This window comes from Xenopus tropicalis, chromosome 2, assembly GCF_000004195.4.
Source record: "Xenopus tropicalis strain Nigerian chromosome 2, UCB_Xtro_10.0, whole genome shotgun sequence".
NCBI classification, from domain to species: Eukaryota; Metazoa; Chordata; class Amphibia; order Anura; family Pipidae; genus Xenopus; species Xenopus tropicalis.
The window spans coordinates 86,689,665-86,761,753 of record NC_030678.2 but is presented as its reverse complement, the minus strand read 5'-3'; the positions used below and the strand labels follow the sequence as shown (position 1 = coordinate 86,761,753).

General features: G+C 39.0%; 1 protein-coding gene across 5 annotated transcripts; it reads right to left on the bottom strand.

Moving 5' to 3' along the window:
• Nucleotides 1-35,689: 35,689 nt before the first annotated feature.
• Nucleotides 35,690-62,787, bottom strand: spocd1 (SPOC domain containing 1). 5 transcript variants are annotated; one of them, XM_031896358.1, is made up of 15 exons: nt 62,716-62,787; nt 60,920-61,216; nt 57,724-57,777; nt 50,935-51,078; nt 48,135-48,261; nt 46,326-46,461; nt 45,291-45,450; nt 43,941-44,057; nt 43,716-43,841; nt 42,140-42,248; nt 41,487-41,625; nt 41,242-41,374; nt 40,780-40,869; nt 38,182-38,368; nt 35,690-37,024 (listed from the first exon to the last, which is right to left on the bottom strand). In XM_031896358.1, exons 2-15 carry the CDS (start codon nt 61,190-61,192, stop codon nt 36,495-36,497), a joined length of 2,325 nt encoding a protein of 774 aa, XP_031752218.1. In that variant the 5' UTR covers nt 61,193-61,216; nt 62,716-62,787; the 3' UTR covers nt 35,690-36,494. The 5 variants fall into 5 exon arrangements, with proteins under 5 accessions (XP_031752218.1, XP_031752220.1, XP_017947364.2 ...); XM_031896360.1 differs by having other exon boundaries at nt 46,326-46,458; XM_018091875.2 differs by lacking the exon at nt 62,716-62,787 and adding an exon at nt 62,424-62,554.
• Nucleotides 62,788-72,089: the final 9,302 nt, after the last annotated feature.

Here is a 72,089-nt window from a genome sequence, read left to right as displayed (position 1 = left end):
AGACAGAGGAAAACTACGCCTCATCATTACTAAAGGTCAAAGAGCAAGTTTATTAGGAGTAGAGTGGTTTGAACCCCTGGGCATTCAGTTAACCGGAGTAAATTATGCAACAGCAGACTCTTTGCAAGCAGTCATCAAAGACTTTAGCAGTGTATTTGAAGAAGGCCTGGGTAAATTTAAGGGCTCACCAATATCATTCCTACTGGATCCCAAAGTTGTCCCAATACGCATGAAGCCCCGGCCTGTACCATTTGCTCTCCGTTCAAAAATAGATGACGAAATAGATCGCTTAGTGCAACAAGGAGCACTAATTCCAGTAACCCACCCAACTTGGGCCACCCCAATAGTGCCTGTACTGAAGCCAAATGGAGAAGTGAGGATATGTGCTGACTATAAATGCACAATCAACAAGGCATTACAAGAACATCCATATCAAATTCCTGCTGTCAATCAAATTCTCAGCACCTTGGCTAAGGGGAAGTTATTTGCCAAACTTGATTTAGCGCAAGCATACCAGCAGTTGCCAGTGGATGATGCAGCTGCTGATGCACAAACAATTATCACACACAAAGGAGCATTTAAAGCTACTAGATTGCAGTTTGGTGTTTGCATTGCACCAGGCGTATTCCAGAAATTGATGGATGACCTTCTTTCCAGCCTGCCAGGGGTGGTGCCATATTTTGACGATGTCCTCATTGGAGCAGACTCTGTGGAATCATTAACTGAAAGGGTGAGAGCAGTATTAAAGCAATTTTCAGATGCTGGATTAAAACTTAAGAAAGAAAAATGTGTTTTTGGGGTACCAAGTGTTGATTTCCTTGGATACAAAGTTGATGCACATGGAATACATCCAACAGATACAAAAGTGAAAGCCATTCATGAAGCTCCATTCCCCAAAAATAAACAGGAGCTGCAAGCATTTCTTGGCCTATTAAATTTCTACCATTCCTTCCTGAAAGACAAAGCTACTGTGGCTGAGCCACTGCACAGACTACTGGATAAAAATGCTACCTGGAAGTGGTCAGCCCTGCATGAGCAGGCATTTAGTGATGCCAAGAGACTTTTATCATCAGACAGTGTGTTAGTACATTATGATTTGAATAAACCTCTTACCCTGACATGTGATGCTTCTCCCTATGGAATAGGAGCGGTTTTAAGTCATACCGTAAGTGGTGGTCGTGAGGCTCCAATTGCATTCTATTCACGGACCATGAGTACCACAGAAAGGAATTATGCTCAGATTGATAAGGAAGCTCTAGCCATTGTGGCAGGTGTAAAAAAATTCCATGAGTACTTGTATGGCAGAGGTTTTGCTATTATTACTGACCATAAGCCGTTGTTGGGACTTTTAAAGAATAATGGGCCTACTGCACAGATAATTTCTCCACGCATGCTAAGATGGTGTTTATTGCTGAATGCTTATGACTATGAGTTGCAGTACCGTCCAGGGAAAGACATAAGTAATGCAGATGCGTTAAGCCGTTTGCCTCTAAACACTCCTGATTTTCAAGTACCGGCCTTGTCCGAGGTCCTCATGCTAGAGTCCTTAGCTAGTCCCCCTCTACAGGCATCAGATATTGCTCGCATGACAGCTACCGACCCAGTATTGTCTCGAGTGTTGAACTGGGTATGGAGGGGGTGGCCAAAAATAAGTTTAAAAGAAGAGTTCACACCTTTTGAGAAACGCCAGCATGAACTCTCTGCATACAAAGGGTGCCTTTTGTGGGGAAATAGAGTGGTAATTCCCAAAGCTGGGCAAACCCATGTTCTCAAAGCCCTGCATGAGAGTCACCCAGGTATTGTAAATATGAAAGCCCTTGCAAGAAGTTATGTCTGGTGGCCTAAAGTGGATGAATGCATTGAAAAATGGGTAAAAAGTTGTGTTCCTTGCCAATCCACCCGCCATGCCCCTGCTAAGGCCGGGGTACATCCATGGGAGGTGACTTGGAGCCCATGGTCTCGGCTACATATAGATTTTGCAGGCCCATTTCAAGGTCAAACATTCTTCCTTGTAGTGGACTCCTTTTCCAAATGGTTGGAAGTTGTTTCAGTTGCATCTGCAACCACCAATGCAGTCATTCAAGTGTTGCGGAAGTTGTTTGCCACACATGGGCTCCCAGACACAATTGTATCAGATAATGGAGCACAGTTTACATCTGCAGACTTTAGAGCATTTATGGAAAGTAATCTTATTCGTCATGTGACAACAGCACCATTCCATCCATCCTCAAATGGGCAAGCTGAGCGAATGGTCCAGACTACAAAGGATGCATTAAAAAGGATAATTGATGGTGACTGGAATTATAGACTGGCAAAATTTCTGTTGCAGCAGCATATAACTCCTTCTACTAGCACTGGCTGCAGCCCTGCAGAACTTTTGATGAACCGACGTCTTAAAACCTGTTTGGACAGACTGCATCCTGACCTGGCTTCGGATTTACAAAATAAACAAGAAGATCAATTCCATAAGAATGCACAGACCTCCACAGTGAGGATGTTTGAAGCAGGTAATAGTGTGTATGCCAGAAATTATGCAATGGGACCAAAATGGATACCAGCAGTCATTGTTGAAGCCACGGGCCCTGTCTCATACAAGGTTAAGATTGCGGATGGCCGTGTTATTCGAAGACATGTTGATCAGCTGCGGAGCAGACTAGGGGACAATGCTTGTCCTAACACTGAGGGCAACCATGGCCAGTCTGGATTGCAAAATGACTTAACTCCTCTAGCTTTTCCAGAGGAAGAGATTCCTGCAGCTGAACAAACAGAAGATGTACCTGAGAGGGTACCCGATAACACTGAGGCCAATCTACAAGGAGAGGTTATCAGTGTCCCACTGGAGCGGCCCCGAAGGGCCATTCAAAAGCCCCGCTACCTAGAGGATTATGTTATCTAGGAGGGGAGGGGTGTTGTGTATTGACTGTTAATGTGTGATCACTAGATGGCGCTGTTACATGTACAAAACTGATATGTGTCATCCGGTTCTGCTAATAATTGTTTCCCCTAGCATTGCCTGTCTATCCTTGCCTTCCTCCCAACTTGTTGGCAGTTCAGCCATGTTTTGTTCTAAGTAAAGTTTGTTCCACTACAGCTGCTGTGAGCCTCTTTTATAATACTGTGTCCAGAATACAACAGCGACTGTAAGTACTATTTTCTGGATAATTAAAGCATTGGTAAAAACATTTTTAACAATTTTCTGAAAAACAAATATGAAATTTCAGGGGTTGGGGCAGGGGCAATGTGAAGAGCTACTTTACCATTATTTTGCTGGCATCTCTGCAGACTGTGTAAAGTTTCCAAGCAAGGGGGTGGGGGGAACTACATAACCACATGCAGCTAAGGATTTCAACCACTTTTTACTAAATTAAAAAAATCTGAAAGACTCCAATCAAATAAATTACAGGTAATGAGGATGCTAATAGCTTACCAGTTATTTTACATTATTTTCTGTTAGCAATTTTTTAGCATCATTTGCTATCTTTGCTAAGGTATCATGAACAAGGTTGTCTAACAAACTGGTATGCACCTGTCCTGGAATCTAACATTTATATATCTGTGCTAAAACGTAAAGGGTAAGTCTTTCAATTTCATTTGTATTTTTTCAAGGAAAATGCAATATTTTGTGCAATTGTGAGCAAAAAGACGCAAATAAAAATAGGAATAGTGACCCAGGACATACAGCTAACAGGTAGGGTGAGAATGAGATAAACAATACAGACATTGTGGGTATCAAGAATCTGTGGGCTCTAGGCAAATGCCCCCTTTCCCTTTTATTAAGGCAGCCTTTGTAGGACTAGCAACCCATAGTAGCCAATCAGATGTTTGTTAAGTGACCAGTAAATGCTACCTACTGATTGGCTGCTATGTGTTTTTAAACCTAGTGGAAGTTTGTTAACTTTTTTACATTATACTTTTCATTATAGAGATAAAGGGGTATTATATATGCATATGGACACTGAGTTTAATTGCACCAAACGAATTATACCACTTTCAAGCAGGCTTTAAAAAAGATCAATTTAAATGTGCAATGCAATCAACTGCATAGTGATTATTATTGCATTGTGAAATGTGAATTTCTGTTCATATTGTCACAACTGGTGCAGTTTTCTGCTAACTGTGAATACATTCATTGGGGGATGCCTAACATATTGGTGCCCCCCAGTGATTGTATCTTTTCTTCTCATTTAAGCCATTGTCTAGATCAGCTAGAAGTTAGGTAGGGAGTACATGAGTAGGCTGCCTTACATGGAAACTGAGCAAGAAAGAAGAGAGAATCCAGTGGGAACAGACCTGGGACAGGGTACAATGGTCATGCCTGCATAGACTGCCTACATGATGCAAAATTCTGCTTGAAACTAGTTTTTGCCACAATGGGTTTAATAGCATTTGGGTTGTTTTGGAAGTGAAAAACACCTCAATTTCAATCTTGATGGGTCAACAAGGGATCTGGGGTTACTAAGCAATTTTCTGCTAATTCTGCTGCTGTGCTGCCAACTTACAATGATTAAGTGATGCTTTCATTTGAAAACAACACAACTGGCTCTTATTAAAAAAAACACATTTTCCAGCATTTATATTTTATGTTATCTGTAAAAGAAATATACTCTGAAATATTAATGCATGTTTTTAAGGTAAATAGGATTCTAAAATATTTAAAAAGTAATATTTTCCACATCAAATACCCCATACTTATTAAGAGCCCACCCCAGCAGCCTTTATCAGCATGAAAGACCTTACAAGAATAGATGGAATGGACATATTATGCTACAAGTTCATGCCAGAAAGAATATTTCTTTATACAGTTCTTTAAATAGATGTAATAGTGCTACACTGTTGGTGTACAGCTACAATTCTGCAGATAGAGGTGCTCTTGGCATTTCTCTATTTTGTACATGTATACAAAGGGTGTTCTATGTTATTTGTAGCTTATTTATATGTATGCCTAAATCCTATCTTTCAAGGCAGGATTACTCTGCAAATTACTTGGCATTTACCTGCTGGCAGTCAGGGGAGCTGTGATAAAAGCTGAGTCCCTCTGCATAATTCAGTCTGAGTGATACACCTTGGTCATAGTGCTGTCCAACATATTACATGTAGTGGGCCAATTATATCTCATATGGCATGCTGGAGGGCCAAATTTACTTAAAATGAGGATGTCATATAGTAAAGTCTATGAAGCCTCTAAGCAGACTGGCCATAAAAATCCTTTGAAGGGCCACATGGCATGGTGCAGATAGATTGGTGAATTGCTAATGGAGTGCCATTATTCAAAAAAGGAATCTTGTTCTCAGTCTGAAAGCTATAGGCCTGTCAGTTTGACTGTAGTAGTTGGAAAGCTTTATGATGAAAAGGAATTAGATACTTGAACAGATTGTAAGTGCCAGACTGTAAGTGAGCAGAAGCCAGGACACTGGGATGGCAGTTGATGTTATCTACTTAGATTTTGCTAAAGCATTTGATACAGTACCACACAGAAGGTTACTGATTAAGTTAAGGAATATTGGCCTGGAACATAATGTGATGATAAATGGAACAATTATTAATTGTTAATAAATATGGATTACTTACATTTGGGTTAAACACTTATATAAACAATTATATTCCGACGGCAGTGATAATTTTCTAATTGGACCAGTATTGTTAGAGGAGTACCACAGGGTCTGTCCTTGGTCCTTTGCTTTTTAATTGGTTTATTAAAGGTTGGCATTGTAAACTGTCTCTACTTTAGCCGATGATACTAACTGTGAAAAAAATATTCCGTGCAGAATGCTGCCACTTTGCAGTTTTGACTAAGCTGGAAAACTGGGCAGAAAATTCAAATCAATTTGAGTTATACACTAAATGGTAGTATATTGGGGGCCTCTTTAATTAAGAAGAATTTGGGGATTTTGTGGATAACAGGCTGTGTAACTTTAGGCAGAGTCACTCAGTGGATACATCAACAACAATTACTGTCTTGCCTAAAAAAGGGCATTGACTTGAGGGATTAACCCTTGAACTGCCAGCATATTTGGACAAAGTGGAACTTTTACTGCCAGACAGTTTTTTAACATTTTGCACTCTTTCACTTTGGGGGCCTTTCCAAGAGGGTACTTTTAGTTTACCTGGGAAAATAATATATAGTTTTTTTTGGCACAACCTAAGCTTTCAAAATATGCAAGAATTTTTTAATTACATTTCTGAGATATAGGCCTCTAAATGTCTAAAACATGAAAAATATAAACACATATATCAGAGACATGGATTATTTTATGCAGGAAATTACAACTGATTTGGAAAGCTCAATGTCAACGTGCCAATAACAAATACATATAGTTTTATGGAGATTTCTTACTTGTATACATCAAAAAGTCCCAGCAGTACACTGGTAACTTTCCAAAGCACTGCTCCAGAAAGCTGCATACTTTAGATTTCAAGGCCAAATATTCCACTTAGAGCAGGTTTACCCTATAAAGCTATACATTTTTAGAAAGAACAGATTCTGATGGAACCAGAATAAGTTCAATTGTCTTTCTACTCCAAATTACCAAGTTGCAATGCTTTCCTAAATGTACCAGTTTTTAAATTTGCAAAATTTTGGAAAAATCATTTCAAAGCTTCCAATCTACAGCTTTTTATCTCCCACATATCATTAGGTACCAAGACAAAACACCCTAAAATATAAATGCCAGGGGTCCACTTAACAGTTTGATACCAAATATGCACAGGTTTACCTAAGTATGTGGCATGTAGGGGCCCCAAAAGGAAAATACCCTGCTGTATCATTTCTGTTGTTTCAGTTTTTTTTTATCCCAAAAAAACATATATTTTTGGAAAGTACACATTGCTCCAAATCAAAAATGGGACCCGTGTCTTTCTACTCCAAAGTACCAAGCCGCAAAGCTTTTCTAAATTTGGCAATTTTGAGAAGATTTCACTTTCCAGTGTCTTTTCTCCCACATACTATTAGGTACCAAGATAAAACATCCTAATTATGTACCCCAGGGGTCCACTGAACAGTTTGATGCCCAATGTGCATAGGTTTACCTAAGTATGTGGTATGTAGGGGCCCCGAGGTTAAGATATACCATACAATCTATCATTTATTGCTATTGCACATTTACTGCATTTTATGCGGGGTTAAGCTAGAAAAAAGTACATTCATCCAAGAAAAAACATATATTTTTGCAAAGTACACATTCCCCTGAATCTAAAATGGGTACCCATGTCTTTCTACTCCAAAGTACCAAGCCGTAAAGCTTTCCTAAAATTGGCAATTTTGATGAGATTTCTGAAAATCACCTCAAAGCTTTAATTTTGCAGTATCCTACCTCCCACATACTATTAGGTACCAAGATAAAACATCCTAATTATGTACCCACTGTTCACTGAACAGTTTGATGCCAATGTGCATAGGTTTACCTAAGTATGTGGTATGTAGGGGCCCCAAGGATCTATAATTTCAATAATTTTAGCTATTGCAAAACCAACACATTTACTGCATTTTATGGGGGGGGGTAAAGCTTAAAAAGTACAACCCAGAAAACCATATATTTTTGGAAAGTACGCAATCCCCCGTATGGGTACCCATGTCATTCTACTCCAAAGTATGAAGCTGTAAAGCTTTTCTAAAATTGGCAATTTTGATGAAACTTCTGAAAATCACCTCAATACTTCCACTTTGCACCATCTTTTCTCTCACAGGTCATTAGATAACCATATAAAACACCCTAAATATGAACACAAGGGGTATACCGAACAGTTTTATGTCCAATATACATAGGTTTATCAAAGTACATGGCACTTAGAGACCCCAAAATATACCTTGTGCACACTAATTTCATGGCTTTCTTTTACCTAATTGAAAAACACACAGGCAGTTTTGTGTATGGTAAAAGAGGCATTTAAAATTTAGGGGCATCCCTGAAAACCATATATTTTTGGAAAGCAGACACTCAGACAAATCCAACATGTAAGCTTTCCTAAATTTAACATTTTTTTATGCATTTCTGAAAATCACCTAGAAACGTTGCAATTTGCAGCATTTATCTCACAAATTGTTTTACATACAATGGCAAATTACCCTAAATGTAAACACCAGAGGCTTACTGAACAGTTTGATGCAAGTATGCATAGATGTATCAACGTATGGGGTACGTACAGACCCCAAATGAAAGTAATGCAGGTGAATTTTCTAGCCTGCCAACTCAGTTTTGCAAACAGAGCCCCCAGACTGCGTCTAATGTGTCGTAAGACCCCCTAACTGTACAGAGAGTCTTAGAAAACAATATATTTTTGGAAAGTACACATTCTGACAAATCAAACATGGGTAAGGACATCTTTCTACACCAAACAACACAGCTTTCCTAAACTTAGCGGAAGGTTTTGATGACATTTCTGAAAATCACCTAAAAATGTCGCAATTTGCCGTTTTTATCTCACACAATTTTTTATATACAATGGCAAATCACCTCAAATATGAATGCCAGAGGTCTACTGAACAGTTTGATGGCCAATATGCATAGATATACCAAAGTATTAGTGGTTATGTACAGATCCCAAATAAGAGTAGTGCATGTGAATTTTTTCACCTGTCAACTCAGCTTCTGCACCTCTTGTCTTTGTAGATTAAAATGCCTTTATTGCAAAGTTTTCTGGGGAAATCAACAACAGCAGCAACGTTTCAGGTCACATAAGACCTTTTATCAAGCTCTGATAAATAGATCTTATGTGACCTGAAACGTTGCTGCTGTTGTTGATTGCCCCAGAAAACTTTGCAATAAAGGCATTTTAATCTACAAAGACAAGAGGTGCTGTTCCTGTTCTTCTGTACCAGGATATGCCGATGGAAAATGGCCATTGGGGAACCTGCACTACTTCTAACAAATCACAAGGCTTGGTGCTGACTACTACTCCCCAAACTCAGCTTCTGCAAACAAAGCCACAGACTGCATATTATGTGCCGTAAGACCCCCTAACTGTACAGACACCCCCAGAAAACCATATATTTTTGGAAAGTACACATTCTTACAAATCAAACATGGGTAAGGACATCTTCCTGCACCATCTTTCTTTTGCTACGCTAAAAGAAATGCAACAAACAACAATGCAAGTGTAAAACTGCAATAAAACCACAAACATTAAATATAATTAGGCAAATCAATGAAATAACAAAATTAATTATTTAACAGTGTGGTTAGTGGTCAGAATACCTGATGCAATGGTCACACTGTGAAATAAATAGTTTTTAGGGGAAAAAATAAAAAAGGATCAAATAAGGAGCTAAAAAAAAAATGTATGTGTGTCTATTAGTGTATCCTTGTGTGTACACACTAAGGGGCACATTTACTAATCCACGAACGGTCCGAAGGCATCCAAATGCGTTTATTTCGTAATGATCGGTATTTTTGCGACTTTTTCGTCGCCATCGCGAAAAAATCGGATTGGTTTTTCCGCCGTTTACAATCGCTCAATACGAAAAAATCTCGACGGCAATGAAATAGTCGCGCAAAATACGATAAAGTCGCGTCAGAAATGAAAAAGTCATGAAAAATACGAAAAAGTTGCGAAGGCGACGAAAAGACGGCAAAATTTTCGTTTACAATCTGAATTTTTGCCATTCGGGATTCGAATTTGTTCTTTGGTAAATCTGCCCCTAAGTGTGTGAATGTGTGTATAAACCTGGTGGGTATTCATGTAAATATGCATTGTGTGACATATTAAAAAAGCCACATTGTGGCTGTAATTTAATTGCAAAACAGGTTGCACTTATCTTGCAGACATTTACATCTTCCTGATATTTTTACAGTTGCCTGTGTGAACAACCTCATAGGAAACAATTTATCGAAATCAGAAGCAGCAACTAAATGACGATAATAAAGTCCTTGGGATCAAGGAACTTGTGAGATCACAGGATTCCACCAATGGCAAAATGAATGCAAAAATTTGGGGGATGAAGATAAGATATATCAGCAGCTCCTTGGGTTACTTATCTGCATCAGTGCATCTAGTGCTGCAGTTTTCCAGCATTTGAGGATCTGATTATTCCCTTTTTCTGGAATATCATGTAACCAAAGAAGTATGATGTTTCCCACCCTAACTCATATGTCACACATACAACAGTGCACAGATGAAATATGTATTCAAGAATAGTCATTCTTCTTTTTGATTTCCTTTTATGTCCATTAAAGCACTAGTTGCATAGCACTACAAAAGATCTTGATGATGAATTGGAGAAATCTGTAAATAGACAGGACTGGACATGCCTTTAATAGTGCACATGTAAAACAGGGGCACCTGGGAATCTTGCTGAGTGGTATTGACATTATGCCATTTTGAATACAGAGCAAAGCTGAGAATGAAAGGAGGTGTGGGGTTGAATGCAGGCAGAACGAGACAGACCTAGTCAAATACTCAATCGATTACAAGGTTCTGTTTTTCTATGTTTTATATTTCAGAAGTTCAGATCTCTGCGTATCTCCTTTTTTCTGACTTTTTAGAGTAAGATGTTGCACAAACCATTGCTTTTCCCTATAAATTGTTTACCAAATGATCTAAGCTGATTTTGGCTTTGCAAAACCCTCTGAGAGAATATAAGTCCTACTTCCCTGCCCCTCCTGTAAACATGGATTAGTAATGCAGAAATCAGAGGCTGCTTCTTCTCCAGGGACATCACAGCAATAACCAAATGCCTTCTCTCCTCTTCACACTTCTTACACTACTCCCATCTTCTAGAGACAGATATTTCCACTTTCATATATCCTCGGATGCAATGATTTAAATATTTATGGAAACTCCTCCCTGGAGCAGGCAAGGCTGTCAAGCAAAAACTCAACTGCCTAACCTCATGCCCATCACTTTGATAGTAAGTTATTCAGGTCATTGATATAAAATAATCTACATATTACCTATATTTTTAAGATCACTTTAGCTAATAGCTTATCGTGCCACTATGTTCTCTAAACTTTTTGCTTGTGTTGTACCTTTCTTGGACAGTAATATCTTCTTTATTTATAGTTTATTACTAAATTTGTCTGAAGATGTATAGAAAAGATTCTATGCTCATCCTGATAAACTGACTGCATGGAATCCACTTTTCCATCAAGCTTTGCACTGCATATAGTACTGCAATGGAGCATTCTCAGGGGTAACCTAGGTATAATTTGGTCATACACAGAAAAATGCAGCTAGCAGTTCAGTCAGCTCCAGCTGAACATTCTCCAGATAGGTTAATTCAGTTGTATTTTTGCCAGAAAGAGTAACTCGCTATTTTTGAACAATCTTGTGAGTCAGCTCAGATGATAAATTCTTGCTCTTTAATCCTACGGTTTTGTTCTATAACCCTTCGCTAATTTATAGTTACACTCCTGTTTTCTATAAATTATTGTAAACAATATGCAGTTTGCTGGTGCTTCATAATTAGACAATGATGATGATGATGGTGGTATGCTAATGTAAAAAGGGGCAAAAGTCAAGGGGAGACTACAATTTAGAAAAGAGAATTGAGCAGACATGAGACATGTGTTGGAGGAGAATAGACTTAATATAAGAAGGATGGTTATCAAATGAATAGAGCTTGTAGTAAACATTCCTTTTGCTTACTATTTTCATCATAAAAATTCTATTGTTTTGTCATTTCTTGAGTTGAACAGAGCAATTTAAGATACTCGATGTTTGATCCTTGGGAGGGAGATTACCAATATACAAACCCCCTCCCTTCATCCTTATTTATGACTGCTTTGTAAGTCCACTATACAGGGGGATTATCTGTCGTCTGGTAATCTAATTACTAACCCCACAAGGACCAAACATGTAGTAGCTTCAGTTGTGCTGTTTGCCCTGTTTAGCTTTGGCAAACTGCAGTTTTGCTAAGGGGCAGTTTCATGTCAGATTGTAAATGTTACAGAAACATTCTGCCAGCTGCTGTTCTAAGGAGCAGACGTCTAGTCACCAACATATTTGCCACTAAGGGGCAGCCTGCATTTCACTAATTAATGTGCGAGCATATACTGATGGCTGATGGAGGTATGCCAGAGATTATCCAGGCACTTTACACGGTATCTAGTAAACAAAAATCTCTACTTTGATATGCCCTAACATGACCGTTTTATGCAGTAAAAATACAAAGGACATGATACTGTGCAATAGCTTTTTGATATTTCATCTGTATATACCACTGATACAAACAACTTCCCTCCAGCAGTTCTTGAACTTCTACTTTCAAGATCCATCCAAGCCCACCAATCAGATCATCTCTCCTGCAGTGCCAAGGGGACCCTTATCTCTAAGTCCTCTCTATTGCTATTTGCAGGCATGGTTTATTCATATCAACTCCACTATCAAAAATACATATGTTCTTCCTCTTAATGGCAACTGTTAACTATTCCTTACTGTATGAAATGCGCTACTACACATGTTATTGGTGCAGCGCGGAAGTAATGCTGACTAAAGTCTGTGGAGGGTATACTTTATTTATTTTTCAGTATCAGAGGGGGATAGAGTAACCAGGGTTAATGCTAAAACAGGAAACGTTTACACAAAATAGGTTTTGCATCTCATTTACTGATTTTTAAATATTTTTTACTTTATCTTTTTACCTCTTGTTCCATTTTCTGCATTATGCCTTGTAGTTTTCTTTAATTACTTGTACCCTATTTCTGTAAATGTATTTTATACAAATTTTATGCAGCCTTTTGTTGTTTCCTTCCCTCCCCTTTTATTGAAAAGTTTTCTTAATATTGCGGCCATTAACCTGTACATTAGTCTAAAAGAGATTACAGCAAGAGGACCCCTACTATAAAAGAACTATTCAAACACACACATTATATATGGAAACATGCTGCCCTCAGCTGGCCACCAACCAAATTACATATAACTGCTTTTTGGCAATATATACAGTATACTATTACTCCTTAGCAGTGCTAAAGAAATGAAGAAATGAAGGCTTAAATGGAACTAGTCAGCTGGTATAGTGCATCTGAAGAAATGAATGCAACCTCATACTAATGGTTACTTAAGAGACAATTTATAAGTGTTTAAAATAAGGTTAACCTAAGACCATTGTTGAATTTAATCAGGCTTTCTATTCTTACCCCCTTTAGATAAATATTCAGACTGAAAACTGCTGTTAAACTAGAAGACCTCCATTACCAAGGGGATGTATAAAATCCCCTTTATCTCAACTGGAATACTTTTATCTATAAATAGAAGAATTTTTTGTTTTTATGTACTCTCCTTCTTGTCTATCTATGAGAGGTCTATAACTAGTAATGAGCGAATCTGTCCAATTTTGCTTCACCGAAAACTTCACAAAAAATTAATTTTCACAGCAAAAAAAGTTGCCAATGGCGGAATGCATAAATGCACATAGGTTATGGATAAGTGGGGATGTAAAAACTATAAAAACAAAATGGTATGTAATGTTAGTGATTTTATTTTATTTTTAATATCAGTTACATACCAGGTCAGGCATTCAAGACCATTCTGTGACAGCAAAATTTAACTACATGCTTAAAGTCCTCTAGAGCAGCGTTTTTCAACCACTGTTCCGTGGCACACTAGTGTGCCGCGAGATGTTGCCTGGTGTGCCGTAGGCAGGGCACCAATGTACTAGGGGGGCACTGCTCTTGGCACCAATGTACTAGGGGGGCACTGCTGCTGGGCACCAATGTACTAGGGGGCACTGTTCTTGGCACCAATGTACTAGGGGGCACTACTGCTGGGCAACAATGTACTAGGGGGGCACTGCTGCTGGGCAGAGTTAAATTTTTTAACATTTTCTAATGGTGGTGTGCCTCGTGATTTTTTTCATGAAACAAGTGTGCCTTTGCCCAAAAAAGGTTGAAAAACACTGCTCTAGAGATGCCTGCAAGCTTTGTGCTGCCCTACATCCAATTATCAGTACCGCCAGGTTAAATGTATAGACGTTTCTGTACTATATATACACTGTGAGCCTGGTATTTATACTTGATCATTTCTGGAATGCGTGCTCTAATACTAAACTAATGTTGCTCTGTGTTCTGCGTACATAAAATATGAAATGCTTGCCTACAAAACCAATTTCCAGTCCTATGCAAATATACTAGAAAAGCCTTACTGGATTAACTGGAGAGTAAAAAAGGAAAGTTTTTTTGACGTTTTCAGCTGAAAGCCCAGTTTAAGATCCAGCACTTGGTCAGACCCCCCCACCCCCACCCTTTCTCATATTAAGGTTGTTTCCTTAAGAAAAAAAACAATACTGCACCAGCAGTAGCCCCAAGAGTATGAAGGACAGCAAATATCCAAATGTCAAAGTAATTTACCAGGCTGGACTTCAAGGAATATGTAGGAGAGGCACTCTCTCTAAATATCAGTGTAACTGGCATTCAGGCAGTCATCCCAACAGTTAAGAAACCACAGGCATAATACCGTTATAATGGTTGATGATCAGGATATTTTGCATGTTGTGCGAGATGTAGAATTATATCTTTAGGAATGAAGCACAGCCTTCTCATGAAAATGGTGAAGAAGATTTTATAGACAACATTGTAAGGGTATAGATATAGGAAGGATAAATGTAATTAATATAGCGCAGGTACTTTACATAGTAAATATCACCTCTTAATTCTCGCAATTCTCTACAAATAAATGTTGTTAACATAGCTGTCTCTCTATTCAGATATACGCCTCCTAAGCTTTTCTCCACAAAGAACTATTATCTCACTCACTCTCAAGCAGCTGCTTATTTAACCTATTATGTTGCTTGCATAGAGGTTCCTAAACTGAGGGGTTGTTTTCCTGAGGTACTCAAAGCAGTTGACCATTCTGGATACTGCTAAGATGTTGTAGATTGACTATAATGATAATGTTAATGTTTTCAATTTAGAATGTTTTTATGTGGCAAGGGGAACCTGTAGTAATAAATGAACCTTCAGCACTAGGTGCTTCAGGACTATGTACAATAGCATGTGGAGCTTGTGGATTCTGCATGGGTTTGTTCTGGATTGTCATACAAAATTGATGAACAGCACCGTTCAAGCAAAAGAATGTTAAAAAGCCTTTATTATAACAACATGGCAGCTCTGACAAACAGCAATGCCCAAAGTTTCAACAAGCCAAGAAAATACTGATAAGGGCTACTGTTAAGGGCTTTTGCACACGGGTGTTCTGTAATAAATTTACAAACACCCGCTGAGCACATTAAAACACATATATGTGTTTATATGCATTTTTAAATGCAACTTTTTGTGAGTTCCAAATGCAATCTTTTATTCTATTGACTTTTGAAAGTACGTCAAGTTCATTAAAATTGTGCAAGTGTTAAATAAAAAAACAATAAAATGCAACTCTAAACACTCGTGAGTACAACCAGGCAGCTTATAATGAAATCAAATACTGTAGCTAATGCTTTTATGTGCACTCAGTCCTGCTCTCAGACTTATATTGGGGGGGATTTATTAACATGCCAATTAACATTGTTTTATATCTTTTAGAAACCACGAGTAAACTCATTTCCATGAATGTCAGTCATTTATCAAAAGATCTGAACTGACAAATCACAAACGAAAAAAAAACGTAGAAAAAACTTGAGAGGTGCAACTTTTCTGATTTGACACACACAAACTTTTTCATATTTTCACAAGTTTATACAAAAACTTTTTTATATTTTTATGCAAAAGCCAACGTCAGAAAAAAACAAAAACCTCTAAAACCATGAAGGAACAAAAGATCTTCTAGTTGTTAAAGGGACATCTGCTATTGACTTCTACATGATCTTAAAAGAGAAAGAAAGGTAAAAACTAAGTAAGCTTTATCAGAAAGGTCTACATAAATACAGCCATAAGCACTCACAGAAACGCTGCACTGACTTCTCTGTCAAAAAATTTCTTTTGTCTGTAATTCATGTTCCAGAGACACACAGCTCTCAGCTTTCTCCTCTCTCCTGCTCCCCTCTCCCTCAAGAATGCTAAGAACTCACTCCCCCCCCCTTAGGAATGTGGATCTGAGCCAATCAGCAGGAAGCTGACTCATAGTCTTACACACTGAGCATGTCCACTTGGTCTCGGTCTCGGTGCAGGAGTGAGGCATTATGGGAACTTTCTTTACACAGCTCAGCATTTTTTCTTCCTGTTTGGCTTCTGATCATCTGAACAAGTGAAATATGGGGAGACTTAAGGGCACTATTGAGAGAACTAAAGGTATGCCTGCAGCTTGGGATTAACTGTTTATTAGACTTTCCTTCTCCTTTAACAGGTTTTTAGCTGGCTTATTTTTTTATTTGGATTTGGAACACAATCAGGTTTTCAGCGTCAAAAAACAAAACTGAAAAAACTGAGCAATAGAAAATGCCCACTTAAATGGACAAAACAATGCCCATATTTAGGAGAAAACACGGCTTCTGTTTCCCTTGACATGTGCAGTGAGGATTGGCATTTTACAGGCATGAGCTGATCTAAATAGTGGACCACAAGTGTAATATGTGTAATATGTCTATATTAGAAGGGGCAGATTTATCAAACTGTGAGATTAGAGCTCACCACAGAAAAATTCACCCACTTTCGATTAATGTCCGTGGGACTATTAGGGGCACATTTACTAACCCACGAACGGGTCGAAATGAGTCAGATTGCGTTTTTTTCGTAAAGATCGGTATTTTGCAATTTTTTCGTATTTTTTCGGCGTCTTTACGAATTTTTCGTTACCAATACGATTTTTGCGTAAAAACGCGAGTTTTTCGTAGCCATTACGAAAGTTGCGTAAAATCTTGCGATTTTTCGTAGCGTTAAAACTTGCGCAAAAAGTTGCGCTTTTTTCGTAGCGTTAAAACTTACGCGAAACTTCGCACCTTTTAAGTTTTAACGCTACGAAAAAGGCGCAACTTTTCGCGTACGTTTTAACGCTACGGAAAAATCGCAAGATTTTACGCAACTTTCGTAAAGGCTACGAAAAACTCGCGTCGAAAAAAAATCGCAAAACATACGAAAAAGTCGCAAAATGTTCTCAAGTCGGAACTTTTCCAATTCGGGTCGGATTCGTGGGTTAGTAAATCAGCCCCTTAGTGTGTTTATCATTGGGTTAAAGTTAGAGTTCACCATTTGATAAATACGCTTTGAAAAATCCCATAGGAATGGATAAAAAGTAGGTGAATTTTTCTGTGCTGAGCTCTAATATCACATTTTGATAAATCTGCCTCTGTGTATAGCTTTCCATTTGCAGCTGTGTTACATCTTTCTGATTAAGTCTGGCACAAAATAGTTCTGAAGCAGCAGACCACCAGAGCAAAAGTTGAAAAATAAAGGAAATTTGGACTGTACTATAATTTGGGCTGTTTTTGCCTAAAGCAGGTTCTCGCTCACCTTTAATATTATAAAGCACAGGGATGGGGGCACAGCTTAAGTGACTGAAACGACAACCAGGAGTTAAACGAAAAGGCCATTATATTGGTTCCAAAAAAACCTAACCTTAATTGCTGACATGCGTTAATTGAGATAAATAATAGTCATGTAGTGATAAAATGAAGATCTTTCATGTGCGTTCCCTTTCGTTAAGAGCTGGTTAATGAGGTTAAATGTTATCCCATTAGTAACAACATAATTCTGTCTCTTTAATGTTACCTCCTCCACCCCCTATTAAAAATAAGCTCCAAAGCCATAAGTACTTAAAATATTACAATTGCTATAGGCAGTGCGAACGTGAGAGATGGAAATGACTGTCTTGTTTTCCTCCTCAAACATTTTCAGCAATGCACCGGCAACCCAAGGGATTATGTGAAGGGCTGTATTACAATGCAAGCTGCCTTCCTGCTCTGTTTGCATCAGATAATTAAAGAGAATTATTTATTAAAATTTCCAGGCTAAAAAAAAAACACAGATACAAATCTGAGAACACAGATGGATGTTATTTGAGATAATGGTTATTTATTTATTTTTTGTCTTTTCAATCCATGCAGAATTAGCAAGTGAGATCTTGGATTTTTTAGCAAATCTGAACAGGTAGCTGAAAATGATTTTCTAAGGAATAGAACACAATGATCTGACTCTAACACTGTATTCCTATGTGATTGGTTTACTAGCTACAGACACATTGATGGGGAAAGGATTGCTTGTTTGAATCTGCAAACGGGAAATATATTGCTTTTCCATTTAAATTGAGATGCAGTTTGCAGTGATATTGAACAGAACATTTTATAACCATGTTGTAGTACAGGTCTAGCCCTGCACAAAATAGCAACTGTGTTCTACAGAGATTGAATTTTGAATATGAAAGCCCTAAAAATATAGGAATGTTCGACACCGAGGCGAGAGGAGATGGGGGAAGCAATAAATAAGAAGTTATGCAAAGTACAGAGGTATTTTTGTACGGAAAATAATGTGCTTAATGAGATTCCTACAGTGTAGCAGGCTCTCTTACTGTGGCAAATAGGGGAAAGAAACAATACAGGCTCTGAAACTTCACTTTACGTGTATATATTAATGGTTGTGGGTGAAAACCCTTTCCCTCCCTTTTAGAATGTAAGCTCTTGCGAGCAGGACCCTCTCCCTAGTGTCTCTGATCTTCAAACCTATATCCTGTACAGATACTAAGGCTATTCCATGTAAGAATAACTCAAAAGTATTGTCATGTATTTTTACTTATAGCCCACAATACAAGGCTATAAAGAACATTGTCAATAATAGCTTAACGATACTTAAAACTGATCCCACCTCGAGAAAAATCCTAGATAATGGATATAGGTTTGTAACTAGAAAAACAAACACTTTAAGTAACAAACTATCCCCAAGTCTCATCCATCAAAATGAACCTACTGATACATGGTTAACTACTAGAGGGATGTTCAAACGTGGATCTAAGAAATGCATAACTTATAACTTTATTGTCAAAACTCAAACCTTTGCTTCTACAGTTACAGCCAATACTTTTCAAATAAAACACTACATTAACTGTAAAACAAAGTATGTTATCTACTTACTTACATGCACTAAGGGGCTGATTTACTAACCCACGAATCCGACCCGAATTGGAAAAGTTCCGACTTGAAAACGAATATTTTGCGACTTTTTCGTATGTTTTGCGATTTTTTCGGATTCTGTACGAATTTTTCGGATCCAATACGATTTTTGCGTAAAAACGCGAGTTTTTCGTATCCATTACGAAAGTTGCGTAAAAAGTTGCGCATTTTGCGTAGCGTTAAAACTTACGCGAAAAGTTGCGCATTTTTCGTAGCGTTAAAACTTAACGCTACGAAAAATGCGCAACTTTTCGCGTAAGTTTTAACGCTACGCAAAATGCGCAACTTTTTACGCAACTTTCGTAATGGATAGGAAAACTCGCGTTTTTACGCAAAAATCGTATTGGATCCGAAAAATTCGTAAAGAATCCGAAAAAATCGCAAAACATACGAAAAAATCGCAAAGTACCGATCATTACGAAAAAAACGCAATCGGACTCCATTCGACCCGTTCGTGGGTAAGTAAATCAGCCCCTTAGTGTAACAAACAATATGTAGGCCAAACCAGCAGATTGGATAGGATAGAAGATAGGATCAGAGAGCACATCCTAAACATTACTAATGAAACATGTTTTACTACAGTAGCCAAGCACTTTAAGGACTGTTCCAATAGATCTCTATCCTATCTCAACATTATAGGGATTGATAGAGTTATCCCTGGTCCCTGCGGTGGAGACATAATTCAGGCTTTAATTAGAAAAGAAACTAAATGGATATTTTTTCTCAAAACTAGACAACCGAACGGTCTCAACTTTGATTATGATGTCACCTGTTATGTATAATGTGCCTAAAAGTACTGGATTTTCACTTTTTACTTTCACTATTGAAATCCACCTTCAAATCCTTATGTAAATACCTTTTAACCTCCCAAATTCTGTCATCTAATTGTTTAATTACATGATGTCTGTGATAGGCCAATTTTAGGAATCTTCCCATTGGCCACATTGACTTTAAATACTGTGAATGTAGTAAATGTCAGTTAGCCTATGATTAAGTATCCTACTGGCATGAAACGCGTAAGGCTTTTGTTTTTTTGTTTATATATGGATTAAATAAAATTTGTACACTTTTTAAATTCAATATGACTGCTGCTGTTTGATACACCGCTTTGTGGGGATCGGAGTGCCTAACCATATTCTTTTTCTCCATGTGATTTATGGCTCCCCAAGCTAAAGGTCTGGGGCAAGAGCACCCGGACCCACCCATATTTCGGTTAAGATTCATATACTACTTAGCTCAGACTGTGATTATTTTATGATATTAAGTATTCTCACCTGGGTACTTCATTGAAGGTATCCAGCCTCAAGTCCTTCAAGCATCATAAAGTTTCTCCAGCATCTCCTCCCTTTCTTATACTCCTTCAGGACAATTCCCACAATCTGACAGACAATGGTGTCCTACTAGAACAATCCTTATTAGGGACATTCTATATCTCTTTCTGCTATAGACATAACAATAGACTAAACTTAACCTTAAAGCAGAACTAAAGCTCAACCAGAAAAAGTAGAAATGCTTCTAATATGTTTTGGTTTTGTACCAGCCCAAGGCTACCACAGACCTTTAGTAGTAAAGATTTATGTGGAACAGGGACTTTCTAGCCATATTTATTTTAGGGTTTAGTTCTCCTTTAAAACATAAAGTATATATGTGATGTAACCACTATTACATTTTGGTTGTTTTTACACGATAAGCATGCAATATCTATGCATCCCTGCTATAGTGCTGAAAGAGTCAAAAGAGGAAGGTTTTCTAAACAAGGTGAACTTTTCCCTCTAAAGTATATTAATGTATCACCATTTTTCCACAATTATAACGCAGTAAAACTTACCAAGGCCTCATACAGGAGCGTGTGTTTTTTATAAACAGATTTCTAAAGGCCTTCACAAAAGAGCAAAGAGTCTAACCTTGCCTGTGTTTCAGCATTAAAAAAAGTTATGAGAAAAAAAGTTTGTATATAAGCAGATATCGCAAGTCTGTACAAGTGGAAAGAAATCAATTTGTCTGTGACCTGGAGTCAGGCAACAGAAGCATTAACTCAGAGAAGGGGGAGAGAGGAGCTGCCACTGAGTGAGCATCAGATCATACAAAGGATGGTTCAGCGAGGACAGGGATAAAACCAGCTTCTATTTACAGAACAGGAGGTCAGCGGAGAGAGCCTACAATCTCCTAGATATTACATACCATTCTCCATTACCCTCCACCACTTATAGTTTCCTTCCCCACTGCTTTTGGCTGCTTTCTTGGAACATATTATTTTTCTTTCTTTATACAAACATCAGGGGTCCCTCGAGTTTCACCTTCCCTCCTCCTATCTCTGCAACTGCAGAGATTTTAGCTGTGTGGCATAAGGTGTTAGGTTGTTTCCCTGCAACTATAACTTCAACAAACAAGTAGATTCAAATATCTGTGATTTTTACCCCAGGTTTCCAAAGTAGATATCAAAACATATTTACGGACGCAAGTAAGTTTTACAATAAATATTCTGCCATGGTGTTATTTCATTCATTTGGTTATTATCAGACACAATAAGATTGCCATGCAAATGTTGCCAATATTACACTTCATTAAATATCAGAAGGGTGGTTAAGTGTTAAAGTGGACCTGTCACTCAGACATAAAAAGCTGTATAATAAAAGCCCTTTTCAAATTATTAACACATCCATACCCATAATAAAAGCATTTAAAAATCCCACCTGTCAATCATATATTGCCTGCCCTGCCTCTATGCCTTAGGCATAGAGGTGGGGCAGAGAGTTACTTTCACTTTCAATTCAGAACTTCTTAGATGTTGCTGCTCTCCTCACATTCCCCCTCCCTCCTCACCATGTAATTGTGTAACCAGTGCATGGATATGGGCATCAGGTCCCCCATACTGGCACAGGAACAAGATTTTGGCAGGATGCAATGCCTGCTTTGATAACAGTGTCCACAAAATGGCCCCTGCCTGCTTGCTGCAATTGTGAATTCCAAGGCTGAAGTAAATAAGATTAAAATAATTTATATAGTGTAAGTAAAGTTTATTTTGCTTGACAAACACAATAGAAAACAATTTGGAATTATTTCTTAAGGTGACAGGTCCCCTTTAAGAGCTATAGGGAATATGACTCCAGAGTTGATTGGGCAAAGTCTTCCGATTTTTATTGGAGGACCTTCTTGCATTAAGTGGGCCCTGGGCCTGGATAAGTGGGGTGAAGTTTTACTGCATTAAGGTCCTGATATTTCTAGGCTATATGTCTTAGCTACTTTAACTCTTAATAATATATTGCCTTATGCTGGAAGTTCAAAAAAGTTTTAGAGAAGCAGCACTGAAAAGGCTGATGTCCTCTTTACATGTATAACATTTATTTCCTATTGATGCTTTGTTAATGTTTCAGTAGAGGTAGTATATGGCTTTTCTAAGCTTTCTCTAAACATTCTATTTAGCACCACCCACTTTAAAGGACATGTAAACGTCCAGAGGTTAATAGTAAGGCTGCAGCATCCCCTTAATCACTTAGATTTGCTTCTCCTCCTGTAACCCACTCGGCCCCCTCCCTCGGGAATTTGCTTTGGCTGTTGGCTTGTGGGCATGCTCAGTTGTTCTAAACTCAGATTACTAAACACGCCCCTCAGTCTAGCAGCCAGTGAAGAGATGGCATTGCTGGTTCCCATAGAAAGTCAGCTCTAGCTGTCTGCTTTAATTTTTTTTTCCCAACCTCTCCTGAACTTACCTCAAACAAAGCAGAACTTTTATCAGATAGTTGTGCCTGTGTGAGCCTGTATTCTTGATGAAATGTATGCTGAATAAGGGTCTGTGTGTGTGTATGCTGTTTCCAGATTTAAATGGATCTGGTTATGTATCAGAGGAAAAATGGCCGCCGGGGGAAAGATGCTATTTGCTTTCGGAAAATGTCATGGTGCTAGCAAACGGAGGGGATATATATGCAGTATAAATTATGCCATCTGGGTGGGGGAGACGTGCCCAACTGATATACATTGTAAGCAAATGTAGGCTTTACATGTCCTTTAAAGCAAGTTACATAAAGACATGCAAAGGGAAAAGAAGCTTTAATTAAACTTGGGGCCCACACTCCACACAACCAAATCTAAACAGAAGCACCCACAAAATCATAAAAAACTATAACAATAGTCTGCAAGGTGTAGACCTAGTCGATACATGGTAGCATACAGTGTCGGACTGGGGCACCTGGGGCCCACCAGAGAACTTGATCTCAAGGGCCCGCATTTACTCGCGAAAAAAAAAGGGAAAATAAAGGGAAAATCTAAAAATAGAATAGACACATTAAATTACTATTAAATGTTGCAACAACTGCTTTTATATGACCATAACTTGCACTCTGCTGCATACACCAACCTCTTTGCTGTGTATAAAACACTGCCCACTTTTTGAATTAAACTTTAAACTGACACACCATGCACAAAAAAAACCTTCTTTCTTTAAAAATCATTTTTTCACCATCATCATCATCATGCTGCAGCATCATGCTTCAAAACATGCAAAAATAAAATGATTTTTAAAGAAAGAAGGAATCACACCATGCATTTTGCCTTGTAACTAGTGATGAGTAAATCTGTCCCGTTTCGCCGAAAAATTAGCGAATCTTTAAAAAGAAACGGTGAAAATATTGCGTGTCACCCGCGGCTATTCTTTCCGTGGCGAATTTTTTCATCCCTTTCGCGAAACAATCCGCCAATGGCGAAATGTGGAAATTCGGTGCGAATCCATGCCTGGGGAAACATTTTGCCCATCACTACTCGTAACAACAGATGACAAGCCATTGCTAATCTTTCACTCCTTGATAACTTCAGGGCATGATCTGCCTGGGTGTCATTGAATAACTTCCCCTACCCAACATCCCCCGGCAGGGCATTCCCCAACCTCACTGCCCTTACCGTGAGGAACCCCCTACCCAACATCCCCTGGCAGGGCATTCCCCAACCTCACTGCCCTCACCATAAGAAACCAATTGCATTGCAGGTGAAAATTCCCAAATCCACATAGCCACTGTTCTTTAATATTTAGTACAATGATGCATAATTCAGAAATGGTCATACTTCCATAAAAGTTGTAAAAAAAAAAAAATATATATATATATATATATATATATATATATATATATATACATATATATATATACACCAGTGCTCCATCAGCTTTATAAATTGTATTTCATTATTATTATTATTGACATTTATTTATAAAGTGCCAACATATTCCGCAGCGCTGTACAATAAGTGGGTTACATACATTGGACATACAGAGTAACATATAAAGCAATCAGTTACCGATACAAGAGGTGAAGAGAGCCCTGCCCAAAAGAGCTTACAATCTACAAGGAGAAAGGGTTGAGACACAAGGTGTGGGAATGGGCATGACAGTGTTGTGTTTAAAACTGCAATTCATTCCCTGACAAAAAATGTATTAAATTTGTTTTGTAAATCAAATAATAAAAATTAATTCAGTGAGCAATTAATTTATTTTTCATTCATTTATCAACTTTTATTTTATTCATTGTAGGCAGGTTAGCAGCCCCACCCCAGTTAAATAATTCATAGCCCAGAGCTGGAGGGCATAAGCAGAATATAAAGTGCAATGTGTGGGTTAAAAAGTAAAATTAAATTAAAGAAGCTGTTATCAGGCAAAGAAGGTGGTCGTGGGCCATGGGCATATTGAACCCCCAACCCCAAAGTTTGCTGCAGCACGTTATTCTAACTTACCAATGCAGCAGCAGCAATCCACTTCTGGACTGGTGTAGAATATTCACCTGACCAGCAGACTTCAGATCAGAAGGCCCAGCCTGCCCTGCAGCAAGCACCAGCATAGAAGAAGTAGTCCAACTCCGTCTGTGTAGTCCATAAGGAAGAAGCCACCCCCTCCCTTACGCGCCAGCACCTGCGTCCAGCGCGAAGGACGCATGTGAGTGACGTCATCGCGCATTGGGAGGCAGGCTGGCAGCAGAACCGGAAGACAGAGAAGTAATGCGAGCGACTGGGAGCGAGCGGCCGGGGCACTAAAGGGTTTGGTGATTGTGGGGGCCTTATTTGCGGTGGAACAGGGGCCAGGGGCCCACCAAGGCCGGGGCCCACCGGGATTTTTCCCGGTATCCCGGTGGGCCAGTCCGAGCCTGGTAGCATAGAAGTATAGAGTCTTGTGAGGATGGTGATTAAAGTTATATTTATATACAGTATATATATTTGGGCAATACAGATAATCTTACTGAAGGTTCAAATACGATTTTGTCGCGTAAAATTTGACGCAAAGTACGAAAAAGTTGTGCAAACTAATGAAAAAAAAACGCAGAAAATACGCACAGTTCTATAAATTAGAAAAAATACGAATGTTTTGTGTTCAGAATAATTTGTACTTTGATAAATGTGCCCCTAGGTTTATGTACTGTTAATGGAAACATTATGGGGAATAAATGGTTTATTCTTTATAATGCTTCAGTGACAAAAAGACATGTATGATTGTCATTATTATCAAAAGTATGAACTCATTTCAACTAATAAATCATCTGTTTTTACAAGTTATGTTCTGGGAGGAAACTGCAAACAGGATATGTTATTTTCCATCGAAAATATTTGTTTCTCATGTGACCATTTTATTACTCTGTGAATATTTATTTACTTTGCGATGCCACTTAAGTAAATCTATTGGAAGCTCTCATTTACTTATGTAGCATGCATAATTGATACATGCTAAATAAATATTGTATGCATAGTGCTTATTAGACAAGCAAGACAAATCACTTAGTTCTCTAATGATTCAATTATTTTATTAAAGAGGAACTTAATCCTGGAAATTAAAGGAATGATGGTTTAAATGGCATCTAAAGCCAGGCAAAGTATTAGGCTATTAAGGAGGTACTTGATGCATAGAGCTTATTATACCAGCCCATAGGCACCAAGCCCTTAGCTATAAAGATCCATGTCTCTGACTGTTCCCTCATAGCTTCCCATCAAGATAAGCCTTTGAGTAAATAGTGCACAATGAAATCTATTACAGTGATTTGCTTTTGCCAGTTAACAAATCAGCACAATAATTATAAAGTACAGTATCATATCACTGTAAATACTGATATATTGGATGTATGGGAAATTTCCACTCCTGTTACCACTTTCAAGTAGTGCAAAATCATAGAAGTCTTTATGTTATACTTCCTACTCTTTTTACCTTAATTTTTGCCCTATAGCTTCATTTATCTCTGCACTAACCTGTTGCTGTACTGCACTGACCCCACTGCTACTGCTTTAGAGATGGTGAATCAAGGATTTATATCTCATGGAACTGAAGATACTAAGCATTGGCTGAATAACCCTATCCCTTTTTCTGACTAGTTGTGAACAATCATCAACCTGTCTGCAAGAAAGAGACCTTGAGTCTCTTACTTGTGACAGGGACTAAAACATATTTTTTTAACTCTAAGTATTAAGCTTTGTTTATTGCTAAAGATAAATCCTCCCAGTCTTCCCTACCAATGAGCCGATTTTTAATACAAACCTGCTTTGTTAAACCTACTAGGTGTTCTTCCCAGTAGTCTATAAATCAGCAATTCAAATCAGTTACTGTATATATTCGAGTATAAGCCGAGTTTTCCAGCACTCAAAATGTGCTAAAAAAGGAACCCTCGGCTTATACTCGAGGCAAGTAGCAAAGCAGTCTGCAGTCAGCAAAGGAAGCATATTACCTTCCAGCCATCAGGCGCGCACGCATGCACATATCCAACACTGAGCATCCGTCGCGCACGCACGTCACCCCCCCCCATGTGCGAGACGTGACAGACCTTACATTCCCAGCATGGATCTCAAAAGAAACATGTGCCTTACATTCCCAGTATGGATCTCAAAAGGAACATGTGCAGAAACAGTTTGCATGCTCCTGCATGCTGGTCACCAGGATAAATACAGGGAACTAAAGTGACACAGCTAAAGGTGGCAGCTAACAACAATGCTGGATACGTGCATGCGTCCACCGGATGCCCGGTGCTGGATACGTGCATGCGTGCGCTGCCTTTGCTACTTGCAACATGGGTCAACTACAAGGTAAGGGCATATTAAGTTGTTGGCTTTAATATTTTGAGTTTAGCCACAGAGACAGGCCCTTAGGCAGCAGGGATACACAGACTGACAGACTGACACATATAGACTGATACACACAGGCAGACAGCTGCTCACTTACACCTCCTGCCTCAGACTTGGAAAATGTCCTCCCTGTTAGGCAAGGGTTGACAGTGAATTATTACTAAGAAAGAGGGAAGTATGGCTGATAACGCCCTTAAATAATGTAGTTCCTAATGGGTTAAATAGGAACTATGACTGATATGTGTTACTATGAGTACGGGATAACGTGTGCACTGCTTTCCAATTTTTGCCCCCTTCTTCAAGTGCTAAAAACAGCAACTGATAATTTTCTCCCCTGATATACCTAAAAAGCAGCTGCTCTAAAGTATTTGCATTACCAGAGCTAATTAAATACAATAATGTTGCACAAACTAAGGTGGCTTAACACAAGCCAGTTTTCTTATGGCCGGTCATTTTGAGTGTTTGAGAGACTGGATATACAGTATGTTATTTTGCCAAACTCAAGGGTGGTTCTGGATGATTCTCAGCTGGCCGAAATACACAGGTGGAGAAAATGCCTAATTTATTTATCTATTTTATTAATATATTATTATTTTTTCATCTGCAATGTTTTCTCTATCTTCCATGATGATGATAGGGTTTTGTGCAGGTAAGAAATGGATGCCTAGGCTTATACTCGAGTCAATAAGTTTTTCCAGTTTTCTTAGGTAAAATTAGGTACCTCGGCTTATATTCGAGTATATACGGTATCTATATGTGAGAGCTTAGTAAATCTACATCTAAATATAGCTTGATTTTTTCTAACAATAATGCATTAAACTAAAAAATGCTCAATTGTATTTAACTGAATACAATTTTGAGAGGATGAAAATAGAAACCAGGGTCAAAAGAAACAAAGGCAAACAAATACCTTGATAACAACTGGCGGGTTACATGTGAATTGGTAGATCTAGTACAGCTATAATAACCCTGTCAAAATGGCAATTGCAAAGATATAAGGGGTCAAGTGCAGTGAGCAAAATGCAATTTTAAGAGCAATCACCATTTTTTTTCCCAACAATCCAGCATTGTTTCCCAGAACTCCAGCTTCATTGTGGTTGCAAGGGGGCATTGTGCCTACCCTAACTGCACCTGACTTGTGTCCTATTCACCACAATTAACCAAACTGCATATGCATATCGATGCAAATCTGACACAATTGCAAGTCTGTCTGGTGTTATTTCCAAAGTTCAGCCCATTTTTTAGGCACAAGTGCTGCCCCTATTGATGCTGGAAGAAAACACAACCCTGAAGATGTTGCCTGGTCAGGCGGTGGTGGTAACTCCAGGCTTCCCTTCATCAATAGGTAAATAGCAAATTCTGACGCAAGAACTTTTAATGAATAGGATATGTGCAACTCACTGCAGGGTAATTTGCAGAAGCCCCATTGCACTAACTGTCATAAATGATCCCAATAGTTTCTTGCACTTACACCAAATAATGTATATAATCAATCCCATAATAAAACAAAAAGATTGTACTTGTTGTGACTGCTAGTTGAAATATTAATTCGAAATGAGATATGTGTAAAATGCATAAAATATATCACAATACATTGCTTTAATGGAAACCAATATAATGATGTCAGCATCTACAAGTAACTTAAATGCCCAAGTCAGTTTAGTGTAATTTCCTGCTAAGTATGTGGCTATAAAAGCATAAGAATACAATCTCACCTTTTTAAAAAGATGTGGCAATACATCTGGGATGTATGGGCTTATGTGAGATTGCATGTGGGCACCAGTCATTTAAAAGTAAATAAATTCAGTGGTAAAATAAAATTGAGTTTTATATAAACAAGGTAAAACAAAGGCAAAATACAAGAATGCTTTATCTAAAATCCCTTATGGTCTGTGCTGTACAAATTAGATCTGATTTGATTTAGTCCCAATGTTTCTGATAAATGCAGAGATGTAAGTACAAAGTACATATAAAGTCTTTAATATAGAGGGCTTTCATCACTGCAGCTAGGGTTGCCAGCTTTAATGGAAAAAAATATTGGCCTTCCTATATTATCTCTATTAATAACATTGGCATAAAGCAAGATTTTTACCAGCCAGGTGGCAACCCTAGCTGCACCATAGCATGCAAGACAGGGCTACTCTCAGAATACCTCTGATTTATACAAAGCATTGTGTTATGTGGACTGGAAATTCTTCATATAGAGCTACTTCTAGTGCACCTCTTAATAGCGCTGGTGGTGCACTTTGCACATTGCTTTCCTTGTTTAAACAGGTCTTCATTTTGTAGCACAGAAACATGTGTCTACCCACATGAATACAGGGCTACCAGAGTTCTGGTGGGAGGCATATAGGCATTCCTATTTGCACCCCCTAACCATTGTGGCAGGCAACAACAAATTCAGAGGCAACTAGGCCTGTTGCTATAAATCCAAACTGCATAAGGCAACTTTCCATTTTATTCCTCCACAAGGGTTTTGAGAAAGTTCAGTAGGGTTTGGGTGAATTGCTCACAGACACCACTGCTTTGAGGATGATATGGGGGAGTGCGGAAACTGGCATTTAACCTTTTATAGTTGCATCTTTTTTCACACTAAGGGCTCTGGCACACGGGGAGATTAGTCACCCACAACAAAACTCCCTGTTCGCGGGCGACTAATCTCCCCGGATCGCCATCCCTCCAGCGAAAATGTAAATTGCCGGTGGGATGGCATACGCAGCAGCGCGATTTCAGTGAAATCGCGCCGCTGCGTATACCATCCCACCGGCGATTTACATTTTCGCCCGTGGGATGGCATTTCGGGGAGATTAGTCGCCCGAGACACTGGAGATTTGTCGCGGGCAACTAATCTCCCCGTGTCCCAGAGCCCTAACACAATAGGAGCAGACCAGGGACTTTGGTCCTCCAACAACTTGCACAGAAATTCAATACCTCCAACAACTTGCACAGCAATTATTTTACCTCTGGATGCAGTTCTGGTTGAACGTTCAGGTATCATTCTGAGACTGGAGGTGTACCCAATGTCATGATTGGGTGGCTAATAATGCTGGTGAACCATAGTCCTCATCACTCCAACCATACACATCCTATACTCAAAGCATACATATGTTAGACCAACAAGACTTGAAGCGCCTGTGCCTGTTAAATCTTATTGAGGCCATATACTATGAGCCTTAACCGCATCGAGACAGAGGCTGTTTTCTGTAAGGTGAACTACATCCCTAGCTATGAGGGCACACACCTTTGTAACATCCACATTAGTAAACATGGTTAATGTGATTGTCCCAGGATTAATGATTCAGACTGGCACCCATCCCTATCTAAACCACAGATCAGGTTACCAACCATTCTTCCAACCATTTTGCCAAGTGACATGGCCCCACCAATACTGTGACACCCTACAGAGGTAACTGTGTCCCAGCCTTCATGGAGATTATTACCTTTTGGGCACTAGGAATACATGGGGGGTTAGAATTTATACAAGCCCCAACCGCCCAGACAGTCAGCTAATCACCTGTTACTGTCCCCTTGTTGTAGCAGCTGGTGTACCTCTTTGGTGGTTCCACAAAAGTTTTTCCGTAAAAGAATTTTCAGTAAAGTCATTGCAACTATTTTAATTGTTCCTGTTAATTGTTCTGTTTTATGTAGAAAAGCATAATATAGGGGTCCTTCTGGGCAGTGTACAAAGTGCAATATTTTTGCCCTTGGCACATAGCTTTCTGCCTTTGAAGTATAGCTGTGGGTCTCTGCACTCTACAGAGGCCCTTGGCAAACTTCTTTTCCAAAGAGGGGCCAGGGGAGGCAGGTACAGTGCCACCTAAGGTAGTGATCTTGCTGCCTCCCCCGCGTTCCCCCCCTCCCCCCACATTCAGCTATTTCAGAGGGGGCTGCATCGCTAGTACAGAAAGCACGATTGCCCTCTTTGGACTAGAAGAGCTGAAATTCCAAAATTTGGCTCTTTAAGTTACCAGGAGCAGATTTTTATCGCCCCTGGTAACTTACAGCCTGATTGAATTATTTCTTTTTTTTAGCCATTGTATAAAGGTTATGGGTGTTTTTTCCAATGCCTGCTAAGAAAATACATCAGATTAAATTATTCAAATCATTTGAAACAAGCATGTGGCTGCCCTCACTATTTAATAATTTGAACAGACATACAGAAAAACAAAATGTGCCTTGCAAAATGTCCTCAGTACATAATTCCCTCAACAGAGGAAGACTGTTCTTTAAAACCAAGCAGCACCATAGCACTTTCAATAGGAGGAGAAGTGTTTAGCCCTGCAACCCACTCATACTGCACCCTACTCATCCCAGAGATGCACAGAAAGTGCTTAATCTCAAGACATTGAATTCAGTGTGCAACATGCTGAAGACACCAATTGCTTGAGAGAGCAGTGCAACTGAAGGCCATTATTATATGTTATGACAAGCCAGAATATGCTACATTCCTAACTCATCAAACAATGGCATTCTAAAGCATCTCCAAGACCTAATAACATCTTCTTCTCCTTGTAATTCAGTCAATACTATTACTTTCAGAAAATAGTAAATTATACAGATCCTGTTGTCCCTACAATGCAGGTGCCCCTTGCTCTCTTGCCCACATTAGATGAAATGGCTAAACAAATAAACAGCATCTGAATATGCCCCTGTCAAGGCAGAATTTGCTTGGGGCAGGAGTCAAGCTGACAAAGATTGCCATAGGCCGGTGCCAAGAGATCTAGGACTGTTGGACTGTCACGCATGGATGTAAAGTGGGCTGTCATTGCCACATTTGGAATGCCGTAAACAGGCTTTTTGGGGTAATTGGGATTAGTACAGGGAGGGGAAACGGCATTGCTTTAGACAGTTGTTAGTTATTTGGGTTGGATTTGCCACCGGGTGATACTGGAAGAACTAAATGGTCACAAGGTTGCACAAGAGGGTATACATTGAACCATAGCTCAATAAGCAACTGCCAAAAGTGTCACACAAGCTGAGGATACTTATTCAAAATGCTATAACCATTTAATGTTATATTGCATTTACATTACATTGCATTTAAGGGCCTTGTATTGAAAATGCTTTAATCCTCCAAGACACAATGAAAATATAATGCCAATTTAAATAACAATATCAGAATTAAAGCATATGTTTCATTGAAATTTCCCTCTCCTTTATTGATATTCAGGGGAGAACAAGTGACCTTCTTGCCCCAGTGGATGCCTGGCAAGGCATTTGCAAGAGGGACCTACAGTATGTCTCTAATAAGACATATTGGGCATAATGAGGACCTCTCAACTGCTCTCCAGGCACTAGAGGAGGTAAAAGTGTCATGTAAACTAATCCAGTGGACCAGATGAAGAAGGCTAAGATAATTGTTAATATGCTATATATACATTATTAGTATATTATAACATGGAGCAGCAAGAGATTCAGCCTGCAATGGGGCCTTGTCTTAACTATCTGCCTTAGGGAAGGCCTGAAGCTGTTCTCTGGAGCAAACGGCAGATTTCTTATCCCGCACTGCAGGGAGCAGCATACCCCTGGGGGCATTTACTTGCTCCCCTGAGTTAAGGAAATTACCCCTAAATCATATAATTTTCAATGTAATTCATAGTACATAAATACAGTACAAATATATTTTAAAATACATATAAGGTGAGAAAAGTCCTAATGATTGTTTCCTTCTCCTTCCATAGGGACTCATTTACAATTAGTCTAACAGCTCTTGGGGAAAAAAAGTGATTATTGCTTCTAATTTTTATACTTTCAGGCCTTCTGTGCCATCTTGTTGAAACCACAACACCTCAGTCTTCTAAGGAAATGAAGACGTTAATAAATTTTCCAGATTATGGCCTTAGTGTTGTCAGTCCATTTTAGAGGATTTGTGATATGTAGACCTAGGATTTAAATGCTGTTGACCTGTTCAATTTAAGTTCTTCAGTTTGTAAAGGTCCATACTGGCATGAAATGCTTGCCATAGTTGACATAGGCGTTGCCAACAAATTTTTTATCCAGCTTGTCAGAGTAGTCTTTTTTTGACAGCTTTTTTGGTAGCTTTTTCGAGTGCATAGCAAGCAATGTTATATTTGACTGGGCTCTTAGCTTTGAAAGCTGTGTAACATTCTCTGAGTTTTTTGTGTACCTCTCTGTTGAACCATGGTTTACCATGGAAGTGGGCCCTTAGTTTTGAAAGATGTGTAACATTCTCCGAGTCTTTGTGTACCTCGCTGTTGAACCATGGTTTACCATGGAAGTGGTCCCTTAGTTTTGAAAGATGTGTAACATTCTCCGAGTCTTTGGGGCCCATTTACTTACTCACGAACGGGCCGAATGCGTCCGATTGCGTTTTTTTCGTAATGATAGGTATTTTGCGATTTTTTCGGAAAATTATCGCGACTTTTTCGTTACCAATACGATTTTTGCGGAAAAACGCGAGTTTTTCGTAGCCATTCCGAAAGTTGAGATTTTTTCGTAGCGTTAAAACTTGCGCAAAAAGTTGCGATTTTTTCGTAGTGTTAAAACTTGCGCAAAACGTTGCGCCTTTTAAGTTTTAACGCTACGAAAAAAGCGCAACTTTTCGCGCAAGTTTTAACGCTACGAAAAAATCAGAACTTTCGGAATGGCTACGAAAAACTCGCGTTTTTTCGCGCAAATCGTATTGGTAACGAAAAAGTCGCGATAATTTCCGAAAAGTCGTAAAGGCGCCGAAAAAATCGAAAAAAATACGAAAAAGTCGCAAAACGTTCGTTTCCAATCCGAATTTTTTCCATTCGGACTCGGATTCGACCCATAGTAAATGTGCCCCTTTGTGTACTTTGCTGTTAAACCATGGTTTACCATGAAAGTGGGCCCTTAGCTTTGAAAGCTGTGTAACATTCTCCGAGTTTTTCATGTACCTCACTGTTAAACCATGGTTTACCATGGAAGTGGGCCCTTAGCTTTAAAAGCTGTTTGACATTCTTGGAATTTTTTCGTACCTCGCTGTTGAACCATGGGTTACCATCGAACAGCTGCATCAGCTGGACGTTGAAGTTCCCATTGAAGGTAATCTTGCTCAAATAAATTACCATTAACTTTTTTCTCTGGCCTAGAATTTTCTTTTTTTCGATGGTCTTGCATTTGGTTCTTTAATTTTCACAAAATTTCCACCACACTTGCGCTTTTGTACCTTGGTATCAGGTGACCTGTGAGTTGCTCTTTTCTCCAGTTTCCCACAGGGCCCATCACAAAGCCACCAGTGGCATTTCAGCTTCTCTACTGCATCCACAAACCTGTGTCACAGCTATAAAATGAAAGAAGAAGCAAATAGCTTTAGTTAGATTTACAGGACCCTCAGGGAAAGCTTTAAGGTTCACACTTAACATCAAGATATTGTACATTTTTGTCATTGCAGTTACTACATATCACAATTCCCATTCCAATACGCTAAGCTGACTTGCTATGTAGATAATGAATATGGTGTAGGCAGCAATAATTAAGAGCCTAGAGATAAGAGGAAAGATTTCTCCTGAGAAAAAGAATGCTGCTAGAAGGACTGTTATACCCCCTTCAAATATAGTCCAGAATATAGGTTAATCTGTAATAAGTACAACAACGACAGACAAGAAGAAAAGTCTTTGGTCTCAAGAAGGAAAAATACATTAAAAAACTGTAATAAATCTACTGTAAGTATACTAGGATTCCTTGTCAATTGTTTTTGGCACATATGGTATGTTAGGTGGTGTGCCATACTCACCTTGCAGTACTAGGCAGAGCAACTCACCCACCACCATCATACGATGTATCTCTGTATAGTTTGAATAAACTGTACCTACTTCCCTGACACTTCTCTCACGGTTCAAGAACTCAGCGACTCTTCACATACTTTAAGTATAGGGAGTAGCCCAGCATACGGATAGGCTAGATCCTACATACATCAATTATCTTTGCTTCCAGATAGTTCTAGGATGGGAGCAGATGGTATGTTCCCCCTTGCTTGTTTTATATTCTTTCCATTGGATGAAATGACAAGGAAAACAGCTTTGTGCCCCTGGTTGAGTTGCAACTACATGCTGTATAAAATCATTCAACAAAATCTTATCTTACAACTTCCTAGCATATTCACACAGCTCACCCTGATAGGAGGTATAACCTACGACCTGTGATATGGAAAGCTAAACTGGGGGGGTTATAGCTGGGATAAGTGGAGGGTGGGGTGCTCATGTGCTTGCATGAGAGCAGTGAGTACAGGACCATGTGACTGGCGATGGTGTGTTAGTATGAGTGAATAATAATGTTTCTCACACGTGTGTATTTGTGTGCGTGCCTCTCCTTCTGCATAAGTGTACATCCCTTCCAATTTATTTGACTGAACAAATACACCTTGTGTCACTACTTATATGCAGAACTCAATGCATTTTTTAACCATCCTTATGAGAAGAGTTGTAGGCAGAATTTTCAAAACCTTTTGAAGATTTAGATTCGAAAACTTAAATAAATAAACCATTTTACTAAGCCTTTTTGGCCATTTTAAAATATACTATGAAATAATAATGCAGTCTCTCTGGGATTAAAACAAGCAATGCCTTTAATCTTTCTTGCATGATTTTATGGTGGATTCTAATCACACTGCATGCCGCTACCACTCTAAGTGAATGAGAAATACACTAGGCAAACAAAGGAGGTATAACAAGAGCAATGATTTATTATTCCTTTTTCATATTTCCATTCAGAGACTTGAAATAAGACTGTTTATGTAGCAGAGAAGATATTTTGAAATGTATACATATAGATATATATACACATAAACATCTAAAAGCCTGTGAATATAGCATGATTCTCCATTTTACTAAAAATTCAACAAAAAGAACATTAACAAACCTAAATCCCTGTCCAAAGTAAGAAACACTTAGTTTTTTTACATATTTAAGGGTATATGTTTGCGGGTATAAGCTGAAAAATAAACATAAAATAAAGAAGCAAGTACTGGGTAGCTTGCCATATAGTGTATTACTAGTAGGGATGCACCGAATCCAGAATTTGGTTCAGGATTTGGCCAAGCTTGAGCTTTTTTTAGCAGGATTCGGATTCGGGTGAATGTACGTGCCTGCCGAACCAAATCCTAAAAATCATGTAACTGATATAACATATATCGTATAAACATGAAAGTTGAAAATATTTAACCATGTGTTGACTAATTTGCATATGCAAATAAGGGGTCTGTTTCGGAACGGTATTCTTCTGAATCTTTTATGAAGGATTCGGGGGTTTGGCCAAATGGCAAAGTAGTGGAATTGGTGTATCCCTAATTACTGGCAAGTTAAGTTATAGGGTCAAAAATAAAGTATAAAGTATAATATACTTATTAAATAATAAGAAAATCAAATACTGTGTATTTTGGTGTCCACCATTTTGAAATAAAACTCTTTCACATTTCTTTCAAAAGTTACAGCCATTTTGAAACACAAGGCAATGGTTACCTGGTTTAAGACAAAAGATGTGCAAAGGCAGACTGATTTGCAAAGTCATAAGATACTGGATATGGAGACTCAACAGGAGATACCATATCATAGAGACTAGGTTGCCCAGATAAAGAGTGCATGGGCCATGTAGAAAAAGAGGGAGCTGCTGGTGTAAAACTATATTGCTGGGCCATAGGTATGATATTAACACCTTCAAATTCTCCAGCAATCCCAGGATTTTGTCCAAAGAATTGTAAATATTTTGTCAAATACTGCAGACTATTCCTGATCTCTTGCATAGCAACTTCATCCCCCACACCTTCAAACTCAGGGGGGCCCTGTTTAATAAAGGATGTGCATGGCGATATGAGACCCTGCCCCAACATCTCCTTCTCTTCTCTTTCCACATCTGCTAAGATTTCAGAGAAAATGTCATCAGGGATATCCACCACTTTTTTATGCTTTTTGGACTTTCTTCTAGGACAAGATGTCCAGGATGGATGGCATGGAAGGAGCACAGCGATGAGCAGCATAGGATGGTTATCTTCCAAACCTTAAGAAGAACACAACACAGAGTCATCAAGACCTATCATACAACAGTTAAAGTACTGGTTGTAGCAGAAAATAATAATATAAAAAAAATAGGAACAAATAGAAGAAATGTTGCTCTGTCCCTGGTCACCTAAAACCCTGATTTACTTTTGTTTAACCCTGCCAAATGACACAAATGCAAATAAATGTATGTACCTACATAGACCTATCAATACACTCACATATATATATATATATTCACTCTTTGCCCATGTTTCACTTCCGTATCTGTGCCTGACATGCTCTTATCAGAAACTGACCAATGACAATCCAGTAAACAATCTCCTGTGCTTTTTTTTTTTTTCAAATCTGCTTTTGTTTTTTTGTTTTTTTTCAAGTCAAGTACAGAGCAGTTCCCTGCTTTTTTCACATCAGGATGGCCACTGGCCATGTTTACAGGAGCTGTAAGCAGAATTATAGGTGAGCTGATGTCAGAGTAATAGGTTAAGATGCAAAACACAAAGGCTTTGAGGTAAAAATGGTTATCTATGGTCATGGAACAGTTGTTAGACCTCCGCTGAAAACAAAAAAAAGGGAAAAAGGCACTCTGGAGATTCAAAGGCAGGCCAACTAAAAGTTAAAAAAGAAAAAAACCTTTGTTAAACACTCATCTCACGAAGCCTGACGCGTGACACTTAATCATAGGCTTAAATGTACACACAGCAACATCAGTATTAAAAGGCTGGACACCTCCACTGAGACACCAGATACACACAGAGCATAATGGACTAACAAAGCTGCTTCAAAAACTATTACGTCTGTTATTTATATATCATAAAACAGCTGCAAAAAGGCTATTCAACATACAGAGTATTATATTAGAAATGTTTCCTTTAGAATGCAATCTGTGCCTGCTGGATATTCCAAACTACTCCTATATGCAGCTACCACTGGTTATATGACTGTAGGATACAAGTTATAATGATCATTAATCTTATTTAAGTGATTGGTGTAAATCTGCAAAAGCTTTTATTATTTTCCATATGACTTGAAAAAGGGCTCGAAGGAGCCCGTAACATGTTGTGTTTGGAGTCGGAAATAAAGTCTTTTATAAGCAGGAATCCTGAGATTGGTGCTCTACTCATCCATGTATTTTGTATTATTTCCCATATGACTTACCTGGTCCACCCAATGGGTGTAGTCTGTGGGGGATGGGCTGGCTAGCGGACAGAGGAACCACAAAGGCCTCCATGTTGTGACTTCTAATGATCCCATATTTTAGTTTACGACTTAAGTATGAATAAAGACGAGTGTATCCTATGGCATCATGAGAACTCTTTGGGCTGAACCTGATCAAGCACATATCCTGTGTAAAGAAAACCAACATTATCATTTTTATTTTTAATGATTTTCTTTAATCTACAAAATATGTATTTCATAGTAGTGAATGACAAAATTTCCCTACATCATATGCCCATATTTCAGTAAAATCTACTCCCTAACAAAATAAGGCTTTTGAGACTACTTGGTTTGTTCATTTCCTATGTTTATTGTAACATTATAATCAAATAAATAAAGCTTAAAATATGTACCCTTCTGTCATAGTTCCACTTTAAAAAAATACTAATATACATATATACAGACACACTTACAGTATATGGCTTTAAAAAAAAAAGTTAGGACTCATTTACAAAGCACTAGAAAAGGTGAAGCATGAAAAAATAGTGCAAGCAGTCAGGTTTTTTTTTACTTTAACAATCTGCCCCACTACTTGTACCTAGTGTGCAGTTGTTTGCACTCCAAAATGGAGTACAAGGACCTGCAATTCTCCCATTAATGCAGGGCTGGTTGCAGCCAGCAACACTGTTGTTTAAAGGGAAAGGAGTAGGGAGGCACATAGGTGTCCCTTCTTCCACCCCCTACTTATCATTTAGACATATCAAATATTGTAACTCTAGAGGTGCAGGGTGCAGCACTGTACTCATTGCCTAATTTGTACTTCTGGGCTGTTTGCCTTTGCCCAATATAAATGGGTAGAAATCAGTAACACTGACAAAAACAAATTACGCTACTCACGTAGATTTACTACACCCTAGTTGAAAGCCCAATACTGTTTGTAAATATACAACCACAAATGCCTTTCTTACTGGTTGTTCTGTGCACATAATATAGATAATATTCACCAGTGCCATTCGCCTATATTGATACATTTGACTTTATTTTAAGTATTTGATTATATTAAGCAATTTCTGATCCCACAAACTTTTTGACCTGGGTTATATATATATAGTTATCACGGAACTCCCGTTAAATGCCTCTTCTGCAGAGTAAACAATGCTGATCTGGCCAGTCTTTCTTCATAACTGAAACTTAACTTGCCCTTTACCAGCTTAGTTTACCCTTCTTTGGACTCTTTTTATAGTGTTTTAACCCTAGAGCTGTGTGTGAATCAAAGCACTGTAGACTAGTTTAGCGCTACAAGGCAGTCATCACAGTAAAAAAAATGTATGGCACATTAGCCATATAGCCATCACAAAAATGCTTAGTCCAGTGGAACACCTGAATATTAAGCAACTTGCCCAGGGCCACATTAAGCCCTGGGAAACAACATATAAGATCACTCTGATTGCTGGAAGCACCACCCGTCTTTAATATGCTGTAGGGATGTCCCTTGGCAAAAATCACATCAGTGGAGGTACTGGCATAAAGTGTTGCATCTCTTTGTGAAAGGTAAAAGTAACTCACTGTCATCTCTACCAAAATGTCTGCTCCAAATATATTTCCAATCAAAATTCTCCTTTCTTATGAAAAATATCAAAAGTAACTGTAAAGAGGTACACAATGCTTCCTCATCTGCACTTACACAGCAACAAAAATAGGAACAAAGGCATCTTGGCATTTCTGCTTGCAAATTTAAGTGGGCTCTCACTTAAATAAAAAAAAATGTACGGGATTCCCAGATGGCTATGAAAGAGGCAGGGCATTCTAAAATGGGACAGGGTTTGGGGAAATCAGTGTTGGGTTGGGCAGGGCTTGGTTAGCTCAGGGGAGGGATCAGGAGGAGCATATTTAAGTAGGTATATAGGACCCCACACCCCTTTAGCTAAAAAATGTTTTTTTTTTGCTCTGAGTCTTCATGCAGTGACAAATGCCCAAATGCCCTAAATCCAAGGCATTCTGACACTTAAGGGCTCTGGTACATGGGGAGATTAGTTGCCCGCGACTAATCTCCCTTGTTGCGGGCGACTAATCTCCCCGATATGACATCCCACCGGTGAAAATGTAAATCGCCAGTATGCCATCCCACCGCCGCATATGCCATCCCACCACCAGAGCCCTAAGAAAGGGGATACTGGGCTCACCCCATCAGATTAAGCACATTTTTACTGCTCATTGTACTATGTTATCTAATGGTGCAACAAATTTTCACTGCTCATGGTACTGCATGATCTGCTGCCCAATCAGGCAATGAGCAGTGAAAACCTGCTTCCACCAGAACCTTCTGTAATGGCTTCTAACCCCTGATGAGAAGTGGTCACGCTGATATATGACAAATACGTGGTAAGATTATTATTATTATAATATATAGAAACAAAAGTTCTGGGTAAACATAAAATTCTACAGGAATATTGTATATACAGTATGCATTCGTGTTCCTTCCATATAAAAAATACAAGTAACACCCAGGCCGACATAGAAATAAGTAAGAAATATTAAGAAATATTAACCATTAAAAGAGGTCTTTATTGTGCTTTTCCAAGCATATCATTATATTACCTGAGAGCAGCCAGGCCAGATGAGATCCACATATTCCCAGACAGATTCAGGAGAGATGCAGCCTTTAGATGTTATTACCTTTGGCAGTTCCTAGCAAAATTAGAAAAAATGTACATTGATGAGAACAATGAGTGATATCTAAAAAGATCAGTGGATATACATTATACCAATACATTACACTATAATCTGAGGTGATAATGGAAATAGTTTAGAATAAACAATAGTAATCTGGGTCAAAAAAATCGATCCATGGGGTCTTGCCCTTAAGAAGAAATGAATCTTTAATGCCAAAACATTTGAAATGCATAATCGATGGAAAATGCATTTTATAGCAGTTATGGCATTTAAATGTTTTAGTGTTGAAGAATTACACTGACTAAAGTTATTTTATGCTGTTTTAAGGCCTGCACTGAAGGAGATTTAGTGCAGATGACAAAATATATTGTGTGCCATGACCTTTACCTGACAGAGTTGGGTGCTGTATCCACAAACTTTATAGGCTGTAACTTTGAATTGTTTCATAGAGAACATCTGGATGTAGCCTTTCCACAAGCCTGTTTCTTCTGTAGTCATTTTTGATGTGCATGGAATACCCCTGTAAGACAGATAACAAAGTCCATCAGTAGGCTCCTGTCTGCCACGCTTGTGTAAATCTCAGCAAAAGCACTATTATCACAGCACAAGTCAATTGCACGACAGTACGTAACTCATACATGCTCTGGCCTTTCTTTCCAGAATTGGGGGAACAATTATTCCCATCTTCTAGACAGTTGGATAGCTGCATTTGTGTGGTATATAGACGTGTACATGTCTGCTGGCTTAATTGGTCCGTAGGATTTGCTTGCCCTGTAAAGAAAAAAGGAAAATACAATAAATGCAATGCGGTTTTTGGAAACTATCAGTCCCTATTATATGAGCAGTACACTGCATAAGAGTGCACACCCAATATAGAGTAGGAGGTGCAGGTCCCCGGAGTCAGTACATTTAGTTGCTCCTGAATTATTTGCATCAATCCAAAAAATGAACGGCACACTCAAATAATAAAAGTTAAAAAATGACAAATTTATTGAACACAAGAATACAGTACATGAACCCAATGCGTTTCGACCCATAAAGGGTCTTCATCAGGGGATAAAAAAATCAAAAAAACAGCCTTTTTTTTTTAGTTTTTCTGAGTTATCAGCCCCCTGATGAAGACCCTTTATGGGTCGAAACGCATTGGGTTCATGTACTGTATTCTTGTGTTCAATAAATTTGTCATTATTTAACTTTTATTATTTGAGTGTGCCGTTCATTTTTTGGATTGATGCAAATTGGCGTTGCCATAATGCAAGTAAAATAATACAGTAGGATATCTTACCAGTGCAAATGAGACAGTCAAGATCCAGGAGGTGACTTTTGTGTTGTAAGGTGCTATCTCTATTACCCTTATTTGCCAGAGTAGCTGCATCAGACAGCCAATTAGATCCCTAAATAAAGACAATTATATCATTACAGAAACTGTTGTAATTACAGGTATAGGACTCTTAACCAGAATGCAGTATCTTTCCGTAATTTGGATCTCCATACTTCAATTGTACTAAAAAAAATCATTAATCCCAACAGGATTGTTTTGCCTCCAATAAGTATTAATTAGATTTTAGTTGGGATCATGTAAAAGGCACTGTTTTATTATTACAGCGAAAAACAAATTATACTTTCAATTTTTTCATTATTTGACTGAAATGGGGTCTATGGGAGATGAACTTTCTGGATAACAGGTTTCCGGATAACAGATCCCATACCTGTACTTTTTCAGTCTTTCACATTTTATCCTAGCACAATACTGCAAAAAAGATTTATTCACTTTTGTTTCATTTTTAATTGATACATTGGATAATCATATATTTTCAAAAAACTAATTACTAGCATCAAATAGTAAGTACTGCTTCAATATCAACATATTGCATCAGTTGTGCACCTTTAAGCTCAAAAAAAATATATATTTTACTGTTTGGGCCATAGAAAATGGTCCAACTGTACATTATATAGGCAATAATGTACCCCCTTTTGTAAAATATAAGGATATTATAGGTCTCCAAGGAAAGTCCCAGACCATATAAAGGCAGGTCTGAATTTGGGGCAAGGCCACAAAGGCACAAATTTAGGAGAGGCATGCCACCCAGCCACGCTTCAACTTTGCTCACATAAGGAGCACTGGGGTCTAGGTGCGCTGGGTATTTCTGCACATCCTGTTTCCAGTGCTCTTTGTGCAAGAAAAATGGATACAAGGGAGGTAGGGAGTGAGAGGAGTGCCTGACAAGGGGGCGGCCTCTGGGCGCCCGTCGATCAAATCCGGTGCTGTATAAAGGCACAAGTGCTTTTAAACAGGTGACAGACCTGCGGGGTGAAGTCTAATATGCTCTCATATTACAACAGGGGGTACATTTGTTATAATAAACATGTTTCAGTGGGTCATGTGACAAATTGCATTACTAAGCACTAATCATAATTTATGATACCACTAAGCACCGTTTATAAGGACATTATTTACATGGCTCTTGTGTAAGAAATACAACATAAAAAAAATATATATATATATGTATAGTGCAGCAGCAGCACTGCAGTCATCTTAACAACTAAGCCTCTGTTGATTAACTTTGTGTGATGTATAGTTTAGAAGTGGAATTCCTTAACCAAACAACTGTGTGTGGAGGTTAAAAATAACACCTTAAGCTAAAACTCTTCATACCATACTATGTCATGTGATGCTGATGTTTTTATAGCCAGAGTACTGACCTTGCACCCTGACAAAGAGCTAAGTAACACCTATTGGCCTATTTAATTCGTTTTCTTACATCTGCAAATGAGAAATCCCACTTCCTCTGGTCATTTCACACATATTTCTCCTATTAATAAAATTCTACTAACACAACACCAAGCTGATATACACTTACTATAAGATCCTCCAAACTCCAGTTTTGATCAGGATTTGTATCAATTTCTATAATACCCTTGTGGGTTAACTTGGTGACCTGAATTTGCTGATGCTCTCTCTCTTGTTTTTCGATCATATCCAGGACCTAGAAAGGGTAAAGAAAGTAAAATAGAGAAATTGACTTGTCATTAATATACAAAACTTAACATAAGAAAGCGGGTTGATACAATGATTGGTCACTCACATGTTTTTTCTCCTCATTCCTCCAATTGGTTAACTCATCTCCTGCCATTTCTGTTGAGCTCAGAGAAGCTAAGTGCTGTGGGGTGATCTCTCCTAGAACAAGGCGGCGGAAGAGAACCTAAAGGCAGAGCAAGGAAACTGTGTTCATTCCACTGCAACTGAATCAAGTATTATCTATTACAATGAGGAAACATTTCTGTTGCACGTTGTTGTTTAAAAAATATATGTTTATACAATAGACGGCCAGTGGCAGAATTGCAAAGGTGCTCCTCCATTCAGAATCCACACACCAACACATCCAGCCATTTACCCTTTGCTTTTCCAGGACGGCATGAAAGTCCCCAAATGTAAACATATGAGGGGTCTTCAGATGAAAGACCAGCTAATTAAATATAAATGCCCTAGTATTTAATGGTATTTTGTTTCATCTTAATGCTCACTAAAGGGGGCCATATAATGGTTGAATGCTAATTTAATCGAAATGATCAATCTATGAGACGAATGGTCGGATTAATAGCATTGCTGATATAGATGGCTCAGAAGAAACCGGAGCTGTTTTTCTTCTCACTCCTGCATCTGCAGATGTCATCAGCAAATCAAAAGTAAGAAAAGATTGAGGGCTATCTGAAAAAACTGCAGGATGGTCTGTGGGAATAGATCCCTGAGGTGCATGCATGCCCAGATAGTCGGGCAGTATGGCCTAATTCAGCAAATAATCATGTATTGCAAAGATAATGAAAAGTCAGAAGACTAATCAAAAAAGCTGACCATAGAGATGCCAACACCAGCTGCCAACTAAGCTACTCCAGAAAACAATGCTAACTTACTGGGGCCAACCAATACCTGGGCAGGCATCAGCAAGATATCTATTGAGATACTTTAAAAATCCTAAAAAGGGGCCACTGATGAAGTTCCCTCCACCAACTGGGTGGACATATTGTGCAAAGATCCATTTATTTGGACAACTAAACAGATTACCAAGGCAATACAGTCCTGATTAGTGCAGACTCTACAACATTTTGATGATAAAAAATGAATTAATTTGGTTTTAAAGATTACATTTTTATGGGAAAATACATATATACTTATATCCACTTCTTTAGCATTATACTGGAGTGCTCAATGCTGCCATCCCAGGTGTCTCCAACTCCTCAGGGCCCCCCACCCCAGACATAAGTTTCTCTATTGCGGCCAAATAGTTTCCAGCAGGGAACGGGTCTGAGGTCCAGAAGGGCCAGGGGGCCACCAGGTTTTTTCCCAATGCCCTTCGGGCCCAGTCTGGCCCTGCACTTCTTTATATCTTACAGAATTTTATGTCCTAGGCTAGGCAATTTGCTGCTCCCGTACCCACCTTATTATTGGGGTCCTTCAGATTGAATAGAATACTCCTATATTTCTTTTTGTATCTTGCATCAGTATGGTAAAAAAGTGCAAAGATCTCTTGTTCAATGTTCTTAGCGGCATTCAACAAGGTTTCCTCCTGTACATCAAGGTCTGGCGCCTCCTTAACTCTTAAATAACAGAAAATAAACAGATTTTCTCATAGAAACAAATATGCAGGAGACAGCTGTAGGGGATCAGAAAACTCTGTCCCCTGTTTCTCAGTCTGTGACATCATCCAGCCTAGCTACAGACTGGGGAGGAACCCGATTGGCTGGATGCCCTGGTGCACTTCTGGGAGGTGGTGTGCTTAACTTTGGAGCCAAAAATCAGGGGGCGGGCCCAACCGTTGATAAAGGGAGCCCCTGGTGTTTTGCTGCTTTTGGAAGAGAGATACAGAGTGAGCAGCCAGTACCACTTGTGGTGAGTTCAGACTGAAAGGATAAGAGTCTGCTGGGCTGCCAGGGATTACAAAGTCCTCTGTGGAATCTCTGTGTGTGTCCCCTGGTGAGAACAGGTATTGCTCGTTTGCCTGCTACGTGGGAGCAGCCACCTTTCCATAGGGGAAGGTACTCTGGGGCAGGTAGCGCTACCTGGGGGGACTTAAGAGCTCTTGGGGAAGGGACTGAACTGATTAAAGGGTTGTGGTCTATCCGGATCCAAGTTGGGACAGGGCATCTACAGAGACTGTGCCAGGAGTGGATAGACTGCACAAGTTCCTCAGGGCAGGAAATTCAGTTATCCCTAAAGTTGTTTTACATTCTATTTCAACAGTTATATAAAGTTTGATATTTCTGCAACTGTGTGTGATTATTCCTAGTGGAAACCCCCTTGAGGTGTGCTCCTCAGTGTCACTAGGTGGAGGCACTGCGCTATAATCCCAGTTCCCAGTATCTTTATAACTCAAAGAGAACGAAAATCTCCTGCTAAAACAAGTAAACAGCCCCACAGAAGTGAGTGTGCCAAGAAAGGGTTACACAGCACTTCGTCCATAAATATAAATTACCTTTTCAAAAGCACATCAGATAGTGCCTGCACTGTTGTGGTTCGCACATTTTCCAAGGTACCTGCAGCCACTGGAGCAGGAGCATGATTTTTCTTTGATATATGGGTCTTTCTAGTTGGCTTCCCCTTTGGGTCTGCTGATAGAAATATCATGAAATATTGAGTGACATGCTTATTATTAGTGTAGAATATTATTCCTATTTTATTGCCTATACTTAACTTGCTTAGGTCATAGCTGTCAGTATTTTTAAAACAGTTTCAAGGCACACTCAGATAATAGGCAATACAGGTATGGGATCCATTATCTGAAAACCCGTTACCCAGAAAGCTCAAAATTATGGGAAGACTATTTTCCATAGACTCCAAATAAATGTTTTTACAAACTATTTTCTTTTTCTCTGTAAAAATAAAAGAACCTTGTACTTGATCCTAACCAATAATAATTAATCCTTATTGGAGGCGAAACAATCCAACTGGGTTCATTTAATGTTTAAATAATTTTTCAGTAGATTTAAAGTACAGAGATCCAAATTATGGAAAGATTCCTTATCTGGAAATCCCCAGGACCCAAGCATTCTAGATAACAGGTCTCATAACTGTAGTATTAAATAAGATTTTTTTAAGGGTTCATAATGCACCCTAACGTACACTTGCATGCCACATGTTATGTTTTAAATAGAGATTTGCCTTCTGATCATAGGAAAGTATACATTCAGCCAACTCTAAAATGGGGGTCACTGACCCTGGAAGCCAAAAATCTGTTGCTCTGTAAGGCTACAATTGTATTGTTATTGTTGTATTTTATTACTTATCTTTCTATTCAAGACTCTTCTTTTTATATTCTAGCAGCTCACTCATACAACTTCTTGGTTGCTAGGGTAATTTGGACCCTAGCAACCAGATAGCTGCTACAATTCGAAACTGGAGAGCTGCTGAACAAAAAGCTTAATAATTCAAAAACTACACATAATAAAAAATGAAGCCCGATTGCAAAGTGTCTCCGAATGTACATCATACTGAAAGTTAATTTAAAGGTGAACAGCCCCTTTAATGGGGCAAAACTAACTGGTGGTTTAACTATAGGTAAATATAGTCAAAACCTTCAGAATCAGGAAGTTCAGCAAATGCACCTTTCTCGGGTACTTCAACATCTCTCAGACTGCCTAGATGCTATTCATATTCCACAGCCTCGACCTAGTCCTTCCTCTCCTTTAGTGATGTAGTAACTGCTCATAATGATGCAGCATCTCTTATTGCCAAGTCTCAAATTCCTTCCCCCTCTAATTCCTGCCTGCCCTCACCTTTAGCCTGGAAACTGTCTACACCTTTTAAAATTAACACTAAATGATAAGTTGATCAGGCCTGCCAATGAGCCCACCGATTTTCAGACAAATATTTATATAGTTATGTGGATCACTATGCCTAATATGTACTACTATTTGAATATTAAAGGAGAATAAAAACCTTAAATAATAAGTAAATCTTTCTGCCAGACAGATTTGCCAGAGGGTTTTTTTTTTTTAAAGTTGCAGAATATTCTTAGACTATGCTTCAGACAAGTGTCATTGGAGAGTGGGAGGTTTTCATCCATATCCATCCTATGACAATTTGCTTGGAGAAAGCATCCTGTTCTTATAGCATATCTAAAATGACCTCAGGAGCATTTAATATATCAGAATCTTTCAAATCATCAAAAACGTACAAATTAAATCTGATTACAATGTACATGCATCAACAGCCCTGGGCCAATAAACTAGTTTTGCAAATCTACATCAACAAAAATTAAGTGAGTACAACCAATGTCACTCACCTGAATGACTAGCCATCACCTGCAAGTGATCTCTTGCCCTCTTTTTGACACTTAGATCAGATGCATATGGTTCCAAAAAACCTCTGATATTACTAGGTATCAAGGAGGGAAGTTCCTGATAATCTTTCTAGAAAAGAAAAATAAATGAACAGTTAAACAAAGAGCCTATATAGGTACAGGGCTGAAATTCTGGTTCGGAAGCCAGAGTTTTCCTTTAAAGGAAAGCCTAAGTCATTTGGGGGTGCCAAAATGTTAGGTACCCCCAAGTGACTTAAATGGCTTACCTTGTACCCCGGGCTGGTGCCCCTGTTAGGAGAGAACAGCACCAGCCCGGGGTAGCAGCAAGCACTTCCTTCTTCCGCGTTGGCGCGCTGTGCATGCGCATTAGAGTGAAAAGCCAAACTTTAACAAGAAAGACGGCTTTTCACTCTACTGCGCATGCGCGACTCAGGGATTTCACCCCAGAAGAAACATGGAAGAAGGAAGCACTCACTACAGGTACCCCGGGCTGGTGCAGTTTTCTCCTAACAGGGGCACCAGCCCAGGGTAAAAGGTAAGCGATTTAAGTCACTTGGGGGTGCCTAACATTTGGCACCCCCAAGTGACTTAGCCTTTCCTACTTCTTTAAATAAAAAACATAAACACACCTCAAATAATTATAATAATATACCAATCAAGAGATCTCTATATGTCACTGATGGTCTCACAGATATTTATGCCGAGTTGGCCATACATAGGTAATATTGACCAAACAGCCGAGTTTAGGGGCAATACACTAACAATATACTTACTATTATGAACAAATCAGCAAGCTGACTACAGAAAAATAAAAGCAAAATCTGAATGGTTGCAGATAACACTGGGGTAAAGTTTGCATTGCCAGCTACAGAAAAAAATAAGAAGGTTTTGGGAATACACCAAAGCCAACTAAAAAATCACAAAGTGCAGCTGATATGATCTCTAATAACCAAGCCCAAAGTTTGAATTAGAGTACTAATGTGCATATTCACATTAGAGCAACATCTTACAAAATTGGCACATGACTTTAAGGGTTTTGATTGGGTTCATTTGAACACCGAGGATTTAGCTGAATCTGATTTTTGCAAAAATATACCGGAATTAAGCTGAACTCTGAAGCAGATTCTGGTTTCTTATAGCTTTAGAATGCCAGCCTTTCCTACATCAGTATAGAGAATATGGGTGTAGTATATTAAATAAATCAACCAGAAAGAATCATAAACCCCCACCAAAATTGTACCATATCCTTCACACCCCTAACAGCACCATAATGTAAATTAATAATATAAATTAATCACACTTAAGATTTATTTTTGGACTCTACAATATTCTATGCCCTTCAAAATCAAGAAGAAATGCAAAATATGATAAAATAATAAAAGAAAGAAATTGCTCTACAAGTTGAAGGGGTTTGTGCTATTATAGCTATCAGATAAGACACGACACCTGACGAGCACTAATTAGAGAAAATTGAACATACTTGGGAATAAATGTGCAATTCTATCTACTAGGAGCCCATGTCCCATTAATGTATACTTTTCAGTGCAATTACATTCATTTAATGCGCAAGAGTGAGTGATAAAAATATCAGAGAATTGTATTAAATGCAAATTAAAATAGTTCAATGCAAGAGAGAAAGAGATCAGAGCTGGCTTGCAGCCATTCATGTTTTTTTGGGGGTTTTTTTGCCTTTTAATCAAAAATGTTGTAGATTATATAGTAATTAAGATGTCCGTTCTTTTAGACAAACAGTAGTTACTGAAACAAAGCCAGGGATGTGTTTACTTATGAGTGTCTTGGACACTGTGTCAGACTGGTCCACAAAGTAGATGTTAAAATTCATTAAGTTAAATAGGGATTAACTGGAAAACATGCAGGAACAGAAAAGAATCTACAAATAGTAACTGGCAGCAGATTTGGCACATCAGGCAAGGCAAGTACTGCACCGCTGTATTCTGCCAAATGTGCTTTTTCTGTCTGCCTAATTAGGACAGCACAAAATCCCATGCAAGTGAAATAGAACAGCTCAGACTATTGGTTTAAAGTTCATGAATACTGCATCTTTGGTTGATCTATCCTAATCCAATTACATGTGACTGTCCCAAAATTCCCTAAGAACCCAAGTTTCATTTACATTTGAATTTTTAAACTGAGGTTCTACAGTATCTGATTCTTACTTCTGCTGCTTTTTGACCAGGGGATCACAAAGGAAGCCACTGTATCACATTGAGCAGGCAGGTTGTTTCCTGCTATTTTTATATATTTATTATAAACTACTACTTTCCCAAAGAGTCCATTTTTGCTTTCTGTAAAAATATGTGTTACTGATATTACCTAACTATTACTAACTCTGTATACAGTGTATAAGACAACTATTTATCAGTTTGCAAATGATTCAGTAGCTGCATCTGATCTTCAGTGACTCCTTTTTCTACAGAAAATCCAAACTCTAGCACTGCAAGTTGCTTTTTGTATAAGGATGTCCTTATTTCTGTGTTGTTTTGTGACATGTAACAAATATGTGTGCTACTGCAGAAAAAGGAGGCACCTACACATAATCTATTGTGTAATACGGTATCCCACTAGTACAGAAAAGTCTATTTAAATGAAGATGAAAGAAATAGATGCTGCACCCCAAAAGACTTAAAGATGCCCTTGCACTGTGGCACTTCTAGTTCCTAACATGTAATGATGTACAGTATACTGCTTCTGGATGAGGCTGAATGGTTTCTGAACATACAGGTTTCTCTTGCTGTACAATATGTTTTTTTCTTTAGCATACGTTTGTTTCACTTGTTCCACTCGTTTCACTTTTAATGGGAAAAACATCTTCTTCTTCCAAAGTATCTTCCAGCTCCTCTAGCTTCTGTATTTCCCTATAACCTTTCTCCCAAGATCCTAGGAGCCTGTAAGGGGAATCCACTTTCTGCAATAAGTAAAAGAGGTAAAAAGGGTACAGAGTAAGAAACCTGAAACTATAACCCACAAAGTAATAAGTAATATAACATAGGTTTAAGACTTGAGAAAATATGATGACACATGCTTCTGTAATATTGTTTAATAAGCTGCACAATATTGATATGTTTTCTACTCTTGAGGGTAAAATTATCCTGACTTTTGGTCCATTTTATGATAAAATTTGCAACATTTTTTGCATTGATGCATTTAGTGAAATGGCCTATTTAAAAAGCTTTAACTGGTTTAAGGGAGGTTGAAATTCTTGTTAATTCAGTCATGGAAAGTGGTTAAGGATTACTAAAATCTCACTAGTTGTTCATCCTCTTGTACGAAATAATGGAAATTTGACAAATATGAGCTCACAAGCAAGTTTTAGAGAGTTTTTGATTAAAGTGAATACTGAAGTGAGACCAAAGTAAGTCAAAGTCAAAGTTCCATCAAGTCACATGAAAAGGAAATCGTTCTCAAAGTTTTAAAAATAGGGGAAACTGAAAAATATCTGTGATACGAATAAGCAGTATGCTTTACAAAGCACAGAATGGCATGTTCAAACCAAGATTAAGAAATCAAGAGATTATATAGTAAATATTACAATGCTTGACATGTTTAAGTGCTGTTTAATTTATTTCAGTTGTTTAGGTTTAGAACAGGATGGACCATTTGCTAATGCATTGTACATAATAAACATTCCATATTTTGATGTTACCCCACTGCGAGAGCAACCAACAACTTGGACCTATGGGGCTCTGTACAAATAAACTTTTAGGGCCCCCCATAGCTTAAACGAACAATAGTAACTTTTGCCACTAGAATGACAGTACCCTGTAGAGAAGTATCTCCCACCCCTGTTGCTTGCCTTGTTCAGTATATTGCTATGCATATGACAAGAAATGTAACAAAACATAAATAATTCAAATCCCACAAAGAATACAAAATGAAGATCAACTGCAAATAGAATTTAGATGTTCACGCCATACTTAAAGTTAAGTTTAAGGAGAACAGCCCCTTTCAATTGTATAAAAAAGTGACTGAAGGCAGTCTTTATATTTTCCATACATGTAATATATATAAATATTACATGAACAACCGATTTTAAAAAAGTTATATTAGTAACATAACGATATAAAATATCACTAATCTATAAACATAATTTTGACTCTCAAGGTACAGAACACCAGGAGCCACAGGCCAAATCTTGGCACTGTAAGGACAGGTCAAGCTGCGCCTCCTGAGGCGGCAATTGACACTGAGCATTGGATTTTTTGTCTGGCACCCAGCAAGCAAGGAGGAGCAAGTGCTCCTTGTACTTATGCACTTGTTCCCTTTCGTGGGTCCTGTGAGCAGTGCCATCTCAGGGGTTCTAGCCGACAGAGGTGGCCAACTTGATGCCGCCCCCTCACTCCCCCCACATTACCTTTGTTGCGTCAAAGAGGGGGGCCACAATGCTAGTGAAGAGCACTGTAGTGCTCTCTGCAATAGAAGATCGAAATTCTGATTTAAAGATTGGAATTTCTGCTCTTTAAGTTACCAGAAGCAGAGTTTCTCAACTCGCCTCATGGCAGAGGCTCCCCTGCCTGTGAGTTCAATGAATAGGGTTTGTGCTGAATATACTTTTTACCTACTGTGTTAATCATGAAGAATCTATAGTAATTTGTAATTTCTTGAGCTAAACAGGGCAAACAGGGAAACTGAAGCTACGCCATGTTTGGCCCTTTGATGTAGATTATTAAATTGCCAAGCACAGATCCCCCCTGCGTAATGGTTTTCAGTTAACAAGATGGAAAGGAAGGGGTTAATCTAATTATCTACCTCTACCCTACAAGGCACAGCAACTGCTGTTAAATGCATGGTTCCTAACAGAGTAAAAATTCACAGATGTAGTTCTATTCAAATAAATTATGCTGAACACATTATCTAAATCTGAAGTTCAAATATTCTCTGAACTATGTTTATAGGCTATTGCGTCTATGAATATGTACCCAGTAGTACAAAATGCAGCAGGAAATTGTAACTATATGGGATTAAAATCACCTTTTTAATCTAGTCTTGGTGGTTTCCATGCAAATGCCTTAGATATAAATTCACTGAGTGATGAATAAGCTCAAGAATATTTCCAGTTAGAACTTTTTAGCAACACATGGCATACCCCCCAACTGTCCCGCTTTGCGCGGGACAGTCCCGCTTATTACAGCGCATCCGGCTGTCCCGGAAAGCTCCATGAATGTCCCGCATTTCCGTAATAGATTACGGAAATGCGGGACATTCATGGAACGATTCGCGACGATGCGCTGGCTGAAGGTAGGCACTCCAGCTCCTTGCACGGGTCTTCTCCTTATTTGGCTCCTTCTCCGGCGGTGACAGGCACTTTTATAAGGTGTACTGACGTCACACGTACCCACGGGCGCAACCTTATAAAAGGTCCTGTCGCCGCCGCATAAGGAACCGCATAAGATGATGAAACCACTAAAGGGGAAGGAGTGTATGAGGGGCACTGTGTATGGGGGTCTTTGTGTATGAGGGGAACTGTGTATGGGAGGGGCACTGTGTATGAGGGGCTCTGTGTATGAGGGGCTCTGTGTATGAGGGGCACTGTGTATGGGGGGTACTGTGTATGGGGGGGGCTCTGTGTATGAGGAGCACTGTGTATGGGGGGCTCTGTGTATGGGGGCACTGTGTATGGGGGGCTCTGTGTATGGGGGCTCTGTGTATGGGGGGCTCTGTGTATGAGGGGCTCTGTGTATGAGGGGCTCTGTGTATGAGGGGCACTGTGTATGGTGGGTACTGTGTATGGGGGGGCTCTGTGTATGAGGAGCACTTTGTATGGGGGGCTCTGTGTATGGGGGCTCTGTGTATGGGGGGCACTGTGTATGGGGGGCTCTGTGTATGGGGGGCACTGTGTATGGGGGGCACTGTGTATGGGGGGCTCTGTGTATGGGGGGCACTGTGTATGGGGGCTCTGTGTATGGGGGCACTGTGTATGGGGGAACTGTGTATGGGGCTCTGTGTATGGGGGGCTCTGTGTATGGGGGGCTCTGTGTATGGGGGCTCTGTGTATGGGGGCTCTGTGTATGGGGGCTCTGTGTATGGGGGGCACTGTGTATGGGGGGCTCTGTGTATGGGGGCTCTGTGTATTGGGGGGCTCTGTGTATTGGGGGCACTGTGTATGGGGGGCTCTGTGTATGGGGGGCTCTGTGTATGGGGGGCACTGTGTATGGGGGGCACTGTGTATGGGAGGCTCTGTGTATGGGAGGCTCTGTGTATGGGGGGTACTGTCTATGGGGGGCACATTTTCAAATGTTGGGAGGTATGCACATGGATGTTGACTAGTGATGAGCTAAATTTTACACAAAGGTTCTGCCACAAAAAAAACACACATAGGCTCCAATGGCAGCAAAAATAGTTGCGCAGTAGCCACAGAAAAACACTGACTTAAAGATCCTGTTAAAGTTACCTGCTGCTTCATTATCCTACCTTATGCCAAACTGATACTGATAATATCAATATAATAGATAGATCTAAATTATTTTAGGAAATTTTTCTCAATATTCTTATCAATATAAGTGGACTAGCATGAGCAACATGTTGCTCCCCAACCCTTGGATGTTGCTCTCAGTGCCCCTAAACCAGGTAGTTATTTTTGAATTCCTGACTTGGTGGCAATTTTAGGTAGAGGCAATAGCCAATCTCAGCCCTTATTTGGCACCTCCATAAACTTTTATGCTGCTTGTGTTGTTCTCCAAGTCTTTTTACATTTGACTGTGGCTCATGAGTTAGAAAGGTTAGGGACCCCTGCCTTAAAACTAATTGATAATCTAATGATGATTTGTAATGCCGCATTTAAATGGATCAAAGTTTGCAATATCCAAAAAAGAATTTTATTTATTGTTTCTTTATTGCACATTGCCTGAAAAAACCTAGTGGAAGGGTATGCCTATCCCAGAATGCTCTATGAGACACAGAAGTTAAGGAGAATAACAAAGCTTGAATAGATTGTGCTGGAATTAAAGGGAAACTCTGGTTACCAAACTAAAATTTGTTAAAGAGCCCCACACAACACAGCAGTGGGGAAGGGGGGATTTTAAAACTATTTTTACTATAGAGGAAGCAGACCCTGCAATTCAGACCCCCCCTGTCCCCTGAGCCCACCCTGAACCTCTGCTTCCTCTATAGTTTCACCAATGAAACACAAAAACCCCTAATATACCTATCACTGTTCCTTCTGCTCCTATAAATAAATAACATTTTATATGCTGAAATCCAGCTGCAAGACAGTTTTTCTCTTTCTGCATCATTTGAAATACTGGCAGGGGAGGAGGGACTAAAACACTGTGTTGTAACAACATCTCCACAGCTTACAGACAATATTCAGGAAGTACATAACCCACAATGCATTGCAGTGTGACGTTCCTTTCCTTATTGACAAGATGTGCGCAGGGAATTATAGGATTTAGAGGATGCAGGCTGAGGATAATCGACTACTGTTACACTTTTTTTGAGTCTCAAAGTAGTCAGCAAGATCAGCCAAACAGGCCAGGCTAAGGTTTCTGTTCCAAATCATATTATTACATTAAAAATCATGAAAAGGCTGCATATGTTTTAATTCATGTATATTGCAAAGTTGCATGAAATTATGTTTATTTTTCAAAAAGCTTAACTTGTGTTTGGGTGGAGTTCCCCTTTAAGTAACCACCTGGGAAAAAGGGAAGTGGCTGCGAGGGAGCTCTTGCTAGGAATTAAAGGGATACTGACACCAGAAATGAACCCTTTTTTACATCTATCATAACACTGTCTTTGCATGCTATTTATAATTTTGCAATAAGTGCTTTTACATTCCCTATCTGATCCCCCATGTTCCTCTATGAGGAGGCTGCCATATTTGTGCAGCAGTAGGCCGTTAGCATTAGAAGCTATAACTGACAGGCTAAGAAGGGACAGTCAGGTTGGCAAAACAGTCAGGTTTAGGAACTTCAAGTAACAATTACTTACACAAGCAGGTCTATCAGCAACAAATGGTCAACATGACCTATAGTTTACTTTTTATGTAGATTCATATTTTGAAAAGTTGTTTTTTCTTGTCAGTATCACTTTAAGAAAGGTGGGGTTGCTCGTAAAAAGAATGCAGGTTAGATATTAAGTTAATTATAAATGCAGTTAAATTATTTGTAAACTTATTGAATAATTTCCTGTGGCAGTGGCTAAGGCACTATCAAAGATCAGCCAGTTTGTTCTGGTTTCAGGGGAATAAACTGTGAGTTGTTTGTTACATAGGTCACATGCTTTTGAAACCTTTTAAAAACTTTGAAAACCTGCTGTAAATAAAAGAAGCACATTTTTGTTTACATTTACCCTGTGTGCTGCTGTGTTTGGAAAAAAAACATTAAACTACAACAATTTGAGTGAATTCACACACCACTTTCCAGCACAATGTAGCTAAGAAATGAAAATAATACAAGTGTTCCACCATTTTCCCTTGATAATTTGGTGACCAAACAATACACAGGCAGATTCTGGTTGGCACCTCAGTAATTCGTGACTTGTTTGCACTATACCATGTATTGGTCCTCAACAATATACTGTCCAATTGATATATAATTGGGACCCATTCACATACTCATGTTAAAAAATACTATTGACTAAAGCCCTGTAATTTATTACTCCACTACAAAATAACGTAGCAACTTCTGATTGGCCATGATGTACTGTACAATGCCACAACCCAACATTGCATGGAGTATAATATTAGCTTACTATAATAATTTCTGTGATAATGAAAGTTCTGTGTTTTAAAAAGGCAATTATCACCCAAAAAAGTTTTTGCATAATGGAAGAAAATATCATTTCAATCAACTTTCCAATATACATCTATTAAAATATTCAATGGTTTTAAAGTTATTTGTAAATATAATTGCTATTGAGAGCAGTATTTTTCTGGCAGTTGATATGTTTTGCATTTCTGGTTCTGACTCCTGAAATAATGTTGCAAGCTAACTAATTAAAAGACCTGGAGGAGAACAGAAAGGGATAAACAAACTCTGCTTGCAATTACATATATAAATAACCACTGAAAATGTTTAATGTAGGTGTAAATTGGAATGGTGCTTCAAACTATATTTTCTTTCACTAAACAAAAAAGTTTTAGATGGAAAATCTTTTTTAATTAATGCTTTAAATGCAGAATGCGTGCATTATTAATAAGCAAATGGAAAAAATATGAAAAGTGGCAAGAAACTTAGCGTTAACACTTCTAACCTACACTAATACACATAAAACAAGCAGAAATGCTCTTGATACCTTACAATGGAGCAAAGATTAATGGGCAAAGGCAGGTGATGAATAAAATAAGCGAAAAATGGTTTATTATGGAAAAAAGACAGATAATTACTTCCATTTTAATTTGTGGGGAGGAGATTGATGCTTTAATAACATTTAATTAAAAGTGAATGCTAAATTATGGTTCATGGATTCACAGTTGTGGGTCAGCAAATTGTAAATCTTTGAGTCTCTTTGAGTCTATAATTGCAAACATTAACATAACCCTGACATTGTTCTTTGCAAGAAAAATGCATGAACGGAATATCAAATAAAAGACAGGAAAGGGGATAGAAATACATACATACAACACATTTTTCACACCGCTGGGATGGAAAGAGGAACTTTTGTCATCCTCCTGGGGCACAAACAGAAAAGGAATATTAAAGCATGACCATACATACCTTCAGAGAATCTTTTTATTCCTCTAAGCCCTAATCTGCCTGGGGGAGAGTTGTAGCAAAATTCATTGTACTACAATAAAGGTATGGAATATTACTGACAAAAGAAAACAGAAATAAAAGGCATGGTGTTGCTTACAAGGGTATAGGAGAGAAAGCATTTGCAATGGGCCCTCATAATCAGAGGGTGGAGAGCATAGATAAAAGTTCAAAGGACTTAGTACACTGATATCTATAGGGTTCTGAGAAAATGAGTGTTAGCTGAGGGGTCACCATGCAGAGCTCTCACTTCCTACTAGAAAACAGTTCCAGACACCTCTGCCTTACAGGGTTAATATTCTGATCTGTCTATTTTATATACAAAATACAGTATCCCATAAATATCTTTTCCTCCCTCCATTATATGGCTGAGCAATTCATAAATCATTTTTTTTCTCCAGCAGATTTTCTATGAATAACCCCAAACCTAATGTGCTTCTATTATTCTCCCTGACTTGCAATTATTTTTCACCTTTATCAGAATGGTTGCAATCTGAGGACAATATGCTTAATCTGACAGATAGGAGAGTAGATAATTTTAAATGACACTATGTCCAGTGAGTAATGAATAAAAATAAAAAGGAAGCTAAATAGGGATGATGAAATCTGTTATAGGTGACAAATTATCTTGGAATATCAACATTTTCTTTTCCAAGTGCTTTTGCCTTGAATTGAAGCACAAAGCATTGTATCATGAGGAATCAGACAGTGCCAGTATAATAATATAGGGCAATTAAAGAAGGCTGGGCTATGAAGCATTCTGGGGGTTCTGAGGAATGTGTTAAATGCTTCTTTATATAAAAGCTGTAAATGTAGCTCTCTATGAAAAGTGGTACAGTATGTTCACATTCATACAGTATGCACTTCTGCTTTTAGCAGTGAACTATAGTACAGCACAACCACAGGGCAGGGCCAGGGTAGAGGGGTCCCAGACAGGCATGCTCTTTGGTATTATCACCACCCCTGCCCCTTGCTGTCTGCCACAAGCGGGTACGGACTGAGGACAAATAAGAAGGGGGGTGCCCAGACAATTCTAAGGATATACTAAATCATAACATATTCCCTTGTAATCATTCTGTAACTACTGTATGAATATCCATTTGCCAGACATGGTATCTAGTTGTGTAATTCCGCATACTGCGATGAGTTGGAGCTCAGTCACAAAGGGGCCAAACGGGACCTACAGTGCATGGATGAAGTCGCTCGTTTTTTCAGGGTGGCATTACCACCCAGCAACATCTATATTTCCTTGTTCCTACAAATACCTGGAGTGCTGGGAACTGGACACTACAGAGACACCGACACTTATTTAAATCTCCCATGCCCATTCCTGAGTGCTATGAGTGTGTGTATAAATGCACATGGGCTTATAAGCATTGCTGGGGTTGGGGACAGAGGGTGTGGCCAGCCTAGGGCTCATTATTGCACACTAAGTACTTCTCCTGTTAGTTGAGTTGGTTTTTGTAGAGATAATGATCTCTGTATAAACAACCCCCTTCCTTCACCCATTTGTTGTTCTGGTTTCCAGATCAGCAAAAGTCCATTATTTAGAAGGGTCTATTGGTGCAGTGGTAATCTAATTAACTGTCTTGCAAGAACCAAGAAGTTATAAACATGTACTAGCTTCAATGTCACTATTCAGCTCTAAAAATAACTAAAACTACAATTTTTTTGATTAAATAGGGTAAAAGTATGTTCAGCACAAGCCCTATTCACTGAACTTATGCTGAACAAATGGACATGCTGTTTCCCAGGCTATGCGGGAGAAGCTGCAGCTCCCAGCACTTTGCACTGTAGGATGCCTGACATTGTGCAGCTAGGCAGACCTGACAGTTTGTCTTTCCCTGTTTGAAGGCACAGCTTTAATTGGCTAGCCACATCCTACTGTGCTTATGGTTCAGCATTCATTTGTTACACAGACAGGGACTAGATCTATGGGGAACTACAATAAAGGTAGTAAAGGTAACGCTTTTTTTTAGTCAAAACCGAAATCAAGCATCATATATTTTGGTATGATCATTTTCAAATATATGTCCCTTTTGTCCCTCTTTAAAAAACTGTCCAACTCTAAAGTTGGCTGTGCACAGGTAGATTTAAGCTGGCAATTCGGGTCCTTTAGACCGTTTCGGCAGCTTATCCCCCCAACGGGCCTTCCCAACAGACATATGGCCAAAAACTGGCCAGATGTTGATCAGATGGATTTGATTTTTCCATCAGATCGAGGACTGCATTGGCTCATTGACATGATGGCTCCTATCCCCTGTATTGTCATGGATCGTTTGACTGTAGGGCCAAATCATCAAATTAGAACAATACAGATCATCTCCGGTGGGCATATTAATAGAAAGATCCGTTCATTTGGTGACCTTGCCAAACGAGTGGATTTTATAGTGTATGGCCACCTTAACAGACGAACAATGGAGGAGAAAACTATAAGGCTAATGTAACACTTTTTTTTCACCAACACAAAAGAGAAAATGCAACTGTCACCTGACATTGACTACAATGTAAACCCACAAAAATGTAATTTCAAGGCTAAAAGGCACCCTGTGTGCGCACTGACACACAGGCAACAGTGGCATTTTCTCTGCTGTTTTTGTAATAAGTAGCATTAGCTGTAAAGTACTCTCTAACCATCTAGCGTACATGGCAACATCAGTATTAATTACATGATTAGCACTGCCTTAATTTATTTGATCCCCGACAATGAAGTGTGCTGAATTTGAGAGGCTTTAATCATTTTGAGGTTGACATATATTATTATTATTATTTGTCATCATGTGGACAGGTATGGTGTACACATACTGTAACAAAAGTTCTGTTATTATAGCACAACTCATAACTGACTGCTTTACATTCTTTATCAATTATTCCTATACACTCTGGCTGTACCTTTATAGATGCTTTTCCATGTCCCAGACTGCCACTTCTGCACTAAATTTGCAGCCGTAAAACCGGGACTGCAGCGTCTAGAGTGATCTCAAGAGTAATGTAAATATCATGTTAACAATATAGCAAGATTATATTAAATGATTTCATATTCTACTGACTTTTACTTACACGAATAAAAGGGCAGAGGGTGTTTGAATTCACTACCCAGTGCATGGTTTTTCCTTGATCAGCTCCTTTCTTTGGCATTTCCCATGACAAGCTGCTCTCCTTTGGATCATTGCTCTTGCTTTTGGATGGAGATTTCCCAGGAGGACCAAGTTCTGCATGAAGGGAAGGGTCACTGCAGCACTCATTAGATGATTCTATCTGGAATTTTTCGAATAATCCCATGGGGCTTCTTCTTCCAGACTCAAGTGAGTGGACTGTCTTGGGGTTCTGCATAATTTCCTTAATGTTTCCCTTAGTCTGCAATAACATTGACAATGAATGAACAATACCTCCTAACATTTGCAAGAAGGATTTCTTGCACCCTTTGAGGCTGCATTCATTACCAGTGCCGTAACTATAGAGCAAGCAGTCCCCATGATCATGGAACAGGGGGGCACCGGCCCACAGGGTCTGCTTCCTCTATAACTTTAAATAAAACCACACCACTAGTAGCAAGAAGCTGGCTGAGTGGGAATGGTCAGGCATCTGAAAGGGCTGGTAATGGCTAAAGTGTTCCCCAGGCCACTCCAAAGATTTTTTTTTACAGGGGGCCTGGCATGGTCTAGGCATGCTACTGTCCATTACACATGTGGGAGTCTTTAAACAGTGTCTGCTCTGCTTAGACTTTTGCTTAGGTGCATTTTATGAGAGTGGGATATTTCTATACAAATTCTTTCATACATGGTGTATGAATGATACATGCAGGAAAATAGATGCAGACTCTTGGAAATATTAAACTTAGGAACAATCAGAAATAATGTGACCCACCTATGGATCACACATTAAAGTGGTTGGAGCAGAAGAAAAACTTAGAAGAGCTTCTTTATCAACAATGACAACATTTGCCACAGGACAGTAAACCAAAAAAGGGGCCACTTACTATAACTCTAGGTGCAATCACTAAGGTGTATAAAACGCACCCCTTAGTACTCAATAGACAAACGCTTGTGACCAGGGTCTGGCAGCTCTCTGCACCTATTGCCAGATTGGCTGGGGGAAGGACAGGGCACCCCTGCTGCCACTAAATGATGTGCAAGTTAGAGTGCAGTAGGGGATGCTACCTCCCACCCCTCATAAATATAGCAAAGCTAAACACAGGCAGCACGGTATTCACAGTACGCATTTAGTCAGTGTTAGTGTAGCGTTGTGGGGTGCAGGTATTTAGGGTAAAATTTCCTTTATGAATACATCTGGTCTTGTGGTGAACATTAAAGGAACTTTGCAATGCAAGAGCAGTTATTTACCTTACCTGGTCAAATACTCACTGCATTTTCTACTTGATTGTTTAGTGCCAATGTCAGATTTCACTTTATATACAGATTTATCTTGAAAGTTTTATCATTACGGTTTTACACATAAACCGATCTGTCTTTTAAAAAGCAACGAACAAGCCAATAATTCACATACTTGTTTTAATAAAGTCACTTTTGGAGCTATAGGCAAATAAGGCAACTAAGTGACATACAGATTCGTTAGCATGAATATCTGCCAGTAGATGTCGCTGTACAAGTGCTGCCAAACTGTATGTTCTACTCACAGGAACAATGTAGAACACAGAAGGAGAGAACCCACGCTAGCAATCGGACTTCCTTCGCCACCTGTAATTATTCACTATCTCTTAACTGGGCCAGTCAATAAGACACGGTCGTTATCCTTTTGTGTTACCAACAAATATCCCTAATAATGCAGTGCGAAGACTACATATCTCTCACTGAACTCCAAAATGTTAAGCCTACATCCCTAAATCCATTTTTTACCTGTTAAAACCTAGGAATCTCTCTTCTTTTTCGCTCCGCAAGTTTCGCTCTTCTGCACCGCGCCCTGTCACGTGACGTCTCCAAGCTCCACCCCTGCGGCGCTGCGTTTGTGCTGTGTACGAGTTGGCTCTGGTCTATACCTTGAAAGCATTTCAGAGATTTATCTCCGTAAACTTTATATTTAGTGCGTAATATTTCTGTTGCCTTAGTATTGTAGATATGCACAGGTTATTCAGTTTTGGCATAACCTATAATTCAAACTCCATGTAATAACTATGGCAGTTTATGTTTCATTGCAAATGAAATTTGAACTGGAGTTTGTTATTCTTTTTAACAGGACTTTGTCTCATTACAGTAAACAACTCTCTATAGCCTGCTGTAAGAGTGGGTCCGAATTTCATTCGTTTGGAAAAATTGTTTTGGGGTTGGGGGTAATAAAATGATGCTGATGTGAAGCCAAATAACTTCCAACTTGATAAAAAAAAACATTCTAAATTAAAGTCTGCTTGTGAAAAGTATAAACTCCAGGTACTGTCAAACACATATCATCTAGGACTTTGTATAAGTGCACTTCAAAAAACAAGTAGAAGTTGTTTTCGTGTTATCTCTGTTCTGCGCCCCCTGGTAGTGGGGTACCTTATCATAGACCTATCAACAATAGAATGAAATCCAGTGCTACCTTCAAAAATAAATCCCAGCAGTGCAAAGGATATACATAGGGGTAATCTTAGTTCGAAAACAAATGGAAAATATACGTTAATCATATAACAACAGGATAACAGCATGTTTACCTTAAAGACTGGTATAATTGTTACATTTCTTAACAGGGTCTACAAGTCCTTTTTGCCATGCTATGATAATCCCCAAAGCATGGCTTCAAACATAAAGAAGTCTTGTTGGGGCAGTTCAAACAATAATTCCGCACATCTTGCTTAACACCCTTTTTATGGCACACCTTTTAGACATTATGGGAATATTTTATTATTAGGTGGGTGAAAATGCCCCTTTCCAGTCTAGCAACATTGTTCTTACTGGGCATCTCTGGTACCTACTCAACATATTTGACAAGACAAGATGCTGCAACTACAGCTAATTTTATAGTAGGACAATTTGTAAAAGGATATGTGAATAATAGGAATTGCAATAAGTTTTTCTTGTTTTTTTGTAATTCACCCCCAAATACAATGTCCCCATGTATTTCGGGTCCCTGTCTGCAGTGTTATTTCATGGTACCACATATTATTAATATGCCACATATTAATTATTATTATTATTATTATTATTATTATTATTATTATTATTTATGTACCACATATTATTAATTTGGACATGGAATGCAACAAAACTTTTCAGGGGCCATTGTATCAACCAGGAGCTGGTAAATAATGACAGGGAACACATTTGTAGCAGCTATACACATTCCCTGTTCCATCTAGCCAGCTGGCATACACTTGTAGCAAATCAGCTGACCAAGGGCTGCACTGACTGTATTTAGTATTACACTATCATGTACTGTAGGTTCATCACTTTAACTAGAGGCACAACACAGCATCAAATTCATTATTTCATCAGAAAAACTGCAAGGTCCAACCTTTGCATTACTAATCATATATACCATATAAATATTGTGCTGTTACAATGCACATATTCTAGTTATTCTGCTTGCTACTTGTTTTTGTAGGTTTATCAAATCACAAAACAATTTACCTAACAGTATTTAGCATCCTTTCACAGTATGCTGCTGTATCCAGAGCCCCCTGTTGCAAAACTTTATTGCAGAGCTAAATGTGTAGATAGTACTCATATTTCTTTGCCATTTTCTATTGGTTTATTTGTGTACAAGTGACAGATTTTTGATTTTCCTATATTTAAATAGGATCAGATACAGATAAACCTGTAAGACAGTTTGTGGATAACAAAAGTGGATCCAATTTACCCTACCAACCAGGCACTGGTTTGAATGAAAGACTGGTATAGGAATAGGATAGGGCCTGAATAGGAAGATAAGTAATAAAAAGTCACAATAACAGTAAAATTGTAGCCTCACAGTGCAGTAGTGGCCCCCCTTCGTGTGTACACTGGCGCATGCACAAGCAAGCGCACAATGCTCGCACACAGGGTGGCGGGGTTACCAAGGCCGCTGCAGTGGGGGGAAAGGGTCCGGAACCATTGGTAGGTGAAAGAAGAGGCCTGTCTGGTGCCCCCCCACCATTGCACCCTAGGCAGGTGCCTCTTCTGCCTACCACTACTTCCAACCCTGGATGCCAGGGTCCGTGGAAAAGGCAATACAGGAAGATAAATAATTTAAAAACTATTAAAAAACTAAGACCAGTTGAAAAACTTTTAAGAATTATTTATTCTATAACTGGCAAAAATGGCATTGTAATCTCACTGAAGCAAGAAGCAAAATAATATTTTCACGGGAGAATCCTCTTGCATTTATGTTAAAAATTAGGTGGCCTATTTTGGGGAGGTAGGGGGCACACATTTGAGTGTTTCTCAGGAATTGTACGACTAGAGAAGGTGCATTCAGATCTGAGCAATAATCATTCATTGGGTGACTTCTTGGACAAGCATAATATACAAGGGTATAGTGATCTACAGTTACTAAATATAAGTATTGGTATATATAATGTATATATGTTATATATATATGTATTTGTATATACACTGAGAGGCTTGAAATCACTACAATGTTGGAACTTTGTTTTCTTTTCTCTGTGTGAGAGACAGGCAGTAGGCCTGCTTCTGGTTAGTTAGGACAACTGACCTGTGTTAGTTAGAACCCATTAAGTGGCAAGGATTTTATTTTGAATTGTTTGTTTTGTTATATTTTTGCCAAGTGAAAATAAACTGTCTAAAAGAGACTACACTCTCATGAGTTGTGATTGTGCCACAGGCTGCTTTACCCCCAGAAAGCTATTCCCAGCTACCTAACCCCTGACAATATACAGTATATAAATTTTTCTTTTGGAGGGGTTGAACTTGATGGCGTTTTTGTTCAGTATAGAAATGATACATGGGGCAGAATGTGCACAGCTGCATTCACATCAGCACCATCCAAAATCCATTATACCAAGCTATAAAAGAAACAGAATTTTTACAGCACTTAAAAAATGAAATAAAATCCTACTTATTTCCACAATTAAAACAGCATCTGCTCAAGCCCCATTGTAGAGAAATTTAACAAGACTTGAATTAATTAGCCAGGGAAATTCAGCAGGGTGTCCTTGTTCCCTCTGCATGCCCTTGTCCTTGATAAGGTTTAGAAATGAGAACAATCCTCACTATATCTCTTGGGAGCCCAGCTTTGAAAGGTAAATCCTACAGAGCAGAGCATGCAAATCTCCAGTCGCTTTGAAAATGATTTCATTCTAACATACACAAAGGGAAAAAAACACTTAAAAGCTTCTTGCACTCCATTCTCAATGAGTCACATCATCTAACATATATTTTGGCTTTAAAAATAAAGCAAAAAAGGAGTATTGTGGATGTGAAGATAGTAACCTCAATTTCTCCTTCTTAGTGCTCTCCAAGTGCTTGCATCATTTGGTAATTGTTCTGCTACAGAAATGTAACTGTTGTGGTTAACTGAACAAGAGAAATACAAATGGAGATAGGTAGATAAACAGAACTACAAACAGATAATAGATTTAAATATAGAAAGATTGCAATGGCGTATAAAGGACTCTGCAAGTCCAGCACTGTGGGGGTACCCTGGTTCTTAGAGGGGACCCCAGATCAGTCAAATTGCCACTACAGCATAGAAGAGCTGTAAATCACATCCTTATTGTACTTACAGTCGAATAAAATGCTGCTAAACTGACTGTAGCTTTTGTGTAAGTTGGCCTGACCTCCACTCTGTGTGGCCCCCACCTGTCTGGCTGCTGTGACTGCTTACCTTTGTGTAAGCTTTATATTGTATCAGTACTGAGATTAACTGGCTTGTAATCCCTTGTATTGTTCATATATTTAACCCCCTGTACTGTTTACAACTCAGGTTTAAACTATAAGTGCCCACATTGTCCACAGACTGCAGGAGCAGTACCAGCATTGGGTCACTCAATGTACTGCCTGCCCTATGCTGCCTCTGTGTGCTATATTCAGGCCCGGATTTGTGGAAAGGCCACAAAGGCCCAGGCCTAGGGCGGCAGAAGTTTAGGGGCGGCAAGCCTCCCCTCCGCAAGAAAATTTTTAAATTTGGCTCCCATACGGAGCAGTCGGGACCTCTCCCCACTGCTCCGTATGGGAGTTTAAAGGGGCACACTCGCGGCTGCGGGGGGGGTTGTTGCACGTTTGCGCATGCGCACTGGGGGGGTCGCACGTTCGCACATGCGCATGGGGGGGGCGACCAACAAGGGACGGCCTTGGGGCGCCCAGAAGAGAAATCCGTCCCTGGCTATATTCTGCCTGCTCTATGCTGCCTGTGTGTGCCATACTATGCCTGCAAAATGCTGCTTGTGTGTGCCATACTCTCCCTGTCCAATGCTGCCTGTGTGTGCCATAATCTGCCTGTGCTATGCTGCCTGTGTGTGCCATACTCTGCCTGCCCTATGCCACCTGTGAGAGGTGAACCTGGCAGGGGTTTGTTCTGGGTGTTTGTTACCCTTAAATCCATATGCCTGCCTGTGGCTAGCACAGCAACCCCCAGCACATAATTACACACCTTCGACATATCTCGGCCTGATTTTTTTCCTCAGGCCGAAATTCAGCCCCATGTGGCATCAGTCTAAGTCCCTATAAACTTGTTGGAAAGGAAAAAAAGGGCTATACTCTAGGCACTCAGCACTAACAGAATTAGAGGCTGCTGTCAGAGCAAATGTATACAGTCTGCCTACAATTCAAATACCTGGAGGTACCCACAAGTGAACATGCAGTACATAAATACACTCATGAGTTTAATTGGAAATGTATTTTATTAAAATATATTTGTTTAAATACGGCAACAATATATTTAGAAGCAATCAGCACAATACATCCCCTTTGAATCAATTGATATACTTAACTTACTGCACCAGTTCAGAGGTTCAGTAGCTCTATAAAGGTAGTGTAGTGAGAGATCTTCAAATTTGTCCACTGGAGCTCGCCATATTGTCATGTTTTGTTTTTCAGTAACACTCACATGCTTTGAACTGCTGTTGAGAAGCTAAGAGTAGGGGTCATCTCAAATGATGAAGCTGATGTTATAGGACTGATTATTAACTTCTCATGCAGAATGTACTGAATTCTGATCTGTTGTTTGTTGTATTATTGTTGAATTTAGGAAGCACATGTATTGTTAAGTGGTGTGGAATTGTGTCAATATATCTGTCTAAACTTGCAATATACCGAGTTGTGAGTGTGATTGCTAATGTGAGATAAAGAGATCCCTTTATTAACTTCTGCTTAAACGAGAAGGAAAGGTAAAAACTAGGTAAGCTTTATCAGAAAGGTCTATGTAAATACAGTCATAAGCACTTACAGTAATGCTGCTCTGAGTCCTCTATCAAAAGAAATACAGGATTTCTGGTCTCTTTTTTGTAAACATGATGTTCCAGTGTCTGACTTCCTCTCTCAGAAACAACCTTAATTCCCGGGGGCACAGTTCTCTCCCCTCCCTTAGGAATGTGTGATCTCAGCTATAACGGCTAGAGCTGGAGCAGGAAGGAAGCCACTTAAAATGGCAGCTGCTATCTTAAGCAAACGGAGAAAGCTTCTAAAGCTGTTTACTCAGGTATGGAAATGGTTTCTGCAGAATAAATATATTGTTCTAGGTGGCACTAATGTGGCAAATCTATTGTCAGTAAAATGCCAAAATGACTTTCCTTCTACTTTAAACTGGCCAAGTTGGCATTATGAGGAGAAGGAAATGATAAAACTGGTATTAAGAAGAAGCATAGTAGCTCCATAAATCAGAACTTCCACTTCATCTCCTCTGGTACATACATAGGCATCACAATTTGTTCTTATGTACGTTTTTTTTTTTTTTGTCCATGCAGCTCTGCTCTCTCTATTGTAGCTGCAGTCAGGCTTGCTATCCACTCTCTGTTCCAAGCACATGCTCAACCAGATGAGGCTTTGTTCTGTGACAGGGATAATTCAGAAGCTGTTGCTACACGGTGTCACACAGCATGTCCTCCAGAAGATCTGCCTCCGGTTCTGATCATGCGTTCTCTTAATGCTTTGACAAAAACCAGACAACTGCACAGAACCTGAGAAAATGTGGCTTTTGTCATTGCAGCTTTGAAAGGACTAGGATTTCAGCAACAAGATCAAGCTGTCTTTCCATGAGTATCACACGGACAAGAAGGACTAAAGAAAATGTTTGAGAACCTTAGGGTTTAAAAATTGATAATGTGAATTTATAACATGTTTTTCAGACTAACATTAACTATAGTAGTTTTTCTTTGTATAATAGCAGTCATTTTCCTTAAAATTTACTGTTTGATTTACATAATATTCTAAGCTAGGTTGCAGTTAGTCTTCACTCATTGGAATTCCAACTGTTTTCTGTTAGTTAGGACTTAATTCCTCTAGCAGCCAGGCAGCTTTTTAGTTAGTTAGTTAGAAAGGCCAGAAAGATAAGCAGCTAAAAATAAACCTATTGCTATGGCTTCTGTGTTGGGTTAGAGAACTATGCAAGCAAGGCTATTTAAAGACTAGTAGCTTGCAGAAAACAATAAATGAATGACTGTAATGAATGTATATTTTAATCCTTTCCTTTTCCTTTATAGTAACCTAAGGAGAAACAAAGGTAAAAACTAAGTAAGCTTTATCAGAAAGGTCTATGTAAATACAGCCATAAGCACTCACAGAAACACTGCATCTCTATCAAAAGAAACACTGGATTTCTTGTTTCTGTTATTGTAAACATGTTCTTTGGGTATTTGACTTCCTCTCTCAGAAAGATCCTTCATTCCTGGGGCCAGAGTCTGCAGCTCTCTCCTCTAAACTGCTCCACCCCTTAGAAATGTGTGATCTGAGCTACCAATGTTTAGCTGCAAGCAGGAAACTTTTTAAAATGGCAGCTGCTGTCTTCATCAAAAAGAGAAATCTTCTAGGGCTCTTTACTCAGGTATAGAAATACTTTCTGCAAAATAAATATATAGTTCTAGGTGGCACTAATGTGGTAAATCTATTGGCAGTTAAATGCCAAAACGACTTTCCTTCTCCTTTAAAGCTCTTGGTAAATGTGCATTCATTAATGCAGATTCAAATAAATATCAAGTTCTCGCATGTCAAGCAGGTGCTCCCTTTAGACTGCCTCACCCTAAGAACATTCTGGTTCTTTTATTTAAAACACAAATGGCAGTTCAGAAAACAGAAACCTCCTATAAAATCTCCTTAAATGACTGACTTTCGACATAGTAACAACATTATTATTGTTCCTATTATTATAAAGTATTTATAAAGCACCAATAAAGCACAAATTCTGCAGCACTGTGCAATAAATGGTTGCATACACTGAACATACAAAATATGACCAATTACCAGTACAAGAAGTAAATAGGACCCTGTTTAAAAGGGTTATGAAACAAAAGGCAAGGGATGGGCAAGATAAGCAAGCACAGAACATCGCAGTAAGCAGCAATAAGGGCAGTGGTACACAGGGAGATTAGTCACCCACCATAAATCTTTACTATTGCAGGCAAATAATCTCCCCAACATGCCATCCCACCGGCAAGAATTTAAATCACCGGTAGGATGGCATATGTATCGATTTGGTTTCCCAAAGTTGCCTCGCAAGGAAAACCAAGGAGACGATTATGCCATCCCTCTGGTGATTTACATTCTTGTCGGTGGAGTGGCATGTTGGGGAGATTAGTCACCCGCAATAGTGAAGATTTATCACAGGCGACTAATCTCCCTGTGTGCCACTGCCCTAAGTGTATAATGAAGCTACACTAGGTTAGATGAAGGTAAACCGAAAGAGAAAGTCAGATGGAGCATAAGGGAATTCCAGAGCAGAGGTGATTCTTCATGCCACTGGCCTGCCCAAGGTTAGCCATGATACTGTGGAGACGTATGGTTAAGGAAGTAAAGAGGCTGACATTTCTATACCATTCCAAATGTTGGAGAATGTTTCCTTTTCAGAGACTCCATGCAGTTGTACCATTTCAATTCAGACCAAGATCTACCGATACACTGATCTGCTACTTTATAAAGAAACTTTTTCTTGTTAACCAATAATTGTCAGTTTAAAGTCACTATGGGGAATGATTAGGTGAATTGTTCTTAATGTGCTCTTCTCAGCTGGGTCTTGAATGATTTTGCTGTATTAACCTTTATCCCTACTGCTGGGAGACTATTTTATAAACAATCAACTCTTCTGTTACTTAGTAAGCAATACAGAAAAATGTCTCCCAATATCAAGAGAGAATAGCAGCAGGACATGCACTTCTATCACAATAACCTAGTATTAATAGTGCAATCAGAAGAGTCCTGCTGTGTGTAACCTTTGTGCCAACATTTGTGCAGCAAAAACAGAGATACAAGTTTAATCCCAGCTAGAAATGGGGATGCACTAAATACATACTTCTTAGATTTGGCCAAATACAAAACCTTCTACAAAAGACTTGGCCAACAAGTACTGCGCTCTGCCCAAACCCTAATTTGCATACTTACATTTTACGCACAGTAAAAATCGCATTAGCTGTGAACAAAAGTTTGTTACATTCTGTTGTTTAGAGCTTTAGAGTAATGGCACACATAGAACTTTGTAAAATACCTTTACCTGTAGCAGAATAATGATCGTAGTATCAAAGCATGTAGCATACCCAAATGAAAAGCTGAAAGCTTTAATCCTGGGGCCCCATACTTCTTAATTAGCAGTGCCTTTCCCCCAGAGGACCCCCGTTATTAGCTTATTGCTAACCTGGGCTGTGGACCCTAACACCTTAATAGGAAAATATGCCCCTTTGGCCCTTGCATGTATGGCACACCTTTCATCCACCTTAGTTATACAAAAGCTACCCATGATCCACACAATCCCCGCCCACTCCCCTGCAAGACCCAACCCTTTTGTGACCAATGAATGAAAACTTTCCATGTCCATGCCTATGACTGAAGTACCCATATATTAAATATATAATGTATTATAATTAAATATATTTACTAGCATTAACAAACCCCGTGTTGATCAGTGAAATTTAACTGGGCTCCTGCGAAAAATGTGGTGTAATAGCACCTGAAATAAGGATAAAAGATACTAAGCAAGTCTTCAAATTAAGCCAACTTTGAAGTATGAGGACAAAAGAGCTAATTGCCTAGCATGGCTAACCATTGGAATATTATATATAAATGTAAACCTTACAGATGTAAATGTTTTAAAATAATTGTACACTGAACTGCTGACTATACAAGCAGTCGCCCAGTAGGTGACCATATTTCCAGAG

Coding starts and splice junctions, on each gene's coding strand:
- spocd1 (XM_031896358.1), bottom strand. CDS start 61,192: ATGCAGAACCCCAAGACAGTCCACTCACTTGAGTCTGGAAGAAGAAGC. Junction 46,462..48,134: donor GGTGATGGCTAGTCATTCAG/GTGAGTGACATT, acceptor TATTTCTATCAG/CAGACCCAAAGGGGAAGCCA. Junction 41,375..41,486: donor AAAGGCCAGAGCATGTATGA/GTTACGTACTGT, acceptor TCTGTCTTACAG/GGGTATTCCATGCACATCAA.